The sequence below is a fragment of the Ascaphus truei genome, chromosome 5, assembly GCF_040206685.1.
Source record: "Ascaphus truei isolate aAscTru1 chromosome 5, aAscTru1.hap1, whole genome shotgun sequence".
NCBI lineage: Eukaryota > Metazoa > Chordata > Amphibia > Anura > Ascaphidae > Ascaphus > Ascaphus truei.
In genome coordinates, this window is record NC_134487.1 from 135,902,294 (window position 1) to 135,974,382 (window position 72,089).

The window sequence follows — 72,089 nt, forward strand, 5'->3', positions numbered from 1 at the left end:
AACCCATAAGAATGTGCACTTACAGGATTTTAAACAGAGCCATTCGTGGGAGAGAAATCTCTATTGTGGTCATCTGCGGTGGTAGGGTGAGTCCCATGTTTGCAGAGTGGATTTAAACAGCCCAGGTTCACCATGAACTCCTATTCCAAATTGGCAGCAAGATAAAAAGGCATTCAATGCCTGCACGTCCTTTGTTTCCTCTCATACAATGGTTGCTAGCACTTAAAATTACTGCCAGCCAGAGCGCAGGGAAGCCAGGGACTCCAAATACACCAACACGAACGTAATGACGTCACAGCCCTATGCGTTTCCTCACACTGCGGCGACTTCATCAGGAGGTGACAAAGTCGCCGCAGTGTGACGAAACGCGTAGAGCTGTGACGTCATCACGTTCGTGTTGGTGTATTTGGAGTCCCTGGCTTCCCTGCGCTCTGGCTTGCGGTAATTTTAAGTGCTAGCAACCATTGTATGAGCGGGAGCAAAGGACGTGCAGGCATTGGATGCCTTTTTATCTTGCTGCCAATTTGGAATAGGAGTTCATGGTGAACCTGGGCTGTTTACATCCACTCTGCAAACCTGGGACTCACCCTACCACCGCAGATGACCACAATAGAGATTTCTCTCCCACGAATGGTTCTGTTTAAAATCCTGTAAGTGCACATTCTTATGGGTTGCTGATTTTTTAAATAAATGTACCATATTTTTTACTCAGTTACGTGCTATGGAGCTTGCGCTTTTGTTTGTTTTTTGTTCATATATATATATATATATATATATATATATATATTTATATATATATATAGTGGTGCCCACACCACATTGCAGTCTCTTTTAATCCCAGATTAAGGCTGGAAACATTGTATTTCTCTATACAGGTGGTTTATTTACAGGGTTAAATCATATACCAACCGGCCCACTGTCCCTTAAAGTAAAAAAATAAAACTAACACCTATTTCCTTTAGGATAAACTAACTACATTGTAGCTTTAGCCCTTACTAACTGGATGGCCAGCTAAGCTTGTTCCCACCCCAAAACAGGTATTATTATATTTAAACATACACAGTCTCTGCAAACAGCAATATAGTGTTTCTCTTATCTGTTTCTGTTGGGGCTCCAGGTAGTTCCCTCTGCACACTTCGAGAGTTCAGAGAATCCCTCCTCTGTAGTTCGAAGGTTATGGACTGGACGTTCCATGCTTCAGCTCGGTCTCGCATCCTACATTCTTCCTTCTGGGATTCAAACCCAGACAATCCCAGCAGACTCCGCGACCACTGCCCAGGAGGTCTAAAGAACTGTGCCAGCCTCTTCTTTAGCTGGGGAGAACTTTCTATCTCCCCCTTCTCTTGGGGAAAAATCAGTCTCTCTCAATAGCAGCTCTCAGTCTGTCTTTTAAAACACTTCTGTTCAATCAGGAGTCCAAAATGATTAGCTGCACCTGTGGGTAGCTTCTACAGGGGAAATTAACGCTCTGTAGGCTGGAAAGTCCCCTAGCTGCCCTATTCCAGCACCTAGAGACAGTGATTGCATCACTATATATATATATATATATATATATATATATATATATATATATATATATACATAAATATATATATATATATATACACACACATATGTTTTTGTCACTTATATACCAGTATAACCAACCTCTCACTGATGAGACCCATTACGGTAGAAACAGCTGTCTGTGGGTAGGTTTCCTGCCTATGCATCTTAACCCAGGCTGTGCTCAAAAGCTGTGCAATGCAGCAAGCATAAGCTTCTAGGGACCATGTCATGCGGTTTTGAAGCAAAAGGTGGCATTGTGTGCTCATTTGCATGTAATTTCCCAGAATCCTTGATTCAGTGGAAGAACTGAATGCTGGGTGATAATGGCAGGGTTGCAGACCTGTCTAAGACATGCACATGAGCACACAGTAATATTTCCATTTGATGTGTGTGTGTGTGTGTGTGTGTGTGTGTGTGTGTGTGTGTGTGTGTGTGTGTGTGTGTGTGTGTGTGTGTGTGTGTGTGTGTGTGTGTGTGTGTGTGTGTGTGTGTGTGTGTGTGTGTGTGTGTGTGTTACAACAGTATCCTTGAAGTCAAAGATTTGTTATTCACAATTTCGATTATACAGATTATCTACAAACCTTAAGAATATTGTTAATCAGTAGTCTTTATGGAAAGAATAACAAACATAAAAGGTGTAAATGGGATATTGTGTTCTTTTCCCACAGGACATAGTTATGATAAAGGAAAAATATTGGCACACCTAAATTGAACTTTGGGCTTTGGTACAGTATAAATAGAGTAATTCTCAATGAGGTTTACACAAATCTTGAATTGATTTTTGCAGTATAAGGCTCAGTATATATCCATTATCAACATGAAAATTGCTGTTGTCTTTCTTCTGGCAGCTCTAAGCAGCTGTTTTGGTAAGTACTGTAACTTTCAAGGAAAAAACATTTGCTTAAACATTTTGCTCCATTTTAGCCTCACATGCATCAGCTTGTGATTTGGAAGTGTAAGAAGGTGGTGTTACAATTACAGACCAAGCAATATCCAATAGGTGTGTGTTTTATTTAAATAAATCAGTTCTGTACTATGAGAAAATACTTGTAGCATTTAAAAAAAACCCTCAGAATTACATTTATGTACAGTATTATAATGTAAAAAGCAATTTTGACTTCTGTAACAAACATTTACTAAGTCACATCCCCTTCCTCTTCTGAAACAGATTCTGGTACACCCCTTTTTTAGCCCTGCCCTCTCTCTAGCAGTGCACCAATGGTATCAAGCGACTGCCTGGTCACATGATCTTCCCCATAGAACCTTGCATCTTTGGTCCTCTTCTGCTGCACTGACAGACATTTAGTGAACCCCTGAGCCAAATATTCGCCGATCAATCACAGGAGAATGGATTGATCGGCAACTTAGCTAATTACTTATCCTTGTGTGGATTGTATTGATGCACATATTAAAAAGGGGGGGAAAGATGTAAAAAAACGACAGCTTGGACAGCTGTGTTAAAGGGGAGTTATATGTTACAATACATTGTATCAAATCATATACCTCTGCACTTCAATTTTTCTTACTTCAAATTGTGTAAAAAAAAATCTGCCAGGATGGAATCAAATGTCTAATAATCTATACAGGTTATAAGAAACTACATATGACCCAACTACACACCGAAAAAATGGTGCAGTGCAAAATTACATAGACACCAGTGCATTGTTGTTCCTTTTGTCTGATTAATTTTACTGAGCAATATGATAATACATAAAATGTTATGTTCTTTTTACAGATGCTGCCTCTGTGCCACAAACAAGTTGTCTCGCACAACTATTGCAAGTATGTACAGTTACAGTATGTTCGTTCTCTTATCTAGAGTTCCACCAGATCTCTCATCAATAGCTAAACACATTATAAATATAAGCAATATCAAATACATAGGAAAGAAACATTGAGATGTATCATATATCACATATTGCCCTCTACCACTTTATGTAACAATAATACTGTAGCCGATTCCTAACTTAATTATTGGCAATAACACCAAAAATGTAAATGTACTGTACAAGCCAACAAACAAGAACATTACAGAAGTCAGAATTGTATTGCTAACAAATTCAAGCTTGAGCATACGGTAATAATAATAGGATCCATTAAAAATAATTAAAAATAAAAGGAAAGATATTGAGAACTTGCTCCCAATGTTGGCCTATATTGGTCATGTATAGCAAAATAATACATGTACATACTTAATATTGTCATCTGGAAGAAAATATCTAATTATTTTTAAATTGAATTTTTGGGATCCCCTAGTGCTTATTATGAAAAACAAAAAATTCTGCTTATGAAGAAGTTTGGCTGCATTATCTTTTTTGAAAATGTAGTACCTACTGTATACCCATACACCACACATTTATGGTCACTGTTGATTTATTTGCATATAAGTTATCAAAGCCTTATACACTGTGTTTTGACATTTTACCAGGATGACGCCCCATTGCTTCTTCAGAATTTGGGTGACCTGCTCTGCAACTACCAAGTAGCCAAGGTAAAAAACGTATTTCTGCCATTAGTGAAAAAAGAAATAAAGCTTCGTTGTTCAGTGCTTCCAAATCAAGGGAACAAAGTAACAGTCTGTTACCTAATTGTAACATATAAACTTGCTTGAGTAGAAGGACTATCAATGCATTCTGGAGAAAAAGTATATAGTGAGGAAATATATGCTCAAAAATAGGGAGGTATAGACATGAAGTCCTAGTGGTTGACAATGCAGTCATTAACTGTATATGAACATTGCTGGCTGTTTAACTTCCTAAGTGGACCACCACCCTAGAGCTTCCTATAAGAGTTATAATAATCCTACTCCCACTGTCCGGTGACTATAGTATGGGAAGAAGGTAAATAGAATTACTCACAGTAAGATGTTGTCCATTTCATGTGCGTGCCTCACGCTGAAGTGGTAATGCAGGAGATCCAACGATGTTGAAAAAAAGCGGAGCACAGCAGCAAAAATAGAAGGGCTACAAAACAATGGCTACGTTTAAAAACAAGGTAATGGTCAAAGTGACAACATGGCATGAACAAGTAGATAACTCTAACGCGTTTCACACATTTTTTGGCACTTCGTCAAAGAGTATGATGAGGCGCCGAAAAATGCACGAAACGCATTAGAGTTACAGTATCTACTTGTTCATGCCATGTTGTCACTTTGACCATTAAATTGTTTTTAAACTTAGCCATTGTATTGTAGCCCTTCTATTTTTGCCGCTGTGCTCTGCTTTTTTTCAACATCGTTGAATCTCCTGCACTATTTCTACCGTTATATTTCTGTTGTGTTCCCAATGTTATCCAGTTGCAAAGTAATTTAACACTATAGTAAATACTTAATATAATGGCCTATACTTGAGGAGGAGAAAAAGGTCTGACCACAGAATAGCATTATGGTTTATGTTTAAGGACAGCAAGAGACCGCAGAAAATAGTCAGTATTAATAGGCAGATTGGGTTTTAGTTGAGATCAATTAGCATTGTCCACTGTGTTAAAAAGTAATAAAGAAAGAAATCACTACACCCATCTGAGATATTCTTTGTTGCTTTGAAATCCACTTGTTTTGAAATATGATCTTTCCAAACTCAGGTGCCACCTTCTGCTTTCTGTTTGCTTTATCTTAACATCCATTATCCAAATGTTCCCTTTGAACATACTGGAAAAATGTATTGACCTACAGTAAGTTACTTTTAGCTGCTGCGTCAAAATATGTGCACTAGGGAACTTATATTTAATGAGAACAGAGATTTTTCACACTGGTTTTATCAACATCCCACACTCCTAAAAAAAATTCCATCACAATTATAATGACAAGTCTAAGGCAACTTTTGAGTAGAGATGGGCAATTTTTATTTTTTTTGCGAATTTGGATCCACAGTGTATCGGCCGGTTCCTTTTGGTCCACGGATTTCAATGGATCAATCTCAAAAAGAGCGATTCGCGGTTTGCAGATTTTCAAATATTATTACCAATACACTCCGCGGATTCCACAACTTGTGAACGAATTTGTAGAATCCAATCCGTGAATTCTGCAATCCGTGGGCGGATCGCTGAATCTGGGGTTGAATTCTAAAAGCCATCCATGGGTTTATCCAATGGTGGTTTTTGATGAAGGCGCACGGTTTTAACTGCCCCAATCAGTTTGTGGATTTTACAGTGCAAAAGGAATTTTGGGGAAATATTAGCGAATATCCTGGAAACGGATTTGGGAGGATTCACCCTTCTCTACTTCTGGGGAATGGGGTACTGGTGGGGTACTGGTGTACAACAGGAGCAGAATTCACAACCTCTGCTATTCTGGGCAGCAGCTCTAGCAGTGTGAGCTAAATCACCTGATGGGTAACACCCCTGTCACACATACTTCTAGCTTTACAGCTGGAAATTACTGGTTCAAAATGTAATGTTCTTTTTGTTAACATACATTTTAGAAAGCAATGCACAAAACAAAATTATATTGTTTAAGGAAATTATATGAAGAGGAGCAAGGCAAGCTTTTTGAGAACTGTAAGCATTATGCATGAGATATTATGAGAGTATAGTAATAGATTGAATCATGTTCACTTCATATGGATACTACTGTAAGTCTCAGTATTTACTGAATTTTTATTCACCTTTAGGAGAAACAAAATGCAGCCCTGTTCATGGCTTTTCTTAATCAAGTGAACACACTTCTGGTAAGATTATGTGCTACTCTGCACCTGCTTGTCCTAGTCACCTGCATTATGATTTCAGTGTAATTGTGTTTAATGTTGTGAAGCACATTGTTTACATATAATAATTGCAACATTTTGTATCCAAGATAATCCTCTTTCTTACACTCACCAAAATTGTATGCAGATACTGCACCGACACACTTTATTCGAGCAAATACCCAGTATGTACCTGGCAGATACCTGGAATGCGCCACTCCTCACCTCTGACAAGCCCCGTTGCGTTTGCCTTCCCAGCCTGGGTTCATGCCTGGCTGACGGGCGGCTGATCTGTTAAATGATAATGATTAGGATTTAATAGGCTGCAATGCTTCACGTGTCTACCAGATGGCATAAATTCATGAATTGTAATGCAGTATATATATATATACTGTGCAGTATTGCAGCCAGAGGGAATAAAATACTTCAATCCCTGCTTGGAAAATACCTCAATGTACTTGGGCAGAAAACAGTCACAAACCTCAATACACCCGGGTATACCCGAATTCCTGGGACTAGCCGAGCTCGAATAAAGTGTGTCGCCAGTGTATGCTTCATTCTCCATTAACAGTGGGCCAGCTCTAAATCAAATTAATTTCAATATTTAAAAAATATATGTCTTGAATAAGATATTTATCCCAAGACAGTGCAGAAACAATAGGACTCCTTTTACCCATTAAAAAATATGGCAGTAAGTAGAATTTGGAGTTATTACTTCTAACAGTATATCAATAAAGCTTTCCTTCAATGCTGCACAAGAATATTATTACTGTATAAACCAGAAAAAATCACTTTCTCATTAGAGTTTGTATATTTTTATTTGATTAACATACCTACAGTATAGTAGTATTCCCATAGATCAGAGCTTTTTAATTTACGGCCATAGGCCAAATCACACCTGTGAAGGGTATGTGAGTAAGCCATTAACTATCAGTTTTTATAATTTCATGGCAGTTACTTGCAATTTTTCACACTGAATTGCAAACTAATCTTTCAGCTAAAATAATGAAAATATATGACACATATTCACACCCATGTCCTCATTCTCTCCACTCCTGATTATTGTAACCTTCTACTGTCTGGGCTTCCTGTCTCTCGCATTCCTTCCCTACAATCTATCCTAAACACCGGTGCTAGAATAGAAACTTCACTGTCTCCCAAATGTTTCTTAACCTCTCTTGTTAAAATACCTAGCTTCGCTTTAAATCCCAAATTAGTTACAAAACTATCATAGTCTCTTGAAGACTATCCACTCATTTGTCCCTCTTTATATCTCATCCATATTTTCTCTCTATACCCCTGCTTGCCCCTTGCTTTCTGAAACAACACACAGAACCCCAGCAAGCTGTTTTTGGAAACCCCTGAGCCCCCACAAAATATATACAGTATGGATATGTGTAAAAAAGGAGAGCTATTGAGCGTGGCAAATGTATACAACAAGCGACAGAGAAGCACAATGCTACATCCAATATGACAAAAATACCCAGTAAAATACTTATATATTCTCTTTCTGACCAAGATTGTCTTTTGTTTACCCATTTTGTATCTAATGCCCTCCCACACCTATAAACTGTCTCGCTTGCTGCCTTAGAGTACTGCAATACCCCTTCCCTCAATATTCGCAATGCACCTTCTCTCTCCACCTTCAAGGCCCCTCTCAAAAACTCATCTCCAATGTTCTCACTCTTGCATATACATTTATCACAACCCCTTGCAAACGCACTTAACAGAACACCTTTCTACTGTCTCTGTATGTTCTTGCTACATAATACATAGACTGAAAGCTTTTTTTTGGCTGGTGTTCCTATACCTAATGTTTAATTTTATGTTTGAAGCGCGTATTCCCATTATGTTTTATACCCCAGGATATTTTCTTGTGGCTATTACTGCTGTGAAGCCCTATGTATTGTACATGAATGGCACTATACAAATGAAGATACATATACATGCATGTTTTTTAACCACTGTTAATTTTTTACATTGCCATATTTTTCAGGCTCCTACATTTTTTTCTTATCTTGACACTCTGGAAAACTACCTGAAGAGTGCTACTTCACGTGTCATATCTTGCAGACTTCACAAAGGCTTCCACCCTCCACAACATGAAGAAATCTGAAAACTTTTCCACTCATTTTTTAATCCTGTTCTATTTTCTGTTTTTCTATTATTGTTTAGGAAAAAGTTGGCTGTACTCTGGATAATATTCTTGGCACCCATGTGGTAAGGACTTTTAATTATTTTGTGTGTTACTGTACAGTAATATAATTAAACTGCACCAATTAGAATTTAACCCCACACTACTGTACTTTACATTTGTAAGCTCTCAGTTGTTTCTGCAGAATCTTACATGAGTATCACAGTGCTGGTGTTTCTAGTCTAAATACAGAGTATTGTTAAGGAGCATTTGTAGGGTTCTTACGGAATATAATGGTCACCAGTTCACTTAGATTCATGGATTATTGTAAGTAACTACTGTATGGCTTACTCTCAAGGATTCTGAGATCCCTTGTTTATTTTGAATGTGTACATCAAAAGTATTAATCATACTTTCTCTTGTAGACTGTTACTATTCAAGATGCTGAAGCTCTTGGTGACCAAGTTGCTGCTGTGTTGTTCCAATTTCTGGTAAAAAAAAAAAATGTATATATATTTGACAGATAAAAAGATGATAGCTAGATGGATACATACAGATGCAGCGGCCACACTTCACGCGGTGTATACCTTGGAATACCCATGTCATGGTGCGGGATTTCTTCCAACCGTACTGCATTTAGACGCGTGTGCAGGCGATTGCAGAAAATGGCATTTCAGTGTTCTGGTTTTTAAACACCGGAAATTGACACAATAGCACAGTACTGTACACATTACAATTCATTCATTTCATTGCACACAAAGAAACAGAATCTATGAAATTCAAACAAAGCAACCGCGATAAACACTGGTGCCTGGGGCGATTGGCCACGTTAATGCCGCGTGGAATACAGCAGAGCACACGAAATAACGGCCGCTGGATCTGTATTGACTCAGAGGGCCATACGTTGTTGCTCTTTGGCCACTTTTCCAATCTTTACATTAAGTTGATGTTTTATTAATCGATATACACTGATTATTCATTAAAGATTCTATTGGCAATAGGGGCATAATTCAATGCATCTACTTAAAATGTTGATGGAAAAGATATTTACAATTTAGACATATGGAATATGTTGTACTGTAGGTAAAGCCAAGAGAAAAATGATAAAACAAGCCTCACCTATTTTGTAGAAAGGAGAAAGAAAATTTACATTTTAATACATTATACTCTCTGGAAATATTACATTGTACTGTAAATTCTAACTTTCTTTTCACATGTACTGTAGGAAAACCTTATTGCAAAAGTGACCAGAGTTCTGGTAAGTAGAATATATGGTTAGATGGACTATAATATTTTTTGGGAATAAATGTGTCTTATGCTGTGGAAATAAATATTGCAGTGGGGTATGTGTAATGTAGTTCAGAACACTATAGAACGTTTTTTTGTTTGTTTTTTTAAATCTCCAAAGTGCTCTTTTACATATATTAAAATGACAGGCAAAATAGGAAATGATTAAAAAAAATGTACTTAAATTTAAGTGTGAACTTAATTTTTTTAAATAATTTACTGAAAGTGGACATCTATTACAGCTCATAAAAACAGAGGCAAAAGCAGAGTGTACTTAAGTAACAACTGTTTAGGTTAAAATTGATATTTGATATTACATAACAATTCCCAAAATACAGCTTATAATAAAGATACTAAAATACCTTTACCAAATGGGTCGGGATATTGTACTGCAGCATACTGAATGTGCAAATCTCTTTACACTAAATGCATCAGATCAACAATTTCATGCATTTCTGAAATCTCCAAGGCTGTCAACTGGAGTACTGTACAGTAGGTACATGATTAGAAACTGCTTGCTAAATGTTGAAATAAAGAACTAATGGTGCAATGATCTTTCAAAGTCCTTACAAATGTTTTTGTGTCTCATTCCTACAGAAAATTCTGAATTGGGCCTCACTGTGCGATCTTTAATCAGTGTATCAATAGTGGTGATGCTATAAAAATAATACCATTTGCGGTTGTTTATGAAAGTCCCCTGATAGTGAAAGTAATTGAAAGATATTTGTCTCCTAGAAGCTCATGGGGAGATCATCAGACAGTCGCTAATTTTGTAATGCTCAATTGAACGTATCCATACCCGTAACGCATATCCCCAAAGTTGCTTAGTGATATGATGTCCTAGAATTTTCCTTAAAAATAACTGGTCGATTCATTTCAATGGATGTCTGGCTCACTCATACGCAAATCATATGGTAATGAGCAGTTTACCTAACACCAGAGATCCTCAAACCATTGTTAATAGCACATGGGACTAATGCTATGGTAATTTTGACCTAATAACGTTACTCCTACGGGCTCTATTGTCTAGTGAAATTATTAAATAAATTGTATTTTTACTATGTATTTTCTTTAATAGCTAATGTACATTTTAAGGTGAATAGTTACTTTATGTAAATGCTGTTTCTTCTCTAACATTTAGGATGATTTCCCCCTCTTGGGTGACATATTGGTAAGTTGAAAACATGTTTAAATATACTCAATACTGTATCTTTTTTCAAGATTTTAAGAGGATAATTCATTAGTGTGCTGAAACTTCCTTATATATAAATATGAGCAAAATATTTTTCATGAGCAAATTGTCCAGTGTTTTTATATTCAGTAACATTTCTGTGTTGTGTTTTTATATTATTAGAAGGATAAGCCTCTGACTGGAGATATCAGGGATGTTGCATGTGAAGTGCTGGTAAGAAAACACTATAAAATAAATCTACAAGAGGCTGAATCCCTTTCTTTATAGTAATGGTCAAATGTATAAGGAAGTTTTTTTTTTAGTGCTATTAGGAAGGCAGACATTTCAAGAGCAGGATATTGTCATATTGTCAGTTAAACCCTTTATATTTTAAAATAAATGTTGATTGTTTTCCTTTGCGGTTTGTTATGATGCCATTCACAGATTTTCCACAGACATTCCAGTGTTATACCAGGGGTGCGCAAACTTTTTCGTTTGCGCCCCCCTGTCTGCTCTCCCCCCTTGCTCCTGCCCCCTTCCCTTTACATGTGATGTCATGTGTCATGTGACCCTGTGGCGTCATTTGACTCCCCGTTGGCATGGCGACGTGTCACCAGAAGTCGCTGAAGACAAGGTAAGTAAGATACAGCAGCCTAATTCTATTTTTTAATGTCAGTGCAAAACTTTTTTCCTCAATTACGTCCAATAGCATTCTAAACACTCAACTAACCATGATTCTTCTCATTTATTTATTTGACATCTCTTACATGTATCCAGCATCCCTATTGTCTCTTCCTGTTTCCCAGTGAAGTAATACATTGGAAATGTTCGAGAAGATTTATGATAGAAATCATTACTTTTTTTTGCCACAATAGCGAAAACAATACAAATCAATGGAATTTAGTCAAATCTATAGTGTTTGGAAGTCCATAACACCCATCCTATTTTGCAATCTCTAAAAGATTTATATGTGATTTGTTTTGGATGTATTAAAAATGGCTTGATCAAATATTTTGTTTCTGACAGTTGTGATGAATTGGGGATTTTGCACTCTGGATACCACAGAGCCAGTAATGCATTTCAGTTCAAAGGCCAAAAATTACAAGCTCCGATAAGGGTTATTGGCAGACCCTTCCCTAGGTTCTTTGGCACCCTTAGGCAAGCACTAATGAGAATGCCCGCCCCCACCCAAAATAAATAAATGCCCCCCCCCCCAAAATAAAAAATTCTCCCCATTTGTTTCCCCCTTGACAGGAATCAGTGGAACTCCAAAGCTGAACCACAGTGATTTCCACTCCGGGGACCCTTTGTTTCCTGAGATACTTACCTCCTTAAGGGTGCCTGTGTGTTCTGCTTAGGTTTAGCTGTTACATCACATCGGCCCTCAGGAAGCCGTGACATCATAGGCAGCTTCCTATTTTCCCATGTGAGCGGGGGCTTTAAAACTGAGTAGGTGATACTGACACCCCCTAACGAGGTAAGTATCTCAGGAAGCACGGGGATGTCCCTGGAGCCGAAATTAACATGGTTAAGCTCTGGATCCCCCTTTCTTCAATCCTAAATATGTAAAAAAATAAATTAAAGGAAAGGAAAGCAGTAGTGCTGCTACTCTCTCCCTCTTACCACCCCTGGAGATTTTTTTTTAAAATCAGTTGTGCAGTATTAGATAATAGTGACTGTTGTTTATTTAATTATTATTCAACTCTAACTGCCATTAGATGTACAGAATAGTTATCTACTTACTTGAAATATTTATCTGAGCGCTGACATTACAAACTACTGTAGTCATACACAAAATTGGAGTACAGTTCAGGGATGAAATGGTGCTCAGTTAGTCTATGTACTCTATGGAGTATTCCCAGTATTAGAACAATAATGTCTGGAAATACCTTCAGTAGTCCACATAAACAGTCCAGGTATTAGATGCTTGGGAGAATTCCTGTCTAGTGGTACCACCACAGTATATGGTGCAATATTTGACTCTCACCTTTGCAAACTTAAGGGAAGTTGTATGAGGGGGGTAACATAAGGCTAATGCCTGTTACCTTTATATGAAGCCCTCTCGGTGGATCTGGCAAATCCTAATAACATGCGTAATCCGCTGAAAAAGGTGTCCAAATGGTGTCCATATGGAACGGAGCACAGCCTCAAACGGACTAGAACAGAAAGGATCATGACTGGGTAACTCCCTTAAAAATATTATTTATTCAGCTTACATCAGCAAAAACAGGTAAAAATAGCCCATCTGCTCGTTATCAAGAGCCCAAAACGCATAGGTGGGGTATTTTTTTACCTATTTATGCTTATGTGAGCTGAAAAAATAATATTTTTATGGGAGTTACCCTGTCATGATGCTTTTTGTTCCTGTCATGTTGAGGCTGTGCTCTGTTCCACTCTGACACCATTTCTACACAAAATTGGACCCTACTTAAGTTTAGTAGTGCATATTATTCAGATGTTCATTGGATAATACTATACACCTGATACATAATGCTTGGCACCTTACAGACACACTTACTAGAACGCCCTCCTACTGTCTCTGTATGTTCTTCCTACCTACCAATTAGATTGTAAGCTCTTCGGAGCAGGGACTCCTCTTCTTAAATGTTAATTTTTATGCCTGAAGCACTTATTCCCATGTTCTGTTGTTTTGTATTATTTGTTATTTATATGATTGTCACATGTATTACTACTGTGAAGTGCTATGTACATTAATGGTGCTATATAAATAAAGACATACATACATACATGTTTGCCTTCTTTCATCTCATGCAGGTAGACATTCTATCAGATTTGGACAAAGTGTTGGTAAGAGAAAAATATCATGTCATTTTAACAGATGTGCCCCTTTTTTCCTGTCACCTTAATATTTACATTTCCTGCTGAGGTTTATTTTCTGAACTGCATGAACAAATCTACATAATTAAGCTGCAAATAATGAAGTAGATGGATGAAAAAATGTGTTACTTTCCCCGGTCTTGTAAAATGGGTACAACATCTCAAACTTAGAATGGCAATTTTGGATACAATAAGCTAGATAAGACGGAAAATGTACCAAATTGCAGTATGTGACACTATAGCAGCAGTGAAAATAATCATGTACAGTACAAAGCAATAATGCATGACAAAGATATACAAAATATGTTATTATGGTATCTTAACATACAAGGTGTTTTGAAGTGCAGCAAATAATTGTGTTAATCTATGATCCATTTCAGAATGCATTGAGGTTGTCAAAACGCCATTACAATCTAGCTGTAGTATTATTGATTGTTCTTGCCGTGGTTAAAAGTTGCGAAAGAGATTTTGAAAATGTTCCTGAAAATGTTAAATTCCTTTCACACGTGTCCTATTGTACAGTTATGGTACTGTATCTCTTTTCTTCTAAATCATGTTATAATGTTTCTGGCAGAAAATTGTATCAGACATCACAGGAGATCTCGCAAAGCTCAAAGCATAACTCCCAGTTTGGTCTAAGCGATGGGAAATACAGAAAATGATTGTAAGTCATGATTACGTGATGATATGTCCAATATTAATAAGATGCTGACCATGTATAAAACAATTTACTGTATGGATACATCTATTTTCCTTCATGTGAAACCATGAACACGACTAATACAACATTCTACAAGCTCTGTAAACACTCCCAACTCGCCCTCTTCACTGGTTCGGCTCTTTTGGTTTTGCCACTATAATAATGTTTTTAGGGATTGTCACGTGGGTTTTGGTTCTGGTTTAGCACTTTGTTGTGATTAAATTCACATATTCCCAATAATGTAATCTGAAGCTATTTTTTGCACCATACAGTATATACAGGAATAGCACCTGAATGAAATTACATGGAGGTCTTTAAATGAATGAAATATTTATTAAATATGTTTCTAATTTATAATATTTACAAATAAATTATATTTCCTAATGCATAATAAATATATTTAAACATTTATTATTACAATCTAATAAATGTGTGAATACTTTATATGCATATTCAATATATGATTATATTAATAATATATACTTTAAAATATAGATCTCTAATATATAAAAAAAAAATATATATATATACCTGTACTGTATATAAAAAAGTGATATGTTGGGAGACTTACGGGAGGGGAAGGAGTAAGAAGAATATAACTACTGTATATCTCTACATTACTTGAGTCATTATTAGACCATTTGCATTAATATATATATAATGATTATTGCCAATTAATGAATACCTGTAGGGTGCCATGTCATGTGTGTATATATATATATATATATATATATATATATATATATATATATATATATATATATATAAATATCAATATCTCTATATATATATAAATGTAAATACAACTGTACTGTATGCTCATCTGCATGTCTTAGGCAGGTCTGCAATCCCACCTTTCCCCATTATCAGCCAGCACACAGCACTTCCACTGCAGCAAGGGATTCTGGGAAATGACATGCAAATGAGCACACAGTGCCACTTTTTGCTTCAAAAACCATTTTTAACATGGTTCCCTATAGGCTTAAGCTTGCTGCATGGTCACAGCTTTGAGCACATCCAGGGTTAAGGTGCATACCCAAAAAACCACCTACAGACAGCTGTTTCGACCTTAATGGGTCTCATCAGTGTGGGGATGATTAACTGGGTATGCAAAGAAGCATATATTTTTATATATGTATATAATTCTGTCTTCTATTTCAGGAATAAAGAAGATGAATTGCTGACTGCAAAATATTTGACTCTTCACTTGTGTTACTTTTGATGCAATAAAATGACCTTACTCTATACATTTCACATCAATGTCATCTCCAAATAACCGCTGAAGCTTTTTCATTTGTTTTCCCTGTTCCTTTGTTATAATAAAGCAAATATCTATCAAACCTGGCTTAGAACCTTTTTATTCATTGAGGAGGAGGTGGAGGCTGCAAATAACTTGGAGAGAGACAAAAAAAATGCAGAACACTTTTTATTATCCTTTAAGCTTAAGACTAATGCAAGTCACCTGGTCACTTTGGTTTATTACTTTCTACTGTATCATATGTATGGAGGTCTGTTGCAGGGTACATGCAACTACACACGCGGGTTTCTTGACATGGCTTATTTATTTAGCCTTAAAAGATATACAGCACACAAAACAAAAATAGCTTTTCATCAGTAAACAAAAGAAAAATGGCTTTTTCTTCAGCAGACAAAACAAAACAGTTTCTCTTTAGCGGACAGTGTAAAAATAAGGCAGCCACCCTTTACTATGCAGGAGACAGACAGTTCATAAACCATGTACTTTGCTAACAGACCTTGTATCAGTAATCTCTTCAGAAGCAATTTTTTGCACCATACAGTATATACAGGAATAGCACCTGAATGAAATTACATGGAGGTCTTTAAATGAATGAAATATTTATTAAATATGTTTCTAATTTATAATATTTACAAATAAATTATATTTCCTAATGCATAATAAATATATTTAAACATTTATTATTACAATCTAATAAATGTGTGAATACTTTATATGCATATTCAATATATGATTATATTAATAATATTTACTTTAAAATATAGATCTCTCATATATAAAAAAAATATATATATATATATACCTGTATATAAAAAAGTGGTATGTTGGGAGACTTATGGGAGGGGAAGGAGTAAGAAGAATATAACTACTGTATATCTCTACATTACTTGAGTCATTATTAGACCATTTGCATTAATATATATATAATGATTATTGCCAATTAATGAATACCTGTAGGGTGCCATGTCATGTGTGTATATATATATATATATATATATATATATATATATATATATATATATATATATATATATATAAATATCAATATCTCTATATATATATAAATGTAAATACAACTGTATATATATATAGCAACTGTAAATATTACTGTATGTTCATTTGCATGTCTTAGACAGGTCTGCAACCCTGTCTTTCCCCATTGTCACCCAGCATACAGCGCTTCCACTGCAGCAAGGGATTCTGGGAAATGACATGCAAATGAGCACTCAGTGCCACCTTTTGTCTCAAGCTCGTATTACACAAGCCAATCCTCAAGCCACTGCATGCTGTTTTAAACACAGCTTTTAAACAGAGGCTGGGACGAGATGCAAAGCCATTAGACCTACTCACATACATGTTTCAACCTTGATGGGTATCATCAGTGTGAGGCTGGTCTTAATGGCTTGCAGGTTTGAGACTAGACTAGGTAATCACCACTGTCATTAAGGTTATGGTGGGTAAAAAAAGTGACAAAAACCCTCCACAGTAAAGCATAAAGCAACTGTAAATATTACTGTGTGTTCATTTGCATGTCTTAGACAGGTCTGCAACCCTGTCTTTCCCCATTGTCACCCAGCATACAGCGCTTCCACTGCAGCAAGGGATTCTGGGAAATGACATGCAAATGAGCACTCAGTGCCACCTTTTGTCTCAAGCTCGTATTACACAAGCCAATCCTCAAGCCACTGCATGCTGTTTTAAACACAGCTTTTAAACAGAGGCTGGGACGAGATGCAAAGCCATTAGACCTACTCACATACATGTTTCAACCTTGATGGGTATCATCAGTGTGAGGCTGGTCTTAATGGCTTGCAGGTTTGAGACTAGACTAGGTAATCACCACTGTCATTAAGGTTATGGTGGGTAAAAAAAGTGACAAAAACCCTCCACAGTAAAGCATAAAGCAACTGTAAATATTACTGTATGTTCATTTGCATGTCTTAGACAGGTCTGCAACCCTGTCTTTCCCCATTGTCACCCAGCATACAGCGCTTCCACTGCAGCAAGGGATATATATATATATATCAATATCTATCTATATATATATATATATATAAATGTAAATACAACTGTATGCTCATCTGCATGTCTTAGGCAGGTCTGCAACCCCGCCTTTCCCCATTATCAGCCAGCACACAGCACTTCCACTGCAGCAAGGGATTCTGGGAAATGACATGCAAATGAGCACACAGTGCCACTTTTTGTTCCAAAAACCATTTTTAACATGGTTCCCTATAGGCTTAAACTTGCTGCATGGTCACAGCTTTGAGCACAGCCAGGGTTAAGGTGCATACCCAGAAAACCACCCACAGACAGCTGTTTCGACCTTAATGGGTCTCATCAGTGTGGGGTTGATTAACTGGGTATGCAAATAAGCATATATTTTTATATATGTATATAATTCTGTCTTCTGTTTCAGGAATAAAGAAGATGAATTGCTGACTGCAAAATATTTGACTCTTCACTTGTGTTACTTTTGATGCAATAAAATGACCTTACTCTATACATTTCACATCAATGTCATCTCCAAATAACCGCTGAAGCTTTTTCATTTGTTTTCCCTGTTTCTTTGTTATAATAAAGCAAATATCTATCAAACCTGGCTTAGAACCTTTTTTTTCATTGAGGAGGAGGTGGAGGCTGCAAATAACTTGGAGAGAGACAAAAAAAATGCAGAACACTTTTTATTATCCCTTAAGCTTAAGACTAATGCAAGTCACCTGGTCACTTTGGTTTATTACTTTCTACTGTATCATATGTATGGAGGTCTGTTGCAGGGTACATGAAACTACACATGCGTGTTTCTTGACAAGGCTTATTTATTTAGCCTTAAAAGATATACAGCACACAAAACAAAAATAGCTTTTCATCAGTAAACAAAAGAAAAATGGCTTTTTCTTCAGCAGACAAAACAAAACAGTTTCTCTTTAGCGGACAGTGTAAAAATAAGGCAGCCACCCTTTTCTATGCAGGAGACAGACAGTTCATAAACCATGTACTTTGCTAACAGACCTTGTATCAGTAATCTCTTCAGTAGCTTACTCCTCTCTCCTCAACAGCCAGCCCCATGTGTCTACAGCCTGGGGTTTTAACACACCTTGATTAGGCAGCTGGGATCCAACTAATTGTCCTGAGGTTCCCAGCTGAAGTTAACCTAGTCACTGCTGCACTGCAGACTAGACATAGGTCTGCCAGGCATATAGCTGGTGGCTTTTATTTACCCTGTCACAAGGTCACAACATTTAGTAATGCCACAAAACTTTTTATTACTGTATAATAATAATAATCTTTAAACCAAGAGGGGATTACGGGTACTTTTATCCATAGCAAAACTTCTGGAGGTGACTAGCATAATCCTAATATATATATACACACACTGATAGACAGCACTCTAAAATGAAAATATATAGAATTTGTACAGGGTGCACGGAACGAAGTGGGCCCAAACAACCCCACTGTAAATCATAGGAAGCCAAAAATAGCTCCAGCACACACTGATTAATGGAAAAACGTAGAGAGTCTCAGAATAAGCCACACATTTAATAGCGTGAATAATAAATGAATATACAAAAATGGAAATGCTAAATGACTGTAAATGCAGAGTATGCAGCTCTGAATACCACACAGGTAGGGGGGAATACAGAGGGAAGGGAAGTGTGGGATACAAAAAGGGGTGGGAGGGAAAAGAAAGCAGGTAAACATATAAATACACTGGGGTAGGGTAAGAGGGGCAACATTTCAGGGTAGGAACCCTTTCTTCAGGCCCGTTCCCTTGGGTCCAAATGAACCTCAAGGTACTTCCCTTGACCCTTGGCCCCCCTATGTGACATACAATTGCAAACTGAGAAAAAAATCACAAAATCATATAGTCCTGCCGTGAAAAGCCATCCGTAGTATAGGTAAATATATATGAGAAATTCAAACCGTGCTTATTCTTAGTGTTCACAGGCTAATGGCAACTCTTCTTCTCTTACAATGCAACGGCGGCTGGACCCAACTGTGTGTGTGTGTGTGTGTGTGTGTATACATATATCCATAGAGATACAGAGAGACTACAGATATATTCATGCACACTAACAGATCTGTTATTGTAACCAAAAATCATACATGATCACATGCCAACATTATGAACTATGAAAGAAGATTAAGGTAAGTAATGTGTTACAGAGATAAGACACCAGAAAACACAACATCAAAATGTATGCTGTTATATGGATAGTTACTTAAAGTTGTATGTCAATAATATTAGCATGCAATGACTATCTACATTACCAAACAAACCCAAATACATCTCATCTTGAACAAGCGCTAAGTGAATGTCAGCTTCTATAAACATGGCAAGTGTGTAATGTTGTACCATGAATCAACTGATGATTAATACCTATTCATATGTAATTAAATATGCCTTAATTCAGTCAGTGATCATTTCTAAACATTCATGTGTACAAGGTCATACTTGAATGTTATCAAGCATCTGTACATGATCATACATACACTTTGCACGAAATAGTCTGCAGTAAACACCACCAGGACACCAACACATTTAGTGAATGTGATTATTTATTTTTGTTTATCCTTTTGAGAGTGAGTCACAGGCCTGCTTGTTGGCTGTTGTGTTTGCCTTTTCCCTTTGCCAAGTACTTGGCCTTAACTGTATGACTTGTACTGGCCTGTGACAGTTCTTTGGCACTGTTTGTGGGCTGTTGCACTTCAGTGGCACTAAGTGTGGCCTGTGGCAGTTGAGTGGCACTGGGTGTGGGCTGTGGCACTTCAGGGACACTGAGTTTGGGCTGTGGCACTTCAGGGGCACTGGGTGTGGGCTGTGGCAATTGAGTGGCACTGGGTGTGGCCTGTGGCAGTTGTGAACTAGTTGCTAAACATTGCACGACTGAGGTTGGAGCAGTTTCTTATTTTGGTGTTTTAATCTTTTTCCAAAAGCTGGTTAGTAGTAATTGTTGCCCTAACTTTCTTTTTCGTGTCTCATTTGTAGGTGTCCGTTCCTGATTTTGAACAGATGTAAGCGGTTGGATGTTGACATGGACCTGCACAGAACTTGCACCTACTGTACCGGTATCATCCACAACTGGGGAATGAAGAACTGATGACTCTGGAGAAAAAGTAGCAGCATGTAAAGATCCATCCTCAGATGGAGTAAAGTGAAATTGTTGTTCTCTTGCAGTAATTCTCAACTGATTAGCTTGGCTTAGATTCACAACTATTGCTTGTAATGTCCTGTTTACATTTTGTATTTCTTTAGGAACTTGGATGATGGCTCTTTCAATTTGTGACATTTGTGATATTGTCCTTTCCTGCAGTGATATCATCCTTTCAAGCACTGACATCATTTCTGAATGGCGACGATTTTCTTCACCCAAGATTCTTTCTTCAGAAGCTGCAATAGCTGTGTACAGTAGGTGTCACGAGCAGGAGGACTTGAATGCTGGGTTAATCCAGGAGTGGGAACATCTTCATGGTCACTTGAGTGAATTTGTCCTTGAGTGGCAACATCTGATTCTACAAATAAAGAAAGATATTATGAACTGCCATGGAACTTTCACTTGTTTATCAATATAATGAGAGTTGTACTCACAGTGTAACACGTAACATGTTTCCATAAATTTTCATTTGTGTCAAATTAAAAGTTTATGCTTGAAGTAACAATGATGTTTCGACTCAGTGTGAAAGAAGAATGAATGAAAGGTTGTTGTAACCTCACAACTCCTAGCTGATAGTTTACAAAACACACAATAAATGTTGTCATGAAAAACTACATTTCTGTGACAATAACTGATGTGAAATTAATTACATGTGAAAGGCATTTATTTAGCATGGCAAATTAACATCTAGAAATGTACACATTAGATGTCCTGCACCTCATACACTCAGCTTCCATGCTTGATGATGAGCTGGATGAGCCAGGTGATGAGACATGTTCAGTGTCAGGTGACACATGAGCTTCAGGAGCAACTATATAGAAGAATAACATAAGAATTGTATTGACATGTGTACATAATTAACATAAAGTTTGTGTAGTGGGAGTATTTATGGCTAAATATCAGCATCACATAAGGAAGTGACAATATGTTTCTGCCAAGCTGTACATTATCCATCTTAACATTAATGTACATGTTAACCTAATTGGCACATTTATTGTAAAAACCATACAACATACAATGTTCATGCAGGAATGCGTTGTAAAATTAAGTGTTCTGTTGTACATACACTGCATATGTTGTATAGTAATCTAACAATAATAATGTACATCACTACCATGACAGCAAAGTTGACTCTGCTTATAATTCAGTACCTAATTGTGGAAATGTGAATGAATGTTTTTAGTGATCTGTGGGAACATTTAAGAGAAGCAGGTGTAGCGCTCAATGTGGCTGACACTCATCAACACATGCAGTGTGTCGCTCACAGATGCTACTGGTGTGATAATGTGGCGTTTCTATAAGGTTAAAAGAAGATATGAGTGAACGAATGACTAACGTACATTTTCATATATAGTGGGCTGGTGGGTTAAAGTCTTCATAGAATTACCATTTCAAATGAATGTGATGAACTTCTGTTCACCTTGTCAGCTTCTAACAACTGTAGTCCCTCCCCCAAGACATGACAGCACCCTGACCTTTTATTTGTTTCTACCACCTGTAAGGCGTCCCATAAGACTTGACCGTAACATGACCCTGTGATCTGGCTCGGTGCCCAACCCCACCCCCTGTGTTCTCCTCTATGCTGTGATTACATATTAATTGCAGCTGGTTTCACACACTGGTACTGTACATGAGCGAATTAAAAATCTGAAGTGAGCTGCATATGAACACAATTAAATTCCATATGGTACATGTTCCTATTTATGCTCTCAGTATACTACATGAAGCAAAAAAAGAGCTTTAATTAAACACAACGAAATGTGTTTGTGCAAATTATGAATGTTCGCCTTTGAATGCACTATCTTCCATGCAAGACTTGATGAGGCAGTAATGGCCTGTTTATAGGTGTAACATAGATTATCACTAATTTATGTATATATATATATATATATATATATATATATATATATATAAATATAAATATATATATAGCATCTGTAAATATTACTGTATGCTCATTTGCATGTATTAGACAGGTCTGCAACACTGTCTTTCCCCATCATCGCCCAGCATACAGCACTTCCACTGCAGCAAGGGATTCAGGGAAATGACATGCAAATGAGCACTCAGTGCCAACTTTTGCCACCATATATATTAATTGTTACTTTTTGTAGGATAACTAGATATAAATCTATATAGATAGATATATATATAGATATATAGAGAGAAACATATATACAGATATATATGTAGGTATGCTTACAGTAGAGGCAACGTTTATTCTAACATTTGCCGTAAACTAGCCGGGTTACATTCTGGGTATGTGCTGGGTATGTGCTGGGTATGTTCTGGGCTAGTTTGAGGCACGTTTAAGGCATTTCTGCATTGACTAACGACCCATAGGATTAACACAGCAGGGATCCCTGGCAGTCCAATTCAGTTTGAATGGGACTGCCAGGGACCCCCGCTGTTAATCTGATAGGCCATTAATCAATGCAGAAATGCTGGGGCTAGTTTACGGAAAGTTTAAGGCATGTACCCAGCATGTACCTGGGTGTATCTTGGGTTTTTGGGGAATTGCCACTGGTTTTTGTTCGAATAAGAGTTGCCTCTACTGTATATTGGGAAGAAAGTATAAGTTGCAGCGGAAATATAGATTAGAACTGTAACCTATGACACGCCTAGTACAGTAACATTTGTCACCTTGTTTAAATGGAACAGAATAAATTCCGATATCTCTGTCCCCGGGCAAACCGTCCACGACGACAGGAAGAAATTTTTCCCGCATCTGCTCCTCCAAGATTAGAGATTGTGCTGGCGGCCCACCTCCAGTCTTGGTCCGGGGTGGGAAGGGCGCGATGATTTCGGGAACACACCAAAAAATAAAGGATAAAGAAAATAATAGTGCAGTATATTAACACATTTTAGAATGTAATGAACTCTTGGCTCTGTAGAAATTCCTACTTACAACAAGTGGAATAAAAAAGGGCAATGGTCTGACTCTGTCAGTATGTGTGGAACTGGATCCTCAGCAGGGAAGGAGGTTCAAGGTGAGGGATAACTCAAATCGGAGATCGTGCAGATGACGTGAACTCAGATCCGTTATAGAATATGGTGTTCATGTAAGATAGAAGCGGACCATAGTATAGATCAAAGATGCAAAATTTATCACATAAAAGCAAGGTAAGAAACGTACTTACAATAAGTACATCACATATGTACACATAAAGGTATCGTGAGACAGTAGAGTGCTGGTCCCGTGTGGAAAGGCTTGCTGTTTCGTCCTCCTATGGCTCCCGCCTCACCGCCGATGGATGGCGTCTGACGTCACATCCGGTAAACGGGTGACGACGTCCGTTTGGGAGTAAGAAAGACGAATAGCAGCGGATCAACAGCGATTGATGTGTCTTCACTTCAGGGGCAGCTGCAGCAGACTGACAAGTGGCTCTACGCGTTTCGCTGTACTAAGACAGCTTCCTCAGGAGCAGAACTGTTGATCCGCTTCTCTTCGTCACATGGCCGTCCACACATGGTACGGTAGCCAATCAGAGCGTGGGAACTCCATCCCTACTCTGATTGGCTCTAGTATACCATGTGGCAGAGGCTTGGGGGAGAAAGGATGTGACGTCAATGAAAACCTGTGACATGGTACTAGAGCCAATCAGAGCGTGGGAACTCCATCCCTACTCTGAAAACATCATAAATAAATTAAAAAGAATCTGTAATAAAAGAAACACATGATTAGTATATTAAAAAATTGACAAAACATTATCAGCATAAGTAAAAAAGAAAGGCGATCCACGTACTAGAATAAAAGGACTATAGTAATTAATAAAGTACCCAGATGTCAACATCTTCATTTAACCCTTTAGGGGACATCGTATCTAATTTATGTATCCAGTACGTTTCTTTTGAAGATAATATTTTAACCCTATCTCCACCTCTCCTATTGATAGGAATCTGTTTAATACCTTTCTTTTTTACTGATGCTGATAACGTTTTGCCAATTTTTTAATATACTAATCATGTGTTTCTTTTATTACAGAATTCTTTTTAATTTATTTATGATGTTTTTATATGCTAGGATGTATTTTAAATTTCATTGTTAAATAAAGGTGTTGTTTAACTGGTGTCTGCATTTCCCAAGTCTCTCTGACTAGCACAGTACCGAGGTGACTGATTGGCTATTTTTTCAATTGACTAACCAATGGGATGTGTTTGTGAGGTATATAGTACCTCTGGGAAATGCTAAATTTATTTCCTGATGAAGTAGTTGTGACTACGAAACATGTAGGATGTAATTGGTCCAAGTGTTTTATTGCTACTCTATCCTATGTGTGTAATTTGGGCACTTTAGAGACTTTTTTCCGCTTTTGTTGTGTACTTTTGAAATCGCCACTGTGACGTCACTTCACAGCCAGTTCACCCCTGCTTGTGGCTGCACTAAACGGAGAGCTCTGCGAACCACCCAGGTCCTCACTGACCAATCAGGGGACCCTCCCAGTGTGTCTGCAGGCTGCAGATTGCTCTATAAGTCTAGAGCCCAGCTAACCAGAGGGGAGTTTCCCACAGAGACGGTGACCAAATGCAGAGGTGTTCATTGGAAGGAAAAGCATTGCAGCTGCGGTCCCAGACGCCTGCCAAGGGAAACATACTCCTGACTCCTGTATGAGCGGCCGCCGAGTGGTAACTTGTGTGTTTAACACACTCAATGTTTATGTCCTAATACCTTGATGTACGCAGAATATTTATCCCCTATTTTAATATACACTTGTTACTTTCATACTTCACTATTTGTGTTGTGCACTGTTTTTTTTGTCTACAGGACCTGGGAACCTTGCAGTCATTGAGTCAACCATGAACTCCTCTGTATACCAAAGTATTCTAGAGTCAAATGTGAGGCCATCTGTCTGACAGCTAAAGCTTGGATGAAATTGTGTCATGCAACAGGACAATGATCCCAAGCACACCAGCACATTTACAACAGAATTGCTGAAAAAGAAAAGAATCAAGGTGTTGCAATGGCCCAATCAAAGTCCAGACCTCAACCCGATTAAAATGCTGTGGTTGGACCTTAAAAGAGCTGTGCATTAACAAATGCCCACAAACCTCAATGAACTGAAGCAACATTGTAAAGAAGAGTGGGCCAAAATTCCTCCACAACGATGTGTGAGACTGAAAGTCATACAGAAAACAATTACTTCAAGTTATTGCTGCTAAAGGTGGTTCTACAAGCTATTGAATCATAAGGTATCCTTAGTTTCTCACACATGGCTTCTCCATTTTGGCTTTATTTTTGTTAAATAAATCATGACACGGTGTAATATGTCATGTGTTGTTATTCATCTGAGGTTGTATTTACCTAATTTTAAGACCTGCTAAGGAACAGATGATTGTTATTATGTCCTGATATGTAAAACCATAGAATTCAAAGAGGGTGTACTTTCTTTTTCACACAACTGTACATTGGTTCCAAAAGCTGGGGAGTGATGATCTCCTCAGTGGGTAGAGGTACCAAAAGCTCCGCTGCCTTGGCAACTGCCAGACTTGTGCTTTTATGACTGCAGACACATGAACATATTCTGCATACAAGCAGATAAAGTGCCTGAGGTCGTTGCCGAGCAAGATATCGGTCCAGTATAGGTAACACACTGACATCCATCACCCCTCAACTGGCATCCCAGTCAAATAATACTCGGACAACTTGAAGGGACCTGGGCATACCATCCGGCATTGTCACCTGCATCCCCATCCCTGGGAGCAGGTGCTCTGGGCTGACCATATAAGGTCGCACCAGAGTTACCATAGCCCTGGTGTCCATCAGGCTGGCCGGCTGCCGATCTCCTATGGTCACCGGGTGCAAGCGCCTCCACCTCACATCATTGACCTGCAGCCCGACTGCTGCAACATGGTGCCCGTCTGCATCCTCCAACGCTCTGCTGCTGGCTGCTGAAGTGACTACTACCTTGGTCTACTGCTGTACCTGCTTCACAACTGTCTGCTGCTCCGCTGTTAGTGACAATCCCAATTAGATGATCGGCTTAGCTGCTGGAGTACATTGCCCTGATTTGAGTTCCTCCCATGGGGAAGGTTGGGGCAATCTAGCCTCAGATGCCCAGTCCGGTTGCATTGATAGCACCGGCGCCCATGCACAAATACTGCCGACTTTACCCGGGGGAGATGGGGTTGGCAACCGCAACGACCGACCATTGAGGTAGTAGGAGTGGGTTAGAGGCACGGAGGGCTAGCTGGGCAAACTGGATCCGCTGCTCCACCATGGAGTCCAGACCAAGGGTCGCAAAGAGGGCTAAAAACTCACCTTGAGAGGTAGCTGCAGGCACTGTTGAAACCACGGGTGGTTCACTGGTTCCCCCTTCCTCCTCCTCCTCCTTGGTGTGGGGTTTTGCTTCTTCCTGGGCAGCCCCCTCTACCACCAGCTCGATAGGGTGGGCACCGACTGTTGGCAGTCCATAGCTCTCACACGGGCTACAACTGTAGCTCGGTCCCAGGTTCTGTACCGTCATGCTCGAAGGGGCATCTTCAGGAGTTTTCACACTAACTCTTGAGACAAGAAACAGTTTGATTCCCTGCTTTGTGTAACACGGGTCTGACAACACTTGTTCTGAGATCTTGAAACTTCAAGACCGTCTTTGAGCTATGATTTCCCGCAAGAAATCCTAGTAAAGACTAGCAAACCCACCTCTGCCAACAGAAAAAAGCCTGTCACGGGAGACCAGTGCATTTAACACCTTTACCTTCAGGGTTCAATTCACTAGGCAGGAAATGGTAGTGGAATAAAATAAGGTTTATTCTGGTGAGACCAGCAGGCACACAATGATACACAAAATACAGAAGAATACACACAACTGGGTGTCTTGGGGGAGCCTCTAGCGTCAAATAGGTGCAGGGTGCCTGTTTCAGAAGGCATACCCGGGCTGCTCCTGGTCCAGAAACTTCACTGTACCTTACGCGAGCAAGGCAAACTCTCAGCTAGGCATGCTTCTCTGGCAAACTTTGTGCCAAGTGCTTTGCTATTTGGAGAAAAGCACTAATGAAAAGCCCGCCTGAGCCTAACCGACAGAAGCCTGAGATCATATGGTTCTCTGATCGGCCAGTTGCCTTACATAGACATCGCTTGTCTATGTTTAACATGGAAGAGGGATTGGCGACCAATCAGAGCGCAGATCATAGCTGTACCAACCAATCAGAGCTGGGGCTCATCTGGCTGCACACGACAGAGGAGGAGGTGTGTCAGGACGCCAGCAAGCGGGAAATTCGAACAGGCCAATGGGAATCATGCCTACACAACAGATTCTCAATGCCAGCCCCATACCGCCTGCTGGGTAGGCTCCACCGATTCTGGGCGAGCAAAGTGTATCCCCCGAGGAGAGTCCTTGTTCCCAGACCAGTACTCCGTCCATCCCCATTAACCAAATGTTCTAACACCTCTCTACTTACCTTCTCCTCTTTGATCCCCGATCTCTATGCAGACATCCTGGCTACTCATGGATTACCAGGACTATCTGTATTGACAACGATACACAATTTAAAGCGTAACATTTTTACTCTAACCTACAGTAGGCTCAGTACAGTAACTGTTACAATAATTAGTGCAGGCTGAAAATACCATATTCTAAGGGGACGATATACTGCTGCGACATACTTTATTCGAGCAAATAACCAGTTTGTACCTGGCAGATACCTGGAATGCGCCGCTCCTCACCTCTGACAAGCCGCGTTGCGTTTGCCTTCCCAGCCACGGTTCATGCCTGGCTGACGGGCGGCTGATCTGTTAAATGATAATGATCAGGATTTAATAGGCTGCAATGCTTCGCGTGTCCACCAGATGGCATAAATTCATGAATTGTAATGCAGTATATATATACAGTAAACACAAAAAACAAAACTGTGCGCTACTACCAAACTACCTATAAAGTTTAAATGTATAAATATATACAGTGCAGTGACTATACCATCAATTTAGTGATACATTTTTTTTATAAAAAATTAAACCACAACTCCCACAGTGAGATAATTATACATTAAATAATAAGTGCCACATAACCGTGTTGGGGATAATGGCGTCTGCAGCAGTAAACGCAGGTGTGACTCAGCACCCCACACACACTAAGAGAATGGAAACAAAAGAAAACAGCGCACAACGCCAAATAGTGAAGCAAATTCAACAATATATTATAGAATTAAAAAGGGGGTAATATATCTGCGTACATGAAAAAAGTTGGTAAAAGGCATGTAGTGTGTATCACACTGTTTACCACTCGGCAGCTGTTAGCTGTAGATTCAGGTGCTTGCTTCCCTCTGCTGCTGCAGCTCAGTTGATTCTGGGGCAGGACGTCAGTCTTTTCACTCCCAAGGGGATTTCCCTTCATGCAGCCAGGTTCAGCAGCTGGTACTGGGGCTCGGTGAAATCGCTCCTGCTTCCTGGCCGATATGAAGCTGCTCCTGTACCTCAGCAGGTGTATCCTCTGCACAGAGGTTAAAACGCAGCTTGCTGGGGTGCCCTCAGCGTGCCACGATGCAGCAGTGGTGGATTCAATAGGGAAGTTTGAACAGTCTTACAAAGTCTCTCACAAGTGTCCAAAACAGCACACAGGATGATATAAAAACAGGACAGGCCAATACATAGACAAAGGCCAATGTAAGCAGATATAAGGCAATAGAATGTTACATCCAACTAGTTTCGTAGAATTAACTACTTCTTCAGGGAATAATTATTCTGAATAATAATTATTATGAACCAGTGCGGTTCAGCTCCCGAGACCCCCTGCACATCTACACTATAAATAAAAATGTATTTAAAATAATTTTTAATGTGCCGATGTTTGCGCAGAGAGAGAGCAGCAGATCTCTCTCTGCTGCAAACACATCTCGCCCCCGCCGGCCCATAGTATCATTTATGTATGTGCATATACAGTACTGTATGTGAACAGTACTGTATGTTAGGGGTTATAGGGGTTGTTGTTATACAGTACTGTATATATATACTGTATAACAACAACCCCTATAACCCCTAACATACAGTACTGTTCACATACAGTACTGTATATGCACATACATAAATGATACTATGGGCCGGCGGGGGCGAGATGTGTTTGCAGCAGAGAGAGATCCGCTGCTCTCTCTCTGCGCAAACATCGGCACATTAAAAATTATTTTAAATACATTTTTATTTATAGTGTAGATGTGCAGGGGGTCTCGGGAGCTGAACCGCACTGGTGTCAGGTCCGGGGACCCCCTGCTTCCCGAGATACAGACCCCTTTATGAGGTGCCGGTATTCCTCTGCGTTTAAAGGTCCAGATCACGTGATCGCGGCCTGTTAAACCAAGCAGAGGGATACCGGCACCCCCAAAACGGGCCTGTATCTCGGGGGGCAGGGGGTCCCCGGACCTGAAACCAAAACGTTTCTGCTCCGGAGACCCTCTGCACATGTACAGTATAAATAAAACACATATATAAATAAACACTCGTTCTTTACCTTAGCGGCTATGCGCTATGGTAAAGAAGCAGCATTTCTGTATTTTTAATAATATTGTACAGTGAGCAGGGGGTTCCCTGAGCCAGAAATCTAAACTCAGGGGGCCCCCTGCTCCTGCACAATATTATTAAAAGTACAGAAATGCTGCTTCATTACCATAGCGTATAGCCGCTAAGGTAATGAAGGGGTTAACCCACCGTGCCCGCTTTATTGTGGGTAGCGGGGGTGGGTGAAGGGGGTATTTGGCCCTTGGTGTGAGTTTAGGACTTGCGGGGGGGGTTGCGGGTGCACTTAACCCCTTCCCGACCGTAGCAGTTAATACCGCTACGGTCATGAAGGGGTTAACCACTCCCGCGACCCCCCCCGCAAGCACCGTTGGGGCTAATACCCCCTTCACCCACCCCCACTACCCACAATAAAAAATAATCACACACAGCATCCGCGCAATACATAAATAAATAAATAAATAAATAAATAAATACAAATAAATACATTTGAAATACATTTTTATTCCTAGTGTAGATGTGCAGGGGGTCTGGAGAGCTGAACCGCATTGGTTTCAGGTCCGGGGACCCCCTGCCCCCCGAGATACAGACCCCTTTATGAGGTGCCGGTATCCCTCTGCATTAAAGAGCCCAATCACGTGACCGCGGCCTGTTAAACCAAGCAGAGGGATACCGGCACTCCCAAAAGGAGCCTTGATCTCGGGGAGCAGGGGGTCCCCGGACCTGAAACCAAAACGTTTCTGCTCCGGAGACCCTCTGCACATCTACACTGTGAATAAAACACACACATCATTAAAGAATCATTCTTTACCTTAGCGGCTATGGGCTATGGTAAAGAAGCAGCATTTCTGTATTTTTAATAATATTGTACAGTGAGCAGGGGGTTCCCTGAGCCAGAAATCTAAACTCAGGGGGCCCCCTGCTCCTGCACAATATTATTAAAAGTACAGAAATGCTGCTTCATTACCATAGCGTATAGCCGCTAAGGTAATGAAGGGGTTAAGGCATGATAACCAATTAATACATTCAATACATATTTTTAATGTCTGTGTTAAACCTCCCTGCCTTCACTGTAATCTATGTAAAACTCCCCCCTCCTATTCTCTCTTTTAAACTTCCCTGCCTTCAATGTAATCTATGTAAAACCCCCTCCCCCTATTCTCTCTTTTAAACTTCCCTGCCTTCTCTCTAATCTATGTAAAAACCCCTCCCCCTATCCCCCTATTGTGTGCGGTAAGCTTCCCTGCAATCTATGTAAAAAAAACTCCCCCTATTGTGTGTGTGTTAAATCTCCCTGGCCTGTGTTTCTGAGTGCAGTGTACTGTATGTAAATGTGGGGAGGGGGATCCCGTGTAAATAACCACACCCACCCCCGCTACCCACAATAAAAAAAAATCACACACAGCATCCCCGCAATACATAAATAAATCTAAACAAATCTAAATAAATCTAAATAAATAAATAAATAAATACAAATAAATACATTTGAAATACATTTTTATTTATAGTGTAGATGCGCAGGGGGTCTCGGGAGCTGAACCGTGTTGGTTTCAGGTCCGGGGACCCCCTGCTCCCCGATATACAGCCCCCTTTATGAGGTGCCGATATCCCTCTGCGTTTAAAAGTCCCGATCACGTGACCGCGGCCTGTTAAACCAAGCAGAGGGATACCGGCACCCCCAAAAGGGGCCTGTATCTCGGAGAGCAGGGGGTCCCCGGACCTGAAACCAAAACGTTTCTGCTCCGGTGACCCTCTGCACATCTACACTGTGAATAAAACACACACATCATTAAAGAATCATTCTTTACCTTAGCGGCTATGTGCTATGGTAAAGAAGCAGCATTTCTGTATTTTTAATAATATTGTACAGTGAGCATGGGGTTCCCTGAGCCAGAAATTAATACTCAGGGGACCCCCTGCTCCTGCACAATATTATTAAAAATACAGAAATGCTGCTTCATTACCATAGCGTATAGCCGCTAAGGTAATGAAGGGGTTAAGGCATGATAACCAATAAATACATTCAATACACTACCCACTACCCATGGCAACCTCCGCTGCTGCTGCTGTAAAACAGAGAAAAAAATTAACACTTTCAAAGTAATGTCCCCTAACCCCTTAATCACCATAGCGGTTATTAACCGCAACAGTAATGAAGGGGTTAACCCACCCTCACCCACCACTCGGGATGCCTACATACCCTCCCACTCTAACCCCACACCCCGTGAGGCCTAACCACCCTCACCCAGTACCCACAAGGGAGGCCTACCCACATACCGTTGGGGAAACACCCCCCCCACACCCTCAGTACCCACAATAAAAACAGTACAGTGACTCACAATAAACAGCATTATATTTATTAAATACATTACCCACCCCCTGTGCCCCCCCATAAATACATTATTTATTCTTTTACATACAGGGTTCATAACGCAGCCGCACGCGAGTCCCCGGTGGGCTGGCGGGGCACCTGGACAGACCTACAGTTTACCAGCAGCCCTTTTTACACAGGTTCTGGAGGCCTGCTGGTGGATCCCGCCAGCACCATGGCCCTCAGGTGGTCTCCATGGGTCACCGTGGGCCACAATTGTGTCCCCACGGTAGGCCCAAGGATGTCTGGGAGCCCCGGGTCAGACCCACAGGTGTCTGCGGGGCCTCGGGTGGTTCCCATGGGGGTATGGGGAACTCACGGGTGCTCACTATGGGTCCGCAGTGCCCCCACAGAAGTGGGACCACACATCATCATCCCCGCACCTACGGGTCGGAGGTGCCCCCACAGAAGTGGGACCATACATCGTCATGCTCGCAGACTACGGGTCCGCGGTGCCCCCACAGAAGTGGGACCACACATCGTCATCCCCGCATGTGTCACCCGTGGAACCACCAGCCTGCTACCCTTGGGAAACCCGAGGATACCCACAGGTGGTCTCCAGAGGTCCCATGCAAAACCATGGAACCAACCCTGAATGTAAAAAATAAATAAACCTGGCCTATACATTCAATACATGCACCCTCCCCCCCAACACCTACAGTACAATAATGTGCAAAATAACTATTATCCAGATATGGATAACAGATTATGTGTCCATTATTAAAAACATTAACTAGCATATACAAATTAATAAAGTACTACTGACCTCATCAATACGAAGTGTCCGTCGCCAGCGCCTTCCTTCTCTTGCCCACACAAGACATAGCAAATACCAAGCCAATACATTGCAAGTACATTCAGATATCAATTAACCCCTTAATCACCTTATCGGATAATAACCGCAAAGGTAATTAAGGGGTTAAGCCACATTGGCCCGATACCCACCCTTCACCCATGAATTTGTACTGTGGCTTCATCATGCAACTATATATATATACTGTATATATACTGCACCGACACACTTTATTCGAGCAAATACCCGGTATGTACCTGGCAGATACCTGGAATGCGCCACTCCTCACCTCTGACAAGCCCCGTTGCATTTGCCTTCCCAGCCTGGGTTCATGCCTGGCTGACGGGCGGCTGATCTGTTAAATGATAATGATTAGGATTTAATAGGCTGCAATGCTTCGCGTGTCTACCAGATGGCATAAATTCATGAATTGTAATGCAGTATATATATATATACTGTGCAGTATTGCAGCCAGCGGGAATAAAATGCTTCAATCCCTGCTTGGAAAATAACTCAATGCACTCGGGCAGAAAACAGTCACAAACCTCAATACACCCGGGTATACCCGAATTCGTGGGACTAGCCATGCTCGAATAAAGTGTGTCGCCAGTGTATACAGAGAGACAGAGAGAAAGAGAGAGAGAGAGAGAGAGAGAGAGAGAGATATACAGTATATATATATACACACGTTATATACACACCCATGATAAACCAATATACAGTACAAATAAATGTAGAAGGGTTATCAAAACCATACTGTCCTACAACCAAACAGTTCTCCATACATACACACTAAATTAAAATCAATTTCCTTTAATATTCATAACTGATCTCTCAATCTAAATCATTACTAAACCTCTGAAAAGCCATTTAAACAACTTACATTCCAATATAAATGATGCCTAAATATCTATGCACCATATACATTCTGCAAATTAATCAACCAAGTAAACAAAAATCAATTAGCAATCATTATTTACATCCCTAAACAATTCACACTACATCCCGAACAATGAAACCATTAACTAATCCACGCCTGGAGCAGAACAATTTAGCCTTTGAAAAAATATAAGTACCGACAAAAATACAACCTTTACAACCAAGCCTATCCCTGACCTTCCTCAAACACACAATACAATACCAAGGAATACATCTATCTAATTTTAAAATACTTTAAACTCACAATAAAGCATAGCAGCATACACAAAATAATTTAAAACACATCTAATCCAGCTTTTAAAACATCATCATTTCTTACCCTGAATGTACAGTACTGTATATATCTCTCTAGACATATATACATACATACATACAGTGGCAAGAAATGATATACCACAAAAAAAAAATAATACACATGTTAAAAAACCTTTTGAAAAAATTAACAAGTTAAAAAAAAAAAATTTCTTTAGTTAACTTACCATTACTTGCCCCCACCGATTCCCATTGCGCAGCTTACTCATGAACCAATCAACGAACAGGAACCCATAAAATAATAAACCAGAAAAAAAAAAAAAACTTTAAACTAAAAATCCAAAACAATCCACGGGTCTTCTATTTGTAATCCATCTTCATCTGTGTTCTTCTTTCTTCTATCTTCTTCCGGGCGGGGTGGGGCGGGGTCTTCTTTCCATCTTCGGCCACGCCCTGGCCTTTTTTCTTCCCCGGAGGTCCTTCCTCCGCGGCGTCTGGCTTCAAAATGAGACGACATAGGCTTTTAAAGGCCTATGACATCACATTTTTCGTCATGGTTCCCACGGTCCTGATTGGACCCCCCCGCAATCCCCCCGCAAGTCCTAAACTCACACCAAGGGCCAAATACCCCCTTCACCCACCCCCGCTACCACAATAAAGCGGGCACGGTGGGTTAACCCCTTCATTGCCTTAGCTGCTATACGATATGGTAATGAAGCAGCATTTCTGTATTTTTAATAGTATTGAGCAGGAGCAGGGGGCCCCCTGAGTTTAGATTTCTGGCTCAGGGAACCCCCTGCTCACTGTACAATATTATTAAAAATACAGAAATGCTGCTTCTTTACCATAGCGCATAGCCGCTAAGGTAAAGAATGATTCTTTAATGATGTGTGTGTTTTATTGACAGTGTAGATGTGCAGAGGGTCTCCGGAGCAGAAACGTTTTGGTTTCAGGTCCGGGGACCCCCTGCTCCCCGAGATACAGGCCCCTTTTGGGGGTGCCGATATCCCTCTGCTTGGTTTAACAGGCCGCGGTCACGTGATCGGGACCTTTAAACGCAGAGGGATACCGGCACCTCATAAAGGGGGCTGTATCTCGGGGAGCAGGAGGTCCCCCGACCTGAAACCAACGCGGTTCAGCCCCCGAGACCCCCTGCACATCTAAACTAGGAATAAAAATGTATTTCAAATGTATTTATTTGTATTTATTTGCTTATTTATTTATTGAGATTTATTTAGATTTATTTATGTATTGCGGGGATGCTGTGTGTGATTTTTTTTTATTGTGGGTAGCGGGGGTGGGGGTGGTTATTTACACGGGAACCCCCTCCCCACATTTACATACAGTACACTGCACTCAGAAACACAGGCCAGGGAGATTTAACACACACACAATAGGGGGAGTTTTTTTTACATAGATTTCAGGGAAGCTTAACGCACACAATAGGGGGATAGGGGGAGGGGGTTTTACATAGATTAGAGAGAAGGCAGGGAAGTTTAAAAGAGAGAATAGTGGGAGGGTTTTTTACATAGATTACATTGAAGGCAGGGAAGTTTAAAAGAGAGAATAGGGGAGGGGGTTTTACATAGCTTACAGTGAAGGCAGGGAAGTTTAAAAGAGAGAATAGGGGAGGGGGTTTTACATAGATTACAGTGAAGGCAGGGAAGTTTAACACAGACATTAAAAATATGTATTGAATGTATTAATTGTTTATTATGCCTTAAACCCTTCATTACCTTAGCGGCTATACAGTACGCTATGGTAATGAAGCAGCATTTGTGTACTTTTAATAATATTGAGCAGGAGCAGGGGGCCCCCTGAGTTTAGATTTCTGGCTCAGGGAACCCCCTGCTCACTGTACAATATTATTAAAAATACAGAAATGCTGCTTCTTTACCATAGCACATAGCCGCTAAGGTAAAGAATGATTCTTTAATGATGTGTGTGTTTTATTCACAGTGTAGATGTGCAGAGGGTCTCCGGAGCAGAAACATTTTGGTTTCAGGTCCGGGGACCCCCTGCTCCCCGAGATACAGGCCCCTTTTGGGGATGCCGGTATCCCTCTGCTTGGTTTAACAGGCCGCGGTCACGTGATCGGGACCTTTAAACGCAGAGGGATACCGGCACCTCATAAAGGGGGCTGTATCTCGGGGAGCAGGGGGTCCCCCGACCTGAAACCAACGCGGTTCAGCTCCCGAGACCCCCTGCACATCTACACTAGGAATAAAAATTTATTTATTTGTATTTATTTGCTTATTTATTTATTGAGATTTATTTAGATTTATTTATGTATTGCGGGGATGCTGTGTGTGATTTTTTTTATTGTGGGTAGCGGGGGTGAGGGTGGTTATTTACACGGGATCCCCCTCCCCACATTTACATACAGTACACTGCACTCAGAAACACAGGCCAGGGAGATTTAACACACACACAATAGGGGGAGTTTTTTTTACATAGATTTCAGGGAAGCTTAACGCACACAATAGGGGGATAGGGGGAGTGGGTTTTACATAGATTAGAGAGAAGGCAGGGAAGTTTAAAAGAGAGAATAGGGGGAGGGGTTTTTACATAGATTACATTGAAGGCAGGGAAGTTTAAAAGAGAGAATAGGGGAGGGGGTTTTACATAGCTTACAGTGAAGGCAGGGAAGTTTAAAAGAGAGAATAGGGGAGGGGTTTTTACATAGATTACAGTGAAGGCAGGGAAGTTTAACACAGACATTAAAAATATGTATTGAATGTATTAATTGTTTATTATGCCTTAACCCCTTCATTACCTTAGCGGCTATACAGTACGCTATGGTAATGAAGCAGCATTTGTGTACTTTTAATAATATTGAGCAGGAGCAGGGGGCCCCCTGAGTTTAGATTTCTGGCTCAGGGAACCCCCTGCTCACTGTACAATATTATTAAAAATACACAAATGCTGCTTCTTTACCATAGCACATAGCCGCTAAGGTAAAGAATGATTCTTTAATGATGTGTGTGTTTTATTCACAGTGTAGATGTGCAGAGGGTCTCCGGAGCAGAAACGTTTTTGTTTCAGGTCCGGGGACCCCCTGCCCCCCGAGATACAGGCCCCTTTTGGGGGTGCCGGTATCCCTCTGCTTGGTTTAACAGGCCGCGGTCACGTGATCGGGACCTTGAAACGCAGAGGGATACCGGCACCTCATAAAGGGGTCTGTATCTCGGGGGGCAGGGGGTCCCCGGACCTGAAACCAACGCGGTTCAGCTCCCGAGACCCCCTGCACATCTACACTAGGAATAAAAATGTATTTCAAATGTATTTATTTGTATTTATTTATTTATTTATTTATGCATTGCGGGGATGCTGTGTGTGATTTTTTTTTATTGTGGGTAGTGGGGGTGGGTGAAGGGGGTATTATCCCCAACGGTGGTTGTTTTGGGCTTGCGGGGGGGGTCGCGGGAGTGGTTAACCCCTTCATGACCGTAGCGGTATTAACTGCTACGGTCGTGAAGGGGTTAAGTGCACCCGCAACCCCCCTGCAAGTCCTAAACTCACACCAAGGGCCAAATACCCCCTTCACCCACCCCCGCTACCCACAATAAAGCGGGCACGGTGGGTTAACACCTTCATTGCCTTAGCGGCTATAAGCTATGGTAATGAAGCAGCATTTCTGTATTTTTAATAATATTGAGCAGGAGCAGGGGGCCCCCTGAGTTTAGATTTCTAGCTCAGGGAACCCCCTGCTCACTGTACAATATTATTAAAAATACAGAAATGCTGCTTCTTTACCATAGCGCATAGCCGCTAAGGTAAAGAACGAGTGTTTATTTATATATGTGTTTTATTTATACTGTACATGTGCAGAGGGTCTCCGGAGCAGAAACGTTTTGGTTTCAGGTCCGGGGACCCCCTGCTCCCCGAGATACAGGCCCCTTTTGGGGGTGCCGGTATCCCTCTGCTTGGTTTAACAGGCCGCGGTCACGTGATCGGGACCTTGAAACGCAGAGGAATACCGGCACCTCATAAAGGGGTCTGTATCTCGGGGAGCAGGGGTCCCCCGACCTGAAACCAGTGCGGTTCAGCTCCCGAGACCCCCTGCATATCTACACTAGGAATAAAAATGTATTTCAAATGTATTTATTTGTATTTATTTATTTGTTTATGTATTGTGGGGATGCTGTGTGTGATTATTTTTTATTGTGGGTAGTGGGGGTGGGTGAAGGGGGTATTAGCCCCAACGGTGGTTGTTTTGGGCTTGCGGGGGGGGGGTCGCGGGAGTGGTTAACCAATTCATGACCGTAGCGGTATTAACTGCTACGGTCGTGAAGGGGTTAAGTGCACCCGCAACCTCCCCGCAAGTCCTAAACTCACACCACGGGCCAAATACCCCCTTCACCCACCCCCGCTACCCACAATAAAGCGGGCACGGTGGGTTAACCCCTTCATTGCCTTAGCGGCTATAAGCTATGGTAATGAAGCAGCATTTCTGTATTTTTAATAATATTGAGCAGGAGCAGGGGGCCCCTGAGTTTAGATTTCTGGCTCAGGGAACCCCCTGCTCACTGTACAATATTATAAAAAATACAGAAATGCTGCTTCTTTACCATAGCGCATAGCCGCTAAGGTAAAGAACGAGTGTTTATTTATATATGTGTTTTATTTATACTGTACATGTGCAGAGGGTCTCCGGAGCAGAAACGTTTTGGTTTCAGGTCCGGGGACCCCCTGCTCCCCGAGATACAGGCCCCTTTTGGGGGTGCCGGTATCCCTCTGCTTGGTTTAACAGGCCGCGGTCAAGTGATCGGGACCTTGAAACGCAGAGGAATACCGGCACCTCATAAAGGGGTCTGTATCTCGGGGAGCAGGGGTCCCCCGACCTGAAACCAGTGCGGTTCAGCTCCTGAGACCCCCTGCATATCTACACTAGGAATAAAAATGTATTTCAAATGTATTTATTTGTATTTATTTATTTGTTTATGTATTGCGGGGATGCTGTGTGTGATTATTTTTTATTGTGGGTAGTGGGGGTGGGTGAAGGGGGTATTAGCCCCAACGGTGGTTGTTTTGGGCTTGCGGGGGGGGTCGCGGGAGTGGTTAACCCCTTCATGACCGTAGCGGTATTAACTGCTACGGTCGTGAAGGGGTTAAGTGCACCCGCAACCTCCCCGCAAGTCCTAAACTCACACCACGGGCCAAATACCCCCTTCACCCACCCCCGCTACCCACAATAAAGCGGGCACGGTGGGTTAACCCCTTCATTGCCTTAGCCGCTATACGCTATGGTAATGAAGCAGCATTTCTGTATTTTTAATAATATTGAGCAGGAGCAGGGTGCCCCCTGAGTTTAGATTTCTGGCTCAGGGAACCCCCTGCTCACTGTACAATATTATTAAAAATACAGAAATGCTGCTTCTTTACCATAGCGCATAGCCGCTAAGGTAAAGAATGATTCTTTAATGATGTGTGTGTTTTATTCACAGTGTAGATGGGCAGAGGGTCTCCGGAGCAGAAACGTTTTGGTTTCAGGTCCGGGGACCCCCTGCTCCCCGAGATACAGGCCCCTTTTGGGGGTGCCAGTATCTCTCTGCTTGGTTTAACAGGCCGCGATCACGTGAACGGGACCTTTAAACGCAGAGGGATACCGGCACCTCATAAAGGGGTCTGTATCTCGGGGAGCAGGGGGTCCCCCGACCTGAAACCAGTGCGGTTCAGCTCCCGAGACCCCCTGCACATCTACACTATAAATAAAAATGTATTGAAAATAAGTTTTAATGTACCGATGTTTGCGCAGAGAGAGAGCAGCGGATCTCTCTCTGCTGCAAACACATCTCGCCCCCGCCGGCCGATAGTATCATTTATGTATGTGCATATACAGTACTGTATGTGTACAGTACTGTATGTTAGGGGTTATAGGGGCTGTTGTTATATAGTATATATATATATATATATATATATATATATATATATATATACAGTATATATACTGCATTACAATTCATTATAGGGGACGGCTTCAAAGAGAACAGGTCGCAAGCGCCCCCATGTGTTTTTACACGGCATTGCAGTATTGAAGCCAGCCGGAATAAAATGCTTCAATCCCTGCCGGGAAAATAACGCTATACACTCTTGCAGAAAACGATCACAAACCTCAATACACCCGAGTATATCCAAATTCGCGGGACTAGCCGAGCGAGAATAAAGTGTGTCGCCACTGTAAGGAGAACAATATGCAGACGCATACACGCAGACAAGATGTGGTCTGCGGGTAAAATGGGGGGACAACCTAGAACTCTGCCCCTCGACCTTGTACATAAGTTTTAATCACATTTCCACCCAAGTAACTCCCGTTCCCAAAATCCCAGGTTTATTACATGACAGGAAATTTATAACACAACAGGGCAATTTATAACATACATAATGTCTGCAGTTTATGGTGCTTCTCAGCTACCGGGGACCCACGTTTTTCAGGAGTAACCAGTCGGCTTCACCTTTATTATGAAGACTGGATAACCCTACCGTCACAAGATACTTCGCCCAGGATGTGTTAGGCCTACCGGTGGGTAGCAGGGGGGCTTAACCCTTTCATTACATAACGGTTACCACAGCAAAGGTAATGAAGGTGTTAATGCCACCAGCAACCTTCCCGGTTGGCCTACCCACCCACCCTGGGCCAAGTACTCCCATTCACCCACTCCCTTTACCACCAATAAATTAGGTACTGTGGCTTAAACCCTTCATTGCCTTAACGGCTAGCCTTGCTGATCTATGTTTAACATGGAAGAGGGACTGGCAACCAATGAGAGCACGGATCATAGCTGTATCTGCCAATCAGACCTGGGGACTCGTCTAGCTGCACGCGTCAGAGGAGAAGGTGTGTCAGGACGCCGGCAAGCAGGAAATTCGAACAGGCCAATGGGAATCATGCCTACCGCAATGGATTCCCAATGCCAGCCCCATACCGCCCGCTGGGTACACTCCACAGATTCTGGGAGACCAAAGTGTATCCCCCATGGGGAGTCCTTGTTCCCAGACCCGGTACTCCACCCTTGCCCACTCACCAAACATTCTAACACATCTCGACTTCCCATCTCCTCTTTAATCCCCGATCTCTATGCAGACATCATGGCTAACTCACGGATTACCAGGACTGTCTGTATTGACACGAATACACAATTTAAAACATAACATTTTTATCTGTAACATAGGCTCGGGACAACAACTGTAACAATAATTAGTGCCGGCTGATAATACCGTATTCTAAGGGGAAGATATAAGAGGAACAATATGTAGATGCGTACACGCAGACCAGATATGGTCTGCGGGTAAAATTGGGGGACAACCGGTAACTTTGCCCCCTGACCTAGTACATAAGTTTTAATCACATTTCCACCTAAATAACTCCCGTTCCAAAAATCCCAGGTTTATCACATGACAGGAAAGTTTATAACACAACAGGGCAGGTGTGACAGTGAGGGGTAACCAGGCTCAATAATAAAGGTTAAGCCCACTTGGTTGCCCCTGGTCTGTGTTTTGGGGTCCTAGAGTGTCAGCTCTTGGACCTGACTGTCGGATATGCATTATTGTGACTGTGTATAAATTATGCGACAATAAAGAATGTTTGTGTTTTTGCCTTTCCAGGAGTGCCCGCAAGCAGAGATTTCTAGGCTAGGAGTTTCAGGGTGGGTTTAGCAGAGAAAGTTTTTTCAGATTATGGCTATGTAGTGGGGTCCCAGAGTTATGGGATACCCCAAAGTTGTACCCGGGAATCAGGTAAGATTCTCCGATACATTGAAGCACAGTGCTCTGGTCAAAATCCTACCCTGGGAACGTTCTGCGACATACCGCCAGGCTTTCCTGCTTCAGCATAGACCAGAAAGGTAAAAAGGGTATCCCCAGAATGGTACATGGGTCCCTAGTATGGGGGAATGTCCAGTTCATGCCCAAGTCACAATGGCCCATTGTATAGGGGTTTGAGGAGCCTGGCAAAGTAGGGGTTCAATATGCTAAGAGGCAGAGGTGCCAGGTTGGCACATGCCCCTGAGCAGAATTGAAATCGGTGCCTGCTCAGCTTCAGCGTACCAGCAAATCAGTGATAGGCTGGAAGAGAAATTCCCACGCGCATATTGGCTGTAGTGTTTTGTGAATGGGACTCCAAAACCTATAAGAAACCTTGCAGCCAATCAGGACTTCCGATTCTAAGCGCCAAACCATCAGCGGCAAATTCAAAAATGCAGGCTTCAGAGATTTCAAGGCAAGACATTTTCTAAGTCAGGGACCAAGTTTTGAAAACAGAATGTAGCGTAGCGGCTGGAATTGCACTCCAGGACTTTCGTGAGTACCTCCAGGTCATTGGAAAGCACTCGTACAGACTTCATTTTGTAGCCATTTGGACTAGGAAAGTTTAGTTTGTTAGCCCAGATCCCCAGGAAGTGTGTTTTCTATTGAATATTGTGATCCATTGTGTGTATGTCTTTTGTTCAATCATACAGTATGATCCCGGTATAAAAGGTGTTCATAAACCTGGTCTCCCTTGACAGCAGGTTATAACATACACAGTGTTCCCAGCTTATGGTTCTTCACAGCTACCGGGGACCCACGGTTTTCAGGGGTAACCAGTCAGGCTTCACATTTATTATGAAGGCTGGATACCCCTACTGTCACATGATACTGGGCCCAGGGTTCGTTGTTAAGCCTACCAGTGGGTAGCGGGAGGGATTAACCCTTTCATTACTTACTGGTTACCACAGCAATGGTAATGAAGGGGTTAACTCCACCAGCAACCTTCCCGGTTAGCCTAACCACCCACCCTGGGCCAAGTACTCCCATTCACCCACCCCTCTACCTCCAATTAACCAGGTACTGTGGCTTAAACCCTTCATTGTCTTAGAGGCTAGCCGCTAAGGTAATGAAGCTGTTTTAATGTTACTTTTAATAACAAACTATTGTAGCAGGGGTCTCCTGGACTGAACCACATTAATTTCAGCCCTGGGAACATCTGCTTCCCGAGTTACAGGCCCCGGTATGGGTGCCAGTATCTCCCTGCATTGTTTAAATCTCCCGCGTCACGTGACTGGGACATTTAAATGCACAGGAGATACCAGCAACCCATACTGGGGCCTGTAACTTGGGAAGTAAGGGGTCCCGGACCTGAAATTAATGCGTTTCAGCTCCGGAGACCCCCATGTTACAATACTGTTATTAAAATTACATTAAAAATGCACACTCACCTCTAAGAGCTGTGCACGGAGGTGCAGCTTTCTCCCTGCAGCTCTTCCAGACTGCAGTTTAAGCAAACACAAGACATGCGATAAGTCTTGGGGGGGAAAAAAGAAAGTAGTGCGATCTTGCATTTTTGTACCAAACATTAAAAAAAATTGTGATTTTTCTTAGTGAATACCGTTTTAACACACATTTTTTATATTGCAGTAAGAAAATACAAAGTTGCTCGACAATGCACTGAGCTTCTGTCGTAATTTGGCTTGAAAATTGTTAAAGATAAATACCAGGAATTTAAAATGGTTTCCACTTTTGATTGTATGAGGCTGAGTGGTTAATATCAATGATCAGATTAATTCCATGTCCTAATAGCCTTTTACTAACTTTGTTATCTTACTTTATCAGCTTTAATATTTGTATGTTTTTTTTTCTACAAATCCTTTTATTTGAACACCCGGATGTGATAATGTGCTTAATCTGTTACAGTTACAAAAGACAAAGTCATAGTAAAAGCAGCTTCAACGTTTTTTATAAAATTTGTTCTTTTATGGTGCTTGATCTAGGGGATCTCATAGAGCTCATCAGCGGTACTCTCAGCTCCAGAAACCAGTGGCGTAACTACAATATTTGGCCCCTGCTACAAAAAAAGTTTAATGGCCCCTCTCTTTCACTCTCTTCCCCCCTCCTCCCCAACTCTCCCCACCGTCTCTCCTCTTAAACTCTCTCTCTTCTTAAGCTCTCTCTCATCACTCAGTCTTCCTCTATAACTCTCTCACTCTTACCACTATCTCTCTATTTCTCTCTCTATCTCACTCTCAATCCCCCTTCCTTTCACACTAAATTCTCCATACTTACTTTATTCCTCTTTCCTCTCACACTAAATCCCCCTTCCTCTCATACTCAATCCCCGATCCCCTTTCCTTTCCTTGTGGTGCAGACTCTGACACGTGTACACTGACGGGGGGGGGGTTTGCTTGGTTTTTGGTAACAAATAAATGCCCCGCAGCATTTATATATATGCTCCGCAGCATATAAAGTCCCAGCAGCCCGTCAAAGAAGTTGGGCCTGACCTCTGACCCTGCTCAACTATTACAGTGCTGGTCAACCCCCTCCCCCCCCCCCCCCCAAGCTGTAGCGCCCCCTGGGTTTGCAGTAGTGTTATTATAACCCTGTGAGGAACCCCAGTACATTGAATGTTTAATCTCCTATTCTTATAAACTTATGTGTGGTATAATACAATATGGTCAAGATTTGGCTTCAGCAGCTCATAGGAAGCCACAACACCATCAGGATTTGATGTTGCAGTTTTCTGTTCGTGTTCTGGTGGCCATACAGTATTTGTATTTTTTTTTTTTTTGTCAGAACCTGGTAAAAAGGAAATGTTCAATTCACATGGAGCTGGGGAGTCCTTGGGTTTTGGAACATAAAGGCTGAGCCCCTGGGACAACTCACCCTTGTTTTACCAAGGTGGGGAAAAAAATCTGGAGGCAATTGGGACTTTAGTTGATGCTCCCAGAATTAGTGTTCCATGACAGTATAGAATATAGAAATCAGACAGATTACAAGTACCGTTAATATCTCTGCAAATGTATGCCTAAAAGTCTAAATAATAATTTAAAAAAAACAGTATGAAATACACAATACATACAACTTTATTAGAAGGCTAGTTAGGGACTAATACCAAAGTGAGGAAATCATTCAGCAGCAACTCCAAAGGTTTAATAATAACTGAGGCTGCGTTGTACAATATTTATGAGATGACATAGTGGATACTCTTAAGTCCGATAAATAAAATAAAAAAGCGGAAATGAAAATGGAGGTTAGTGGGCATATGACTTTAATAGTAATATTGGTGGCCTGACAAAAAACTGTTTTAAGTATTCAGTATTAAAAGTTATATTTTACACTATAGTAGTGTGCATATAAGTGAATTTTCTCCTGGGATACAAAAACTTTGTACCCCTTATTTTCCCTGATAAAAAAGTGGAAAGAACTAATCGCTTTGTTAAAGAGATTTTTTTTTTTTACTAACAGTGGCTGTACTGCCTAGATACCATAAAAAACATAATAATTATGCAATATGTATGGCAAGGTTACGCACCCTCTTAAATTAGAACAATACACTGGGTGAATGGAATTTTACAAATATTGTTAGATATTTAAGTACTGAAGGACTTTTGTCCAATTGATCAGGCTGACCAGTATTCTAGAGGGTATTGCAAAACAAGTTTCATTTCTAACCATACTGTATGGTAACATATCTTCTTCAAATAAAAGATTTAGGAATCACTTTAAGTTCTGAAGGTCACTTATTTCAGATGAAGACAAATGTGCAGGTATAATGAATAATTGGTCTTAATTGTCTTTAAAACATTGAGTCTAAATGATGTATAATCTTTATCCAACTACTTATTCTTTTGCTTGTGCCAAACATTACCCTGAATTATAGGCTAAAGCAGTAAAATTCAGGGCATTATTGAAAACCCTGCTCTCTGATTGGTTAAAATTCCGGGCTTTATCCACAGTAAAGCCCTGAATATCAGCAGTTTGCAAAATGCAGTTTTCAATCTGTTTATTTCCGGCCAATCAGCTTTCAGAACAGCTGAGACAGGGCAGGGTATTGGTTTGAATTAAGTAAAAGCTCTGAGACATGGCAGGGGATTGGTCAAAAAGTATCAGCCACGGTTTGACTCCTCCCCCTCCCAAGCTGACTGAGATTTTCTGAGCAGATTCAGTTGAATTGGAGGGGAGGGGGAGACTGCAAAGAAGTGTGTTGTGTATAGAGGTGCAGTGCTGTGTGTGTGTTTGTGTTGTAGAGGTGCTGTGTTGTGCTGTGTTGTGTGTAGAGCTGGGGGGAGAGTGCAAAGTTTAGTAAGTGGCTGCATTTTTTATTGTGGCGGCAGTATGTGTGTGTGTGTTGTGCTGTTGTATGTGTAGCAGCAGCTTGTGTGAGTGTAGAGCTGATGTGTGTGTGTGTGTGTGTGTATATATAGTTACTGTGTGTGTGTGTGTGTGTGTGTGTGTGTGTGTGTGTCATTAGCAGTGTTTATTGGTGTAGCATGTGTGTGTAGCAGCAGAGTTTGTGTGTGTGTAGAGCTGCTGTTTGTGTAGAGCTGCTGCTGTGTGTGTAGAGGTGCTGTGTAGTGAGTGTAGAGGAGGTGTTGTGTTGTGTGTCTAGAGCTCCAGTGTGTGTCTATGTGTGTAGAGGCACTGTTTTGTGTATGGTGTGCTGGTGTGTGTGTGTGTGTGTGTGTGTGTGTGTGTGTGTGTGTGTGTGTGTGTGTGTGTGTGTGTGTGTGTGTGTGTGTGTGTGTGTGTGTGTGTGTGTGTGTGTGTGTGTGTGTGTGTGTGTGTGTGTGTGTGTGTGTGTGTCTGTGTGTGTGTGTAGCAGCAGTTTGTGTGTGAGCTGCTGTGTGTGTGTGTGTGTGTGTACACAGAGGAGGCGGCAGTGTGTGGATATAGATATCTGCAGTGTAAGAGTATATAGAGGTGGTTTCATGTATTTACCATTTTATTTTAATAAAAAAATCTTTTTAACTATACAAAAGTGTCTATTATTTATTAAATAAGCCTACATTTAGCCTATAATAGTAATAATCTCCTCAGAACAGGGCATTATTGGGGCATCCCTGTTCTTCAGGGATTATTACTTAATTAACAGTACTCCAAATGTATTTATTTTTATTGTGTTCTTGAATTAAACTAGCACAGCAATTAAGGTATATGCAGGCAGCCCGCTGACAGGGCGTGGAGAGCCGGGACAGGTGTCCCAGGCCTGGTGACTGCGGGGGGGCCAGCCGGCTGGTGCTGCAAGTTTGGCCTGATTCTGACCGGCCGGCCTGGCTGCCGGTCCTCTCGCCGCCGGACCCCATCTCTCCTAAGATGCGAAGCTCCTTCACTCTGTCCCACGCTGAGCTGCTGGCACATGCCGGACCTCTCTGACATCGATGGCTGTCGGAAGAAAGCTTGGATCAGATTCCAGCACGCACAGGCATGAGAGGGAGGCCCAGCTTGGCGTGGGACAGAGTGAGGGAGGGTCGCAGCTTGGGAAAACTGGGGCCTGGCGACGAGAGGACAGGCAGCTGGGCCAGGCCCAACTTGCAGCAATGGCTGGACAGGCCCCCCACAGCCACTGGTCCTGGCTTGACCATCCGCAAGGTAGACAAATTTATTTGGGGGGTGTTTTTTTTAACATCTATTTTGGGGGGGGGGTCTATATTTATTTAGGGGGTGGGGGTTCTTTATATGCATTTGGGGGGTGGAGGAGTTTTTTATTTGTATTTGGTGGGTGTTGGTTCTTTTATATATATATTTGGGGGTTTCTTTTATATGTATGGGGTGGTAGGGGGTGGAGGGGTTCTTTTATATGTATTTGTTTTTTTTATATATGTATTTGGAAGGTGTTTCTTTATATTTATTTGGGGTGGGGGTTATTTTATGTGCATTTGGGGGGATTATATGTATATGCGGTGAAGGGGTATATGTATTTGGGGATGGGTTTATATGTATTTGCTTGGAGGGGGTGTTATATGTATTTGGGAGTGGTGTTTTTTTACATGTCTTTGGGGGGGTGGTTTTTTTTGTATATGTGTAGCGCATGTTCCCCCACCCCCTTGGAGATATGGAAGCTACTGCGTATGTGCTGCTTTACCTACGGCTCACAGGAGGCCTGAGCCTCTGCTGATGGGAGCCTGTGGTGTACCTGAGTAATCACTCGGTAGCGCCTCCAACTGTAAGGGATCCTACTATGTGGGATAACCCTGTAGCAGGAACCCATGCAATAAAACACATGCTTCTACGTATTACAGTTTTACTGCATGCAGAAGAATACTGAACATATATATGCACAGTTCCACCCGCCCAACAGGTCATGCACGACCGTGCTCTCCAAAAACCACAAACCCTCTGTCCACCCTGGCGATATAGTCCTCCCACTTTCCTTCACAGTCCTGAGGGGCCCTTGGGTACCCAGCCACCCTGGTGTCCACCAGAAGCAAATCCCGCCCAAATGTGTGAGACAGCGCTGCCCCACTAAGGTGTGTACAGTTGGTGCACTTGTTGTACAGTACCTGCCCGGTGCTCCGACAACCGGTGAAGCCGACAGTAGATAGAGGCCTTTGGTCTCACGCCGTCAGCGACGAGTCTGCCTCTGCGTTGGGTGGTGTCCAGTAGGAGGATCCCACCTTGGATAGTGTCTCTCCCCAGTATGGTGGCCTGGTTCCAGACCACCGCAGCATCAGTCTGCAGCTGCGTCCTGACTGTATCCCTAGCTGAGATGCTTAGCAAGCAATGTCCCTAACTAAGGGCAAGTCCCTAGCGCAGCCACAATCTATGTGGGAGTCGGGGCCTAGCTGTGGCCTAAGGGGTCTCTGGCCTAGTGCAGGGGTCACTGACTCCATGCACATGCACACCCTTCCCCTTCCTCGTCCCAGCTCCGACTGACATGCTCCAAGCACGTTAATAGTATCTATCTGTGTGCAGGGGGAAGGTTGTAGCCCCATTAGCTGAGCTAGTTCATATGATCTTTGCCCCTGGGCATTCTGGGGGCTTTTGCCCCCATGGGTACCTTCCTTCAGATTGCCGCCTAGACTGCGCATGTGTGATCACACTCATCATGGCGGGATTGAGTGAGAGGGTGTAATTGATGGAGAGGGGAGAGTGAGAGGAGAGAGGGTTGAGTGAGGAAGAGAAAGAGTGAGATGGAGGGGAGAAAAATACATTGAAATAGGGGGGAGAGTAGAGGGGGGCACGCAAGACTGCTGATATTTTGGGGACCCATTCATAACGCTAGTCCTGGGCCCTGGGAAATCTATCTGCGGGCCTGTCGGGGCATTGCAAATTTTGTTGCAATGTGATTTTTTTAAGCACATTGTCCCCGGGTGGTCCCTGCGGGTTTATGGAGGTGCTCAGGTGGTTCCTAAGGGCCCTCGGGTGGTCTCAGCGGTAGTCCGTAGGCCTCCAGGTGGTACTGTGTGTCTGGGGGTGCTTAGGTGGTTCCCGGAGGTGTCCGGGGGCCCTCGTGTGGTCCCCAGTTGTGTCAGGGGGTTTGGGTGGTTCGCACGTGTGTCTGGGGGTCTCTGGGTGGTCCCCACAGGTGTCCTGGGGCCCTCGGGTGGTCCCCATGGTTGTCCAAGGGCTTCCAGGTGGTCCCCGCAGATGCTTAGGGGCTCACATGGTTCCCCGGTTGGTCCACAAAGGTGTCCAGGGATCCTCAGGTGGTCCCCGCAGGTGTCCAGGAGCCCTCGGGTGGTTCCTGCGGGTGTCTGGGGGTCCCCACTGGCCTGAGATACCAATCCTGTGGCCAAATTTTTTTTTTAATACTTTTAAATAAATACACCCCCCCTGACCCCTAACACATACAGTCCAATAATGGGCAAAATTACTATTATCCAGATATGGATAATAGTGCATTTGCCCATTTAAAATTAAAATGTAACCAGCAGAAATTAAGTAAATAAAACTTGCACTTACCACTGCTAGCCTTCCACGGTGAAGGCCGTCCTCATCCTCATACCATCCATGTCCTCCGCTGCCAGAAACAAAACAATAAAAAATACAATTTAATGGCCCCTAACCCCTTAATCACCTTAGCTGAGTAACCGCTATAGTAATTAAGGGGTTAACCCACCATCCCACACTACCCAGCCAGGAGTCCTAACCACCCTCCCCAGGCAACTACCCCCACCCTCCACCCACTCATTGGTACATCATGCTCATATAATTTTGGAATGATTTACCACTATAGCAATAAATGGTGACGCTTAAAAAACACAGGCCCAAAATATAACACATTACATAGAAAATGAAATACATTACAAATGCAAATAAACCAATTGATTATCACAGTGGGTAAATAATGTCCATATAATATGGGCATGATTTAACACTATGGCAGTCAATGGTCAACCTAAAAAATAAACAACCACCAACAATATCCAATGCAATCAAAGGAATCACCAAATAAACAATTAACAAGTAAACACAACAAAATTATCAGCCATCAATTAAGCAAATACCAAATAAACACCACAATTAACAATTAAAAACACCAAAACCATCAATAAAGAAAAGAAAGCCCAAAATAAACACCATCATTCAAAATCAAAAGGCCCAAAATACGCCACAATTTGTGGGTTATAGGGGTATAGGGGATGTTGTGGGTACAGGGGGTTGGTGGGTTGTGTATTGGTGGATAGTATCTGTATCTCATGAAGCAGGGGATCCCCGAGGCTGAAACCAATGAGGTTCAGCTCAGGAGACCCCCTGCTCATGTACACAATTATCAAAATCAATATTTTTAATGCACGATCGCCTGTAAGATATATATATATATATTTATATATATATATATATATATATATATATATATATATATATATAACAAAGACAACACAAAAATTAAGTAGCGCTAAAGAGGATGTGAAATAACCCTAATAAATGATAAATTATAATAACATATTTAAAATATTAAAATAAATTAAAATTACCACAATTTAACCTAATAATATCTACAAACCATAACGTGATATTGAAAAAAAAAAGGAAAAATCCAAAATGAATGTTCCACTCAACCAAAAAATCCAGAGAGAAATATAGTCCCAATAGAAGATCCAGGGAGCGTCTTTGCAGCTTTAAGGGGAGTGGTATAGCCAACCACTTTTGGAATCTATGAACAAAAAACAAACAAAAGCGCAAGCTCCATAGCACGTAACTGAGTAAAAAATAAGGTACATTTATTTAAAAAATCAGCAACCCATAAGAATGTGCACTTACAGGATTTTAAACAGAGCCATTCGTGGGAGAGAAATCTCTATTGTGGTCATCTGCGGTGGTAGGGTGAGTCCCATGTTTGCAGAGTGGATTTAAACAGCCCAGGTTCACCATGAACTCCTATTCCAAATTGGCAGCAAGATAAAAAGGCATTCAATGCCTGCACGTCCTTTGTTTCCTCTCATACAATGGTTGCTAGCACTTAAAATTACTGCCAGCCAGAGCGCAGGGAAGCCAGGGACTCCAAATACACCAACACGAACGTAATGACGTCACAGCCCTATGCGTTTCCTCACACTGTGGCGACTTCATCAGGAGGTGACAAAGTCACCGCAGTGTGACGAAACGCGTAGAGCTGTGACGTCATCACGTCATCACGTTCGTGTGTGTGTGTGTGTGTGTGTGTGTGTGTGTGTGTGTGTGTGTGTGTGTGTGTGTGTGTGTGTGTGTGTGTGTGTGTGTGTGTGTGTGTGTGTGTGTGTGTGTGTGTGTGTGTGTGTGTGTGTGTGTGTGTGTGTGTGTGTTACAACAGTATCCTTGAAGTCAAAGATTTGTTATTCACAATTTCGATTATACAGATTATCTACAAACTTTAAGAATATTGTTAATCAGTAGTCTTTATGGAAAGAATAACAAACATAAAAGGTGTAAATGGGATATTGTGTTCTTTTCCCACAGGACATAGTTATGATAAAGGAAAAATATTGGCACACCTAAATTGAACTTTGGGCTTTGGTACAGTATAAATAGAGTAATTCTCAATGAGGTTCACACAAATCTTGAATTGATTTTTGCAGTATAAGGCTCAGTATATATCCATTATCAACATGAAAATTGCTGTTGTCTTTCTTCTGGCAGCTCTAAGCAGCTGCTTTGGTAAGTACTGTAACTTTCAAGGAAAAAACATTTGCTTAAACATTTTGCTCCATTTTAGCCTCACATGCATCAGCTTGTGATTTGGAAGTGTAAGAAGGTGGTGTTACAATTACAGACCAAGCAATATCCAATAGGTGTGTGTTTTATTTAAATAAATCAGTTCTGTACTATGAGAAAATACTTGTAGCATTTAAAAAAAACCCTCAGAATTACATTTATGTACAGTATTATAATGTAAAAAGCAATTTTGACTTCTGTAACAAACATTTACTAAGTCACATCCCCTTCCTCTTCTGAAACAGATTCTGGTACACCCCTTTTTTAGCCCTGCCCTCTCTCTAGCAGTGCACCAATGGTATCAAGCGACTTCCTGGTCACATGATCTTCCCCATAGAACCTTGCATCTTTGGTCCTCTTCTGCTGCACTGACAGACATTTAGTGAACCCCTGAGCCAAATATTCGCCGATCAATCACAGGAGAATGGATTGATCGGCAACTTAGCTAATTACTTATCCTTGTGTGGATTGTATTGATGCACATATTAAAAAGGGGGGGAAAGATGTAAAAAAACGACAGCTTGGACAGCTGTGTTAAAGGGGAGTTATATGTTACAATACATTGTATCAAATCATATACCTCTGCACATCAATTTTTCTTACTTCAAATTGTGTAAAAAAAAATCTGCCAGGATGGAATCAAATGTCTAATAATCTATACAGGTTATAAGAAACTACATATGACCCAACTACACACCGAAAAAATGGTGCAGTGCAAAATTACATTGACACCAGTGCATTGTTGTTCCTTTTGTCTGATTAATTTTACTGAGCAATATGATAATACATAAAATGTTATGTTCTTTTTACAGATGCTGCCTCTGTGCCACAAACAAGTTGTCTCGCACAACTATTGCAAGTATGTACAGTTACAGTATGTTCGTTCTCTTATCTAGAGTTCCACCAGATCTCTCATCAATAGCTAAACACATTATAAATATAAGCAATATCAAATACATAGGAAAGAAACATTGAGATGTATCATATATCACATATTGCCCTCTACCACTTTATGTAACAATAATACTGTAGCCGATTCCTAACTTAATTATTGGCAATAACACCAAAAATGTAAATGTACTGTACAAGCCAACAAACAAGAACATTACAGAAGTCAGAATTGTATTGCTAACAAATTCAAGCTTGAGCATACGGTAATAATAATAGGATCCATTAAAAATAATTAAAAATAAAAGGAAAGATATTGAGAACTTGCTCCCAATGTTGGCCTATATTGGTCATGTATAGCAAAATAATACATGTACATACTTAATATTGTCATCTGGAAGAAAATATCTAATTATTTTTAAATTGAATTTTTGGGATCCCCTAGTGCTTATTATGAAAAACAAAAAATTCTGCTTATGAAGAAGTTTGGCTGCATTATCTTTTTTGAAAATGTAGTACCTACTGTATACCCATACACCACACATTTATGGTCACTGTTGATTTATTTGCATATAAGTTATCAAAGCCTTATACACTGTGTTTTGACATTTTACCAGGATGACGCCCCATTGCTTCTTCAGAATTTGGGTGACCTGCTCTGCAACTACCAAGTAGCCAAGGTAAAAAACGTATTTCTGCCATTAGTGAAAAAAGAAATAAAGCTTCGTTGTTCAGTGCTTCCAAATCAAGGGAACAAAGTAACAGTCTGTTACCTAATTGTAACATATAAACTTGCTTGAGTAGAAGGACTATCAATGCATTCTGGAGAAAAAGTATATAGTGAGGAAATATATGCTCAAAAATAGGGAGGTATAGACATGAAGTCCTAGTGGTTGACAATGCAGTCATTAACTGTATATGAACATTGCTGGCTGTTTAACTTCCTAAGTGGACCACCACCCTAGAGCTTCCTATAAGAGTTATAATAATCCTACTCCCACTGTCCGGTGACTATAGTATGGGAAGAAGGTAAATAGAATTACTCACAGTAAGATGTTGTCCATTTCATGTGCGTGCCTCACGCTGAAGTGGTAATGCAGGAGATCCAACGATGTTGAAAAAAAGCGGAGCACAGCAGCAAAAATAGAAGGGCTACAATACAATGGCTACGTTTAAAAACAAGGTAATGGTCAAAGTGACAACATGGCATGAACAAGTAGATAACTCTAACGCGTTTCACACATTTTTTGGCACTTCGTCAAAGAGTATGATGAGGCGCCGAAAAATGCACGAAACGCATTAGAGTTACAGTATCTACTTGTTCATGCCATGTTGTCACTTTGACCATTAAATTGTTTTTAAACTTAGCCATTGTATTGTAGCCCTTCTATTTTTGCCGCTGTGCTCTGCTTTTTTTCAACATCGTTGAATCTCCTGCACTATTTCTACCGTTATATTTCTGTTGTGTTCCCAATGTTATCCAGTTGCAAAGTAATTTAACACTATAGTAAATACTTAATATAATGGCCTATACTTGAGGAGGAGAAAAAGGTCTGACCACAGAATAGCATTATGGTTTATGTTTAAGGACAGCAAGAGACCGCAGAAAATAGTCAGTATTAATAGGCAGATTGGGTTTTAGTTGAGATCAATTAGCATTGTCCACTGTGTTAAAAAGTAATAAAGAAAGAAATCACTACACCCATCTGAGATATTCTTTGTTGCTTTGAAATCCACTTGTTTTGAAATATGATCTTTCCAAACTCAGGTGCCACCTTCTGCTTTCTGTTTGCTTTATCTTAACATCCATTATCCAAATGTTCCCTTTGAACATACTGGAAAAATGTATTGACCTACAGTAAGTTACTTTTAGCTGCTGCGTCAAAATATGTGCACTAGGGAACTTATATTTAATGAGAACAGAGATTTTTCACACTGGTTTTATCAACATCCCACACTCCTAAAAAAAATTCCATCACAATTATAATGACAAGTCTAAGGCAACTTTTGAGTAGAGATGGGCAATTTTTATTTTTTTTGCGAATTTGGATCCACAGTGTATCGGCCGGTTCCTTTTGGTCCACGGATTTCAATGGATCAATCTCAAAAAGAGCGATTCGCGGTTTGCAGATTTTCAAATATTATTACCAATACACTCCGCGGATTCCACAACTTGTGAACGAATTTGTAGAATCCAATCCGTGAATTCTGCAATCCGTGGGCGGATCGCTGAATCTGGGGTTGAATTCTAAAAGCCATCCATGGGTTTATCCAATGGTGGTTTTTGATGAATGCGCACGGTTTTAACTGCCCCAATCAGTTTGTGGATTTTACAGTGCAAAAGGAATTTTGGGGAAATATCAGCGAATATCCTGGAAACGGATTTGGGAGGATTCACCCTTCTCTACTTCTGGGGAATGGGGTACTGGTGGGGTACTGGTGTACAACAGGAGCAGAATTCACAACCTCTGCTATTCTGGGCAGCAGCTCTAGCAGTGTGAGCTAAATCACCTGATGGGTAACACCCCTGTCACACATACTTCTAGCTTTACAGCTGGAAATTACTGGTTCAAAATGTAATGTTCTTTTTGTTAACATACATTTTAGAAAGCAATGCACAAAACAAAATTATATTGTTTAAGGAAATTATATGAAGAGGAGCAAGGCAAGCTTTTTGAGAACTGTAAGCATTATGCATGAGATATTATGAGAGTATAGTAATAGATTGAATCATGTTCAATTCATATGGATACTACTGTAAGTCTCAGTATTTACTGAATTTTTATTCACCTTTAGGAGAAACAAAATGCAGCCCTGTTCATGGCTTTTCTTAATCAAGTGAACACACTTCTGGTAAGATTATGTGCTACTCTGCACCTGCTTGTCCTAGTCACCTGCATTATGATTTCAGTGTAATTGTGTTTAATGTTGTGAAGCACATTGTTTACATATAATAATTGCAACATTTTGTATCCAAGATAATCCTCTTTCTTACACTCACCAAAATTGTATGCAGATATGCTTCATTCTCCATTAACAGTGGGCCAGCTCTAAATCAAATTAATTTCAATATTTAAAAAATATATGTCTTGAATAAGATATTTATCCCAAGACAGTGCAGAAACAATAGGACTCCTTTTACCCATTAAAAAATATGGTAGTAAGTAGAATTTGGAGTTATTACTTCTAACAGTATATCAATAAAGCTTTCCTTCAATGCTGCACAAGAATATTATTACTGTATAAACCAGAAAAAATCACTTTCTCATTAGAGTTTGTATATTTTTATTTGATTAACATACCTACAGTATAGTAGTATTCCCATAGATCAGAGCTTTTTAATTTACGGCCATAGGCCAAATCACACCTGTGAAGGGTATGTGAGTAAGCCATTAACTATCAGTTTTTATAATTTCATGGCAGTTACTTGCAATTTTTCACACTGAATTGCAAACTAATCTTTCAGCTAAAATAATGAAAATATGTGACACATATTCACACCCATGTCCTCATTCTCTCCACTCCTGATTATTGTAACCTTCTACTGTCTGGGCTTCCTGTCTCTCGCATTCCTTCCCTACAATCTATCCTAAACACCGGTGCTAGAATAGAAACTTCACTGTCTCCCAAATGTTTCTTAACCTCTCTTGTTAAAATACCTAGCTTCGCTTTAAATCCCAAATTAGTTACAAACTATCATAGTCTCTTGAAGACTATCCACTCATTTGTCCCTCTTTATATCTCATCCATATTTTCTCTCTATACCCCTGCTTGCCCCTTGCTTTCTGAAACAACACACAGAACCCCAGCAAGCTGTTTTTGGAAACCCCTGAGCTCCCACAAAATATATACAGTATGGATATGTGTAAAAAAGGAGAGCTATTGAGCGTGGCAAATGTATACAACAAGCGACAGAGAAGCACAATGCTACATCCAATATGACAAAAATACCCAGTAAAATACTTATATATTCTCTTTCTGACCAAGATTGTCTTTTGTTTACCCATTTTGTATCTAATGCCCTCCCACACCTATAAACTGTCTCGTTTGCTGCCTTAGAGTACTGCAATACCCCTTCCCTCAATATTCGCAATGCACCTTCTCTCTCCACCTTCAAGGCCCCTCTCAAAAACTCATCTCCAATGTTCTCACTCTTGCATATACATTTATCACAACCCCTTGCAAACGCACTTAACAGAACACCTTTCTACTGTCTCTGTATGTTCTTGCTACATAATACATAGACTGAAAGCTTTTTTTTGGCTGGTGTTCCTATACCTAATGTTTAATTTTATGTTTGAAGCGCGTATTCCCATTATGTTTTATACCCCAGGATATTTTCTTGTGGCTATTACTGCTGTGAAGCCCTATGTATTGTACATGAATGGCACTATACAAATGAAGATACATATACATCCATGTTTTTTAACCACTGTTAATTTTTTACATTGCCATATTTTTCAGGCTCCTACATTTTTTTCTTATCTTGACACTCTGGAAAACTACCTGAAGAGTGCTACTTCACGTGTCATATCTTGCAGACTTCACAAAGGCTTCCACCCTCCACAACATGAAGAAATCTGAAAACTTTTCCACTCATTTTTTAATCCTGTTCTATTTTCTGTTTTTCTATTATTGTTTAGGAAAAAGTTGGCTGTACTCTGGATAATATTCTTGGCACCCATGTGGTAAGGACTTTTAATTATTTTGTGTGTTACTGTACAGTAATATAATTAAACTGCACCAATAAGAATTTAACCCCACACTACTGTACTTTACATTTGTAAGCTCTCAGTTGTTTCTGCAGAATCTTACATGAGTATCACAGTGCTGGTGTTTCTAGTCTAAATACAGAGTATTGTTAAGGAGCATTTGTAGGGTTCTTACGGAATATAATGGTCACCAGTACACTTAGATTCATGGATTATTGTAAGTAACTACTGTATGGCTTACTCTCAAGGATTCTGAGATCCCTTGTTTATTTTGAATGTGTACATCAAAAGTATTAATCATACTTTCTCTTGTAGACTGTTACTATTCAAGATGCTGAAGCTCTTGGTGACCAAGTTGCTGCTGTGTTGTTCCAATTTCTGGTAAAAAAAAAAAATGTATATATATTTGACAGATAAAAAGATGATAGCTAGATGGATACATACAGATGCAGCGGCCACACTTCACGCGGTGTATACCTTGGAATACCCATGTCATGGTGCGGGATTTCTTCCAACCGTACTGCATTTAGACGCGTGTGCAGGCGATTGCAGAAAATGGCATTTCAGTGTTCTGGTTTTTAAACACTGGAAATTGACACAATAGCACAGTACTGTACACATTACAATTCATTCATTTCATTGCACACAAAGAAACAGAATCTATGAAATTCAAACAAAGCAACCGCGATAAACACGGGTGCCTGGGGCGATTGGCCACGTTAATGCCGCGTGGAATACAGCAGAGCACACGAAATAACGGCCGCTGGATCTGTATTGACTCAGAGGGCCATACGTTGTTGCTCTTTGGCCACTTTTCCAATCTTTACATTAAGTTGATGTTTTATTAATCGATATACACTGATTATTCATTAAAGATTCTATTGGCAATAGGGGCATAATTCAATGCATCTACTTAAAATGTTGATGGAAAAGATATTTACAATTTAGACATATGGAATATGTTGTACTGTAGGTAAAGCCAAGAGAAAAATGATAAAACAAGGCTCACCTATTTTGTAGAAAGGAGAAAGAAAATTTACATTTTAATACATTATACTCTCTGGAAATATTACATTGTACTGTAAATTCTAACTTTCTTTTCACATGTACTGTAGGAAAACCTTATTGCAAAAGTGACCAGAGTTCTGGTAAGTAGAATATATGGTTAGATGGACTATAATATTTTTTGGGAATAAATGTGTCTTATGCTGTGGAAATAAATATTGCAGTGGGGTATGTGTAATGTAGTTCAGAACACTATAGAACGTTTTTTTGTTTGTTTTTTTAAATCTCCAAAGTGCTCCTTTACATATATTAAAATGACAGGCAAAATAGGAAATGATTAAAAAAAATGTTTTTAAGTGTGAACTTAATTTTTTTAAATAATTTACTGAAAGTGGACATCTATTACAGCTCATAAAAACAGAAGCAAAAGCAGAGTGTACTTAAGTAACAACTGTTTAGGTTAATATTGATATTTGATATTACATAACAATTCCCAAAATACAGCTTATAATAAAGATACTAAAATACCTTTACCAAATTGGTCGGGATATTGTACTGTAGCATACTGAATGTGCAAATCTCTTTACACTAAATGCGTCAGATCAACAATTTCATGCATTTCTGAAATCTCCAAGGCTGTCAACTGGAGTACTGTACAGTAGGTACATGATTAGAAACTGCTTGCTAAATGTTGAAATAAAGAACTAATGGTGCAATGATCTTTCAAAGTCTTTACAAATGTTTTTGTGTCTCATTCCTACAGAAAATTCTGAATTGGGCCTCACCGTGCGATCTTTAATCAGTGTATCAATAGTGGTGATGCTATAAAAATAATACCATTTGCGGTTGTTTATGAAAGTCCCCTGATAGTGAAAGTAATTGAAAGATATTTGTCTCCAAGAAGCTCAGGGGGAGATCCTCAGACAGTCGCTAATTTTGTAATGCTCAATTGAACGTATCCATACCCGTAACGCATATCCCCAAAGTTGCTTAGTGATATGATGTCCTAGAATTTTCCTTAAAAATAACTGGTCGATTCATTTCAATGGATGTCTGGCTCACTCATACGCAAATCATATGATAATGGGCAGTTTACCTAACACCAGAGATCCTCAAACCATTGTTAATAGCACATGGGACTAATGCTATGGTAATTTTGACCTAATAACGTTACTCCTAAGGGCTCTTTGTCTAGTGAAATGATTAAACAAATTGTATTTTTACTATGTATTTTCTTTAATAGCTAATGTACATTATAAGGTGAATAGTTACTTTATGTAAATGCTGTTTCTTCTCTAACATTTAGGATGATGTCCCCCTCTTGGGTGACATATTGGTAAGTTGAAAACATGTTTAAATATACTCAATACTGTATCTTTTTTCAAGATTTTAAGAGGATAATTCATTAGTGTGCTGAAACTTCCTTATATATAAATATGAGCAAAATATTTTTCATGAGCAAATTGTCCAGTGTTTTTATATTCAGTAACATTTCTGTGTTGTGTTTTTATATTATTAGAAGGATAAGCCTCTGACTGGAGATATCAGGGATGTTGCATGTGAAGTGCTGGTAAGAAAACACTATAAAATAAATCTACAAGAGGCTGAATCCCTTTCTTTATAGTAATGGTCAAATGTATAAGGAAGTTTTTTTTTTAGTGCTATTAGGAAGGCAGACATTTCAAGAGCAGGATATTGTCATATTGTCAGTTAAACCCTTTATATTTTAAAATAAATGTTGATTGTTTTCCTTTGCAGTTTGTTATGATGCCATTCACAGATTTTCCACAGACATTCCAGTGTTATACACCAGGGGTGCGCAAACTTTTTCATTTGCGCCCCCCTGTCTGCTCTCCCCCTTGCTCCTGCCCCCTTCCCTTTACATGTGATGTCATGTGTCATGTGACCCTGTGGTGTCATTTGACTCCCCGTTGCCATGGCGACGTGTCACCAGAAGTCGCTGAAGACAAGGTAAGTAAGATACAGCAGCCTAATTCTATTTTTTAATGTCAGTGCAAAACTTTTTTCCTCAATTACGTCCAATAGCATTCTAAACACTCAACTAACCATGATTCTTCTCATTTATTTATTTGACATCTCTTACATGTATCCAGCATCCCTATTGTCTATTCCTGTTTCCCAGTGAAGTAATACATTGGAAATGTTCGAGAAGATTTATGATAGAAATCATTACTTTTTTTTGCCACAATAGCGAAAACAATACAAATCAATGGAATTTAGTCCAATCTATAGTGTTTGGAAGTCCAAAACACCCATCCTATTTTGCAATCTCTAAAAGATTTATATGTGATTTGTTTTGGATGTATAAAAAATGGCTTGATCAAATATTTTGTTTCTGACAGTTGTGATGAATTGGGGATTTTGCACTCTGGATACTACAGAGCCAGTAATGCATTTCAGTTCAAAGGCCAAAAATTACAAGCTCCGATAAGGGTTATTGGCAGACCCTTCCCTAGGTTAGGTGCCACCCTTAGGCAAGCACTAATGAGAATGCCCGCCCCCACCCAAAATAAATAAATGCCCCCCCCCCCCAAAATAAAAAATTCTCCCCATTTCTTTCCCCCTAGACAGGAATCAGTGGAACTCCAAAGCTGAACCACAGTGATTTTCACTCCGGGACCCTTTGTTTCCTGAGATACTTACCTCCTTAGGGGTGCCAGTGTGTCCTGCTTAGGTTTAGCTGTTACATCACATCGGCCCTCAGGAAGCCGTGACATCATTGGCAGCTTCCTATTTTCCCATGTGAGCGGGGGCTTTAAAACTGAGTAGGTGATACTGACACCCCCTAATGAGGTAAATATCTCAGGAAGCACGGGGATGTCCCTGGAGCCGAAATTAACGTGGTTAAGCTCTGGAACCCCTGGAATGCTTCAATCCTAAATATGTAAAAAAATAAATTTAAAAAAAAGGAAAGGAAAGCAGTAGTGCTGCTACTCTCTCCCTCTTACCACCCCTGGAGATTTTTTTTTTAAATCAGTTGTGTAGTATTAGATAATAGTGACTGTTGTTTATTTAATTATTATTCAACTCTAACTGTCATTAGATGTACAGAATAGTGATCTACTTACTTGAAATATTTATCTGAGCGCTGACATTACAAACTACTGTAGTCATACATAAAATTGGAGTACAGTTCAGGGATGAAATGGTGCTCAGTCAGTCTATGTACTCTATGGAGTATTCCCAGTATTAGAACAATAATGTCTGGAAATACCTTCAGTAGTCCACATAAACAGTCCAGATATTTGATGCTTGGGAGAATTCCTGTCTAGTGGTCCCACCACAGTATATGGTGCAATATTTGACTCTCACCTTTGCAAACTTAAGGGAAGTTGTATGAGGGGGGTAACAATCATAAGGCTAATGCCTGTTACCTTTATATGAAGCCCTCTAGGTGGATCTGGCAAATCCTAATAACGTGCGGAATCCGCTGAAAAAGGTGTCCAAATGGTGTCCATATGGAACGGAGCACAGCCTCAAACGAACTAGAACAAAAAGGATCATGACTGGGTAACTCCCATAAAAATATTATTTATTCAGCTCACATCAGCAAAAACAGGTAAAAATAGCCCATCTGCGCGTTATCAAGAGCCCAAAACGCATAGGTGGGGTATTTTTTACCTATTTATGCTTATGTGAGCTGATAAAATAATATTTTTATGGAAGTTACCCTTTCATGATGCTTTTTGTTCCTGTCATGTTGAGGCTGTGCTCTGTTCCACTCTGACACCATTTCTACACAAAATTGGACCCTACTTAAGTTTAGTAGTGCATATTATTCAGATGTTCATTGGATAATACTATACACCTGATACATAATGCTTGGCACCTTACAGACACACTTACTAGAACGCCTTCCTACTGTCTCTGTATGTTCTTCTTACCTACCAATTAGATTGTAAGCTCTTCGGAGCAGGGACTCCTCTTCTTAAATGTTAATTTTTATGTCTGAAGCACTTATTCCCATGTTCTGTTGTTTTGTATTATTTGTTATTTATATGATTGTCACATGTATTACTACTGTGAATTGCTATGTACATTAATGGTGCTATATAAATAAAGACATACATACATACATGTTTGCCTTCTTTCATCTCATGCAGGTAGACATTCTATCAGATTTGGACAAAGTGTTGGTAAGAGAAAAATATCATGTCATTTTAACAGATGTGCCCCTTTTTTCCTGTCACCTATAATATTTACATTTCCTGCTGAGGTTTATTTTCTGAACTGCATGAACAAATCTACAGAATTAAGCTGCAAATGATGAAGTAGATGGATGAAAAAATGTGTTACTTTCCCCGGTCTTGTAAAATGGGTACAATATCTCAAACTTAGAATGGCAATTTTGGATACAATAAGCTAGATAAGACGGAAAATGTACCAAATTGCAGTATGTGACACTATAGCAGCAGTGAAAATAATCATGTACAGTACAAAGCAATAATGCATGACAAAGATATACAAAATATGTTATTATAGTGTCTTAACATACAAGGTGTTTTGAAGTGCAGCAAATACTTGTGTCAATCTATGATCCATTACTGAATGCATTGAGGTTGTCAAAACGCCATTACAATCTAGCTGTAGTATTATTGATTGTTCTTGCCGTGGTTAAAAGTTGTGAAAGAGATTTTGAAAATGTTCCTGAAAATGTTAAATTCCTTTCACACGTGTCCTATTGTACAGTTATGGTACTGTATCTCTTTTCTTCTAAATCATGTTATAATGTTTCTGGCAGAAAATTGTATCAGACATCACAGGAGATCTCGCAAAGCTCAAAGCATAACTCCCAGTTTGGTCTAAGCGATGGGAAATACAGAAAATGATTGTAAGTCATGATTACGTGATGATATGTCCAATATTAATAAGAAGCTGACCATGTATAAAACAATTTACTGTATGGATACATCTATTTTCCTTCATGTGAAACCATGAACACGACTAATACAACATTCTACAAGCTCTGTAAACACTCCCAACTCGCCCTCTTCACTGGTTCGGCTCTTTTGGTTTTGCCACTATAATAATGTTTTTAGGGATTGTCACGTGGGTTTTGGTTCTGGTTTAGCACTTTGTTGTGATTAAATTCACATATTCCCAATAATGTAATCTGAAGCTATTTTTTGCACCATACAGTATATACAGGAATAGCACCTGAATGAAATTACATGGAGGTCTTTAAATGAATGAAATATTTATTAAATATGTTTCTAATTTATAATATTTACAAATAAATTATATTTCCTAATGCATAATAAATATATTTAAACATTTATTATTACAATCTAATAAATGTGTGAATACTTTATATGCATATTCAATATATGATTATATTAATAATATATACTTTAAAATATAGATCTCTAATATATAAAAAAAAAATATATATATATACCTGTACTGTATATAAAAAAGTGATATGTTGGGAGACTTACGGGAGGGGAAGGAGTAAGAAGAATATAACTACTGTATATCTCTACATTACTTGAGTCATTATTAGACCATTTGCATTAATATATATATAATGATTATTGCCAATTAATGAATACCTGTAGGGTGCCATGTCATGTGTGTATATATATATATATATATATATATATATATATATATATATATATATATATATAAATATCAATATCTCTATATATATATAAATGTAAATACAACTGTACTGTATGCTCATCTGCATGTCTTAGGCAGGTCTGCAATCCCACCTTTCCCCATTATCAGCCAGCACACAGCACTTCCACTGCAGCAAGGGATTCTGGGAAATGACATGCAAATGAGCACACAGTGCCACTTTTTGCTTCAAAAACCATTTTTAACATGGTTCCCTATAGGCTTAAGCTTGCTGCATGGTCACAGCTTTGAGCACATCCAGGGTTAAGGTGCATACCCAAAAAACCACCTACAGACAGCTGTTTCGACCTTAATGGGTCTCATCAGTGTGGGGATGATTAACTGGGTATGCAAAGAAGCATATATTTTTATATATGTATATAATTCTGTCTTCTATTTCAGGAATAAAGAAGATGAATTGCTGACTGCAAAATATTTGACTCTTCACTTGTGTTACTTTTGATGCAATAAAATGACCTTACTCTATACATTTCACATCAATGTCATCTCCAAATAACCGCTGAAGCTTTTTCATTTGTTTTCCCTGTTCCTTTGTTATAATAAAGCAAATATCTATCAAACCTGGCTTAGAACCTTTTTATTCATTGAGGAGGAGGTGGAGGCTGCAAATAACTTGGAGAGAGACAAAAAAAATGCAGAACACTTTTTATTATCCTTTAAGCTTAAGACTAATGCAAGTCACCTGGTCACTTTGGTTTATTACTTTCTACTGTATCATATGTATGGAGGTCTGTTGCAGGGTACATGCAACTACACACGCGGGTTTCTTGACATGGCTTATTTATTTAGCCTTAAAAGATATACAGCACACAAAACAAAAATAGCTTTTCATCAGTAAACAAAAGAAAAATGGCTTTTTCTTCAGCAGACAAAACAAAACAGTTTCTCTTTAGCGGACAGTGTAAAAATAAGGCAGCCACCCTTTACTATGCAGGAGACAGACAGTTCATAAACCATGTACTTTGCTAACAGACCTTGTATCAGTAATCTCTTCAGTAGCTTACTCCTCTCTCCTCAACAGCCAGCCCCATGTGTCTACAGCCTGGGGTTTTAACACACCTTGATTAGGCAGCTGGGATCCAACTTATTGTCCTGAGGTTCCCAGCTGAAGTTAACCTAGTCACTGCTGCACTGCAGACTAGACATAGGTCTGCCAGGCATATAGCTGGTGGCTTTTATTTACCCTGTCACAAGGTCACAACATTTAGTAATGCCACAAAACTTTTTATTACTGTATAATAATAATAATCTTTAAACCAAGAGGGGATTACGGGTACTTTGATCCATAGCAAAACTTCTGGAGGTGACTAGCATAATCCTAATATATATATATACACACTGATAGACAGCTCTCTAAAATGAAAATATATAGAATTTGTACAGGGTGCACGGAATGAAGTGGGCCCAAACAACCCCACTGTAAATCATAGGAAGCCAAAAATTTCTCCAGCACACACTGATTAATGGAAAAACATAGAGAGTCTCAGAATAAGCCACAAATTTAATAGCGTGAATAATAAATGAATATACAAAAATGGAAATGCTAAATGACTGTAAATGCAGAGTATGCAGCTCTGAATACCACACAGGTAGGGGGGAATACAGAGGGAAGGGAAGTGTGGGACACAAAAAGGGGTGGGAGGGAAAAGAAAGCAGGTAAACATATAAATACACTGGGGTAGGGTAAGAGGGGCAACATTTCAGGGTAGGAACCCTTTCTTCAGGCCCGTTCCCTTGGATCCAAATGAACCTCAAGGTACTTCCGTTGACCCTTGGCCCCCCTATGTGACATACAATTGCAAACTGAGAAAAAATCACAAAATCATATAGTCCTGACGTGAAAAGCCATCCGTAGTATAGGTAAATATATATGAGAAATTCAAACCGTCCTTATTCTTAGTGTTCACAGGCTACTGGCAACTCTTCTTCTCTTACAATGCAGCGGCGGCTGGACCCAACTGTGTGTGTGTGTGTGTGTGTGTGTGTGTGTGTGTGTGTGTGTGTGTGTGCGTGTGTGTGTGTGTGTGTGTGTGTGTATACATATATCCATAGAGATACAGAGAGACTACAGATATATTCATACACACTAACAGATCTGTTATTGTAACCAAAAATCATAGATGATCACATGCCAACATTATGAACTATGAAAGAAGATTAAGGTAAGTAATGTGTTACAGAGTTAAGACACCAGAAAACACAACATCAAAATGTATGCTGTTATATGGATAGTTACTTAAAGTTGTATGTCAATAATATTAGCATGCAATGACTATCTACATTACCAAACAAACCCAAATACATCTCATCTTGAACAAGCGCTAAGTGAATGTCAGCTTCTATAAACATGGCAAGTGTGTAATGTTGTACCATGAATCAACTGATGATTAATACATATTCATATGTTAATAAATATGCCTTAATTCAGTTAGAGAGCATTTCTAAACATTCATGTGTACAAGGACATACTTGAATGTTATCAAGCATCTGTACATGATCATACATACACTATGCAGGAAATAGTCTGCAGTAAACACCACCAGGACACCAACACATTTAGTGAATGTGATTATTTATTTTTGTTTATCCTTTTGAGAGTGAGTCACAGGCCTGCTTTTTGGCTGTTGTGTTTGCCTTTTCCCTTTGCCAAGTATTTTGGCCTTAACTGTACGTCTTGTACTGGCCTGTGACAGTTCTTTGGCACTGTTTGTGGGCTGTTGCACTTCAGTGGCACTAAGTGTGGCCTGTGGCACTTGAGTGGCACTGGGTGTGGGCTGTGGCACTTCAGGAGCACTGGGTTTGGGCTGTGGCACTTCAGGGGCACTGGGTGTGGGCTGTGGCAATTGAGTGGCACTGGGTGTGGCCTGTGGCAGTTGTGAACCAGTTGCTAAACATTGAACGACTGAGGTTGGAGCAGTTTCTTGTTTTGGTGTTTTAATCTTTTTCCAAAAGCTGGTTAGTAGTAATTGTTGCCCTAACTTTCTTTTTCATGTCTCATTTGTAGGTGTCCGTTCCTGATTTTGAACAGATGTAAGCGGTTGGATGTTGACATGGACCTGCACAGAACTTGCACCTACTGTACCGGTATCATCCACAACTGGGGAATGAAGAACTGATGACTCTGGAGAAAAAGTAGCAGCATGTAAAGATCCATCCTCAGATGGAGTAAAGTGAAATTGTTGTTCTCTTGCAGTAATTCTCAACTGATTAACTTGGCTTAGATTCACAACTATTGCTTGTAATGTCCTGTTTACATTTTGTATTTCTCTAGGAACTTGGATGATGACTCTTTCAATTTGTGACATTTGTAATATTGTCCTTTCCTGCAGTGATATCATCCTTTCAAGCACTGACATCATTTCTGAATGGCGACGATTTTCTTCACCCAAGATTCTTTCTTCAGAAGCTGCAATAGCTGAGTAAGTGTCACGAGCAGGAGGACTTGAATGCTGGGTTAATCCAGGAGTGGGAACATCTTCATGGTCACTTGAGTGAATTTGTCCTTGAGTGGCAACATCTGCTTCTACAAATAAAAAAAGACATTATGAACTGCCATGGAACTTTCACTTGTTTATCAATATAATGAGAGTTGTTCTCACAGTGTAACACGTAACATGTTTCCATAAATTTTCATTTGTGTCAAATTAAAAGTTTATGCTTGAAGTAACAATGATGTTTCGACTCAGTGTGAAAGAAGAATGAATGAAAGGTTGTTGTAACCTCACAACTCCTAGCTGATAGTTTACAACACACACAATACATGTTGTCATGAAAAACTACATTTCTGTGACAATAACTGATGTGAAGTTAATTACATGTGAAAGGCATTTATTTAGCATGGCAAATTAACATCTAGAAATGTACACATTAGATGTCCTGCACCTCATACACTCTCCTTCCATGCTTGATGATGAGCTGGATGAGCCAGGTGATGAGACATGTTCAGTGTCAGGTGACACAAGAGCTTCAGGAGCAACTATATAGAAGAATAATATAATAATTTTATTGACATGTGTACATAATTAACATAAAGTTTGTGTAGTGGGAGTATTTATGGCTAAATATCAGCATCACATAAGGAAATGACAATATGTTTCTGCCAAGCTGTACATTATCCATCTTAACATTAATGTACATGTTAACCTAATTGGCACATTTATTGTAAAAACCATACAACATACAATGTTCATGCAGGAATGCGTTGTAAAATTAAGTGTTCTGTTGTACATACACTGCATATGTTGTGTAGTAATCTAACAATAATAATGTACATCACTACCATGACAGCAAAGTTGACTCTGCTTATAATTCAGTACCTAATTGTGGAAATGTGAATGAATGTTTTTAGTGATCTGTGGGAACATTTAAGAGAAGCAGGTGTAGCGCTCAATGTGGCTGACACTCATCAACACATGCAGTGTGTCGCTCACAGATGCTACTGGTGTGATAATGTGGCGTTTCTATAAGGTTAAAAGAAGATATGAATGAACGAATGACTAACGTACGTTTTCATATATAGTGGGCTGGTGGGTTAAAGTCTTCATAAAATTACCATTTCAAATGAATGTGATGAACTTCTGTTCACCTTGTCAGCTTCTAACAACTGTAGTCCCTCCCCCAAGACGTGACAGCACCCTGACCTTTTATTTGTTTCTACCACCTGTAAGGCGTCCCATAAGACTTGACTGTAACATGACCCTGTGATCTGGCTCGGTGCCCAACACCACCCCCTGTGTTCTCCTCTATGCTGTGATTACATATTAATTGCAGCTGGTTTCACACACTGGTACATGAGCGAATTAAAAATCTGAAGTGAGCTGTATATGAACACAATTAAATGCCATATGGTACATGTTCCTATTTATGCTCTCAGTATACTACATGAAGCAAAAAAGAGCTTTAATTAAACATAACGAAATGTGTTTGTGCAAATTATGAATGTTCGCCTTTGAATGCACTATCTTCCATGCAAGACTTGATGAGGCAGTAATGGCCTGTTTATAGGTGTAACATAGATTATCACTAATTTATGTATATATATATATATATATATATATATATATATATATATATATATATATATATATATTCAAATAACGGGGGGAAAAAAGGGGGGAGGGATAGGGAAAAAAAACCTCGCATCTACTAGTACAAAATTCATGCCACCGTAAGCCAAAGAAAACTAATATATCAATTGCATACCTGAGTGCTCCCATACGGGTTACTTTTTTTCTCTTTTCACTCACATATATATATATATATATATATATATATATATATATATATATATATATATATAGCAACTGTAAATATTAGTGTATGCTCATTTGCATGTATTAGACAGGCCTGCAACCCTGTCTTTCCCCATCATCGCCCAGCATACAGCGCTTCCACTACAGCAAGGGATTCAGGGAAATGACATGCAAATGAGCACTCAGTGCCACCTTTTGCCACCATATATATTAATTGTTACTTTTTGTAGGACAACTAGATATAAATCTATATAGATAGATCGATAGATAGATATAGAGAGAGAGACATATATACAGATATATATGTAGGTATGCTTACATTGGGAAGAAAGTATAAGTTGCAGCGGAAATATAGATAAGAACTGTAACCTACGAAACGCCTAGTACAGTAACATTTGTCACCTTGTGGAAATGGAACAGAATAAATTCCGATATCTCTGTCCCAGGGCAAACCCTCCACGACGACAGGAAGAAATTTTTCCCGCATCTGCTCCTCCAAGATTAGAGATTGTGCTGGCGGCCCACCTCCAGTCTTGGTCCGGGATGGGAAGGGAGCGATGATTTCGGGAACACACCAAAAAATAAAGGATAAAGAAAATAATAGTGCAGTATATTAACACATTATACACTGGCGACACACTTTATTCGAGCTCGGCTAGTCCCACGAATTCGGGTATACCCGGGTGTATTGAGGTTTGTGACTGTTTTCTGCCCGAGTGCATTGAGGTATTTTCCAGGCAGGGATTGAAGCATTTTATTCCCGCTGGCTGCAATACTGCACAGTATATATATATATATATATATATATATATATATATATACTGCATTACAATTCATGAATTTATGCCATCTGGTAGACACGCGAAGCATTGCAGCCTATTAAATCCTAATCATTATCATTTAACAGATCAGCCGCCCGTCAGCCAGGCATGAACCCAGGCTGGGAAGGCAAACGCAACGGGGCTTGTCAGAGGTGAGGAGCAGCGCATTCCAGGTATCTGCCAAGTACATACTGGGTATTTGCTCGAATAAAGTGTGTCGGTGCAGTAGAATGTAATGAACTCTTGGCTCTGTAGAAATTCCTACTTACAACAAGTGGAATAAAAAAGGGCAATGGTCTGACTCTGTCAGAATGTGTGGAACTGGATCCTCAGCAGGGAAGGAGGTTCAAGGTGAGGGATAACTCAAATCGGAGATCGTGCAGATGACGTGAACTCAGATCCAATATAGAATATGGTGTTCATGTAAGATAGAAGCGGACCATAGTATAGATCAAAGATGCAAAATGTATCACATAAAAGCAAGGTAAGAAACGTACTTACAATAAGTACATCACATATGTACACATAAAGGTATCGTGAGACAGAAGAGTGCTGGTCCCGTGTGGAAAGGCTTGCTGTTTCGTCCTCCTATGGCTACCGCCTCACCGCCGATGTATGGCGTCTGACGTCACATCCGGTAAACGGGTGACGACGTCCGTTTGGGAGTAAGAAAGACGAATAGCAGCGGATCAACAGCGACTGATGTGTCTTCACTTCAGGGGCAGCTGCAGCAGACTGACAAGTGGCTCTACGCGTTTCGCCGGACTAAGACAGCTTCCTCAGGAGAAGAACTGTTGATCCGCTGCTTTTGATAACCCTTCTACATTTATTTGTATATTGGTTCATCATGTGTGTGTATATACTGTATATATATATATATATATATATATATATATATATATATATATATATATATATATATTTATATATATATATATATATATATATATAGTTGCATGATGAAGCCACTGTACAAATTCATGGGTGAAGGGTGGGTATCGGGCCAGTGTGGCTTAACCCCTTAATCACCTTTGCGGTTATTATCTGATAAGGTGTTTAAGGGGTTCATTGATATCTGAATGAAAATGCAATGTATTGGCTTTGTATTGGCTATGTATTTTGTGGGCAAGACAAGGATGTTGCTGGCGACGGACACTTCATATTGATGAGGTCAGTATTACTTTATTTATTTGAATATGCTAGTTAATGTTTTTAATAATGGGCAATTTATCTATTATCCATATCTGGATAATAGTTATTTTGCACATTATTGCACTGTAGGTGTTGGGGGGG